Here is a 65,364-nt window from a genome sequence, read left to right as displayed (position 1 = left end):
AGCAAATGGCTATGAAAGCTTCTAAATGCTTATTCTTTTTTTTTTTTAAGATTTTATTTATTTATTTGACAGAGAGAGACACAGCGAGAGAGGGAACACAAGCAGGGGGAGAAGGAGAAGCAGGCTTCCCGCAGAGCAGGGAGCCCAGTGCGGGGCTCAGTCCCAGGACCCCGGGATCATGACCTGAGCCGAAGGCAGATGCTTAACAACTGAGCCACCCAGGCGCCCCGGACCTGCTTATTCTTATTCATCTCTCTATCCTACATGGGGAAGACAGTCTTCTTGTTTACGTTTTTCCCCCAGCTTTGCACAGGTGAAGACAGACGACCCGAACTTTTGTGTCTTGTTTTGGCTCTGGTCTGTTTCAAGTCATACCTTTCCTTCTTGAATCAGAGAACTGCGTCCCTACTCCTTGATCTGGGTATGCTTCCTGCATGGGTAAATTTGTCATTTTTTAAAAAGATTTATTTACTTATTTGAAGGGGAGAGGGGCAGAGGGAGAGAGAGAATCTCCAGCTGACTTCCCGCTGAGCGCAGAGACCTACACGGGGCTCCAGCCCAAGACCCTGAGATCATGACCTGAGCCAAACTCAAGAGTCCGATGCTCAACTGACTGGGCCACCCAGGTGCCCCGATAAACCTGTCATTTTATGACAAAAGAAAGACTGATGACAAGACTTAACATTTTTGAAAGTCCCGAGCTGTACCCTAATTCTATTGCCTTAAGTAAACTAAATGGTATGAATTCTACTCAAACACTGTAGAGTTTTTTCACTTTAAGTTTCTCTAAATTACAAAAATGGATATTCTTACACACACACACACACACACACACACACACACACACACACTGTTCGGTTCTCCTGAATGGTTCCTATTGTCCTTTTATTTTTCCTTTGAGAAAGTTTTGGTGACCAGCACAGGGGTAGTTAATGTCAAAATTCAAATCCAGCTACTGACAAGAATAGATGTGTAATTCCTCATCCTGCCTCCCTCTTAAAGGAGTGTTGTTTAACAGAATAGTTAGTGCAATATTTCAAATTACATGAATCCATCTCATGAATATTGCTAAATAAATACAGTTGTATTTGATACCACAGCTTTGTCCCACTGAACTCCCATTTCAACCAGAATGGATGATGCATTTTGGGAATGGAGAGTAGCTGAGGTGTGACACTTAAAATGATATCACATGACTTAAGAGGCCCTTCGGTGTTACTGAGGGGTGGTAACATTTTGGATAAAAATGTAAGGCAGTTGAGCTTCTGCCCATGTAGCTCTTACAGCTTGTCATGCTTGCTCTCTTCAAGTACTCGGACTTGACATCTGTACTTTACATGTAATGAATGATACTTTGCTTTGATAACTTTAATAGCATCTTTACATTAATAGAAATTACATACAGAGTGCTTTACAAAAGACAGTCCTTGTCTGGTGCTTCTGATGAGCTTTATGGAGAAACGGAAAACCTCACGGTGCCAGAAAGTAAGGAAAGTGCCCAATAAAAATGATGGTGCAAATCAAAAGGGCCCAGGAGCCAACCTGAAAGAGCTCCCAAAGACCAAAGCTGGGACAATTCAAGCAGCAAGTAACGATTCTATTGGATTATTACCCAAAGATATCATAAAAGTTATGTCTTTAAGTCTATAGGGGTATACACAAATAGCTAAGTAAATAAGTCAGGGAGAGGGGACAAGTCTTCCCTACAGAGGAATTCCAATTTGTAAATGTAGAAGAAATGAGGGAAAGGGAAAATTGCCATAGAACACCATAGTAATAATTGAGGCAGGCACGATCCACCTCAAATTTTCAAATTAGTGGGCACGTAAGTGAAGGAGAAACCCTGGCAGACAGCGGCCTAAGCAAGCAGTCAAAACTTGCCACTGACGGTTTTGAGGCAGGCTTTTCCCTTCTTCCTTTGCATCGTGCATGCTGGGTTCAAGGTAATGTGTGCGGATCGCATCAAAAGCCATGGAAATAACATCCTGCTCTATCGCAGTTGATCTGGCTTGATAACCACTCTTGGAATGACCCACTCACTTCTCCTTTTATCTTTTTCAGTGAATCCTTTGCGACAAATCCAAGAGAACTGGTTTTACCAGCTCTATGGAGATGAAAACTAATCAAATCAAAGAAGCAAGTCGTTTATAAGACAGCTGAACTATGATTATCTTTACAAGGTTTGTAGGAAAGGCTTGCTTTGCAAAGGAAAACGCAAAGGAAGTCACTAAAAGGTGAAATGTGCTCTCCCACAAGGCTATAAAACTGGAATAGGGTGTTCCTGTTTCAATATCCAAAGGCTGCCTGAGTACTTGACTTCCCAGTTGATCAGTCACAGGAACTTGCATCTAAAACACACAAAAAGAGCCCCAGGGTGTAGACTAACTTGCCTCAAACATTTTTCCCATCCTTTTTCACAGTTCTGCTTTATCTAAGAAAATCGTAAACTGGTAAAATAGTCCTAGGAGGTTAACAAGAAATATAGTTTGTACTGTTTTCTACCCATTCTACCCGTCCCCCCATTATAAGGGGTCACGTGTAAAGAAGGATATTATTACAAAAAATGAAGTGATATTCCAAAAAAGTGCCAAAAACAGTAAACATTAATTTAAGATCGTATGTGTGAAATATGCATTTAATAAATATGAACAACTTTAAATAGAAGAATTGGCATTTAACATAGGAATAAATCATCCCAACAGGCCAGTTTTTAAAAATGGGAGTCGATTGATGATTGAGGGCTTTCGATCTTAAAAATAATGAAGATTTCAAAGTAGGAACTGCTGGGGTGCCTGGGTGGCTTACATCTTGTCCAACTCTTGGTTTCAGCTCAGGTCATGATCTCAAGGTGGTAAGATTGAGAGCCCCGGGTGGGGCTCTGCGCTCAGCACAACATCTGCTTGAGACTCTCTTCCTCTCCCTCTCCTCCCCCCCTCTGCCCCTTGCCCCAAGCGCATGCTCTCACACACTCTCGCTCTCAATAAATAAATAAATAAACAAAATCTTTTTTAAAAAAAAAAGAAAAGTAGGGATTACCTTACAAAAGTGATTTCTCTTTTCCCTGAGCTTCCAGGAGAAGCCCAGGGGCTCCATCACAGACTTGGCTTCCACTGGAGCAGGGTCTCCAGGAGGCACAGATGTTTGCCGGCATTCGAGACAGAAGGAGGAACAGGTGAGAATGCTCCGACTGTGGGGAACAGATGATGTTGCAAGGGAGCTTGTGTGGAAGGGGCAGGAGAGCAACCGAACATCCAGTTTGAAGTGGTCTCTGTGCCAGGCCCTGAAGCAATGGGTAGGAGCACAGGTTTCTAAGTAGACTGATTTTAGGAAGGTAACTGGAGAGCCCACGGAAGCGGGACCAGAGGATGGAGAGTCTACAAGTGGGAGGCCTTGGATAGGCCCTCGACATTAAAGGCAAGAAATACAATGGCGTTGACACTGACAAAGTGGAGAGGTTAGCATTCTAGAGTCATGTCTGAACTACATTTGTCAGATCTGGTGAGGCAGTAGATGTAGGGAGAGGGTAGGGAGCACGGATGGAGGATTTGGAAGAAATATTTTGTTGGCTGGTTTGGAAGCTGAGTAGCTGGAAGCATCAACCAAGTGGAGAAGGAACTCATTGCAGGCAGGGAGGAGATAATGAGTTCACATTTGAATCTTATTAAGAGTGAATAGAAAAGGGAATAAAGCCGGGGCGCCTGGGTGGCTCAGTCGTTAAGCGTCTGCCTTCGGCTCAGGTCATGATCCCAGGGTCCTGGGATCAAGCCCCGCGTCGGGCTCCCTGCTCTGCGGGAAGCCTGCTTCTCCCTCTCCTGCTTCTCCCTCTCCCACTCCCCCTGCTTGTGTTCCCTCTCTCACTGTGTCTCTCTCTCTCAAATAAATAAATAAAAATCTTTAAAAAAAAAAAAAAAAGAAAAGGGAATAAAGTGTATCCGTGCTACGATATGGACGATCCCTGAAAACATGATGCTACGTGGAAGAAGCCAGCTATGAAAGGACACATTTCATATGATTCCACTTTACCTGAAACACCCAGAACAGTCAAATCTGTAGAGACAGAAAGTAGATGAGGGGCTGGAGGAGGGAGCTGGGGGAATTAGGGAGTGACTGCTGTTGGGTACAAGCTTGCTTTTAGGGGTGACAAAAGTGTTTAAAAATGTATTGCAGTGACAATCACACAACTCTACGAATATACTTAAAAACCATTGTATTATATACTATAAAATGGGTAGACTGTATGGCATGTGAATTCTATCTCAACAAAGGCTGTTAGATATTTAAGAAAGAATGACAATGGGTACAGAGTTTCAGTTTGGCAAGATGAAAAAGTTCTGGAGATGAATGGAACAATGGGAATATATTTAATACCACTGGACTATACACTTAAAAATGATTACCATGGTAAATTTTATGTTATGTATATTTTACCACCATAAAAAAAGAGAGTGACTCCATTCATAACCGGTGGGTAGTCTGGGGCCTAGTAAGGATGTTTTCCCTGTTCTGCTTACTGCTGTAACAGCACACACTGCTTCCCAAACAGGACCTCAGTATTGCAGTGATCGCTCCCCCATCACCGTCAATGTCATCCCTTCAGGGTTCCAAGAAAACACGGCCAGTGGCCTGGGCTGAGGGTAATGAGCCATAGCCACCCGCCAGGTTGTGAAGCCCCCAGCGCACACAGCCAGTCCCCCAGACCGGTCCTCAAGCCCCAGAGGCCACAGGGACTTAGTCTCTAAACCAAGTGCTCATTTAAGAAGATAAGGCACAACTCTTTTCCAGCACAACTTCTTATTAAATAAAGCCAGTCAAATCAAGTTCCTCTTCTCAAAAATAATTACAGGCCAGCCAGAGGCAAAAGTGGGAAGTGAGTGAAGTTCCTCCTTGTTTGGCTTTGATTCCCCTGTGGAATCAAATCAATCCCCTGTGGTCCTTCCTGGACCACAGCAGTTCCTAAAGTGTGGTCCCCAGACTGGCCGCGGCAGCTGCAACAGCACGTGGGAACTCGTTAGGAACACGTATTGTGGACCCCATCCCAGACCTTCTGACTCAGGAGCTCTGGGGGTGCACCCCAGTGATCTGCAATGGAACCAGCCCTCCAGGGGATTCTGATGTAGCTCAAAGGTGAGAACCTCAGCTCCCTGGAGCCCAGATGAGCGGTTTGCTCGTCCGATGAACTGGTTGATGCTTCGTCATGAAAAAGGGCTCAGGGGTTACCAGTGACCACACCTCTGGGCTGGCAAAACCGATTTGGTGTTTATCATTACAAAAGTAATACGTGCTCATTATTAAAAAAAACTTTTAAATAAAACAAAAATATACTGTAGAAAGTGAAAATCTTCTATAATTTCACAGTTGTCAATTATTGCAGAGATAGTTGATGATCACAGTTAACTTCTGTTGGAATATTCCTTCAGAGATTTTCTAAATGTGTAATGATACTAAGATACACGATGATTTCCATATACTATAATTGTATTTTTTTTTTTGAGCTGGTTAACTCCTTTTTTATGCTCTAAAGATGGAAATTGAGAACCTTGGGGAGGCAGGACTTTTTTCTTGGAGGAGTCCCAAATTGCCTTTTCTTTTTTTCATAAATTCGACTGTGAAATATTAAACCTGTCTGGAAAAAAACTTTTTCAGAATGTGTTTCATAACCTTCTGGGAGAAAATTAGAATTCCTAATAAGAATGCTTAATGACTTCTCTGATACTCTTTAATGAGATTAAACTCTTTCAGGTGAGACTAGCTACCTCCCCGCCCACCCACCTTCTTTGGCTGGCCTCAGGTCAGAGGTCTAGCGACATTCTTTAGCCTGACATTATTTTTCCTTGTGTCCAGTCTGATGATGATCATGTAACCAATCACTTCCCATAAAATGTCCTGGCCAAGAGGGAATCTTGAAACTTTGGCGTGTGTTCATTATAACATTTTCTGAGAAGTTTTATATATACATCAGTCTCTCCTAACTGTAAACACCACACAAGTAGCCTATCAGATAGAGACTAGATCTTTTCTCAGTGCCCAGATAAAGGAGTAAAAAGGTTCAACCTTACATAAAAATCCAGTGTGTTACCTATCTTTTGGAAAATGTCTCTGGGCATCGAGCAGTGATCTTAAGATAACAATCCCTACCATTTATGGAGGAGCAGGGAGCTGTGACACTCTTCCTTCTTCTTTTAAATTCTGACGACAACCATGTAAGATGTCACTATCCCCATTTTACAAGTGAGGAGACTCAAGTTCAGAGAGGCTGAATGTCATGCCCTACGTCCCTTAGCAGGAGAGAGAAGCAGGCCTGGCAATGTGAAGTCAGCTGTGTCTGAGTCCATTAGAAACTATGGAGTCATCTGAAGTTGAACAAAGCAACCCTACTTGTTTCATGGTTTAGAATTGCTATTCAATGGCCTTAATATAAAAATTTAAATGGATCCTTGTGAGTGTTTTGCTTGCAATAAAATTTATATACATATAAACTCATGACATAACACTGAGTGATAAAACACAGAGTACATATTTACCCAGACCCTAGACTTACAATTGTCTTCTAACTTAGAAAGTACATTAACAATTTTGGAAGCAAATACTCCAAAAGGTTAAAAGGTCATCTTGGTGTCATAGGGCTGTAGCTGATCTTTTTTCCGTCTATTTTCTGAGCCAAGAGAGGAGGGGGTGCAGCCATTGGCCTGGGCCTGAACAATTTAGGCTTTACCCGGAATTAGCAGGGGTGCAGTCTTGGGAAGTTTCTGAACCTCTCTGTACCTCAGGTTCCTCCTCTGTAAAATGGGTTAGCATGAAGCTACAAGGGGCTAATGTTTACAAAGTGCTTAGGATTGTGTCTGGCAATGTTCCACACTTTCTTTAATGAGCATAATTTTAGCAATGGAAAAGGTTGCTTTTAAAGGTTGTTAGGGGTATCTGGATGGCTCAGTAGGTGAAGCGTCCAACTCTTGATTTCGACTCAGATCATGATCTCAGGGTCATGAGATCAAGCCCCGAGTCAGGCCCCGAGCTCAGCTCAGAGTCTGCTTGGGATTCTCTCTCTCCCTCTCCCTCTGCCCCTCCCCCTGCTCGTGTTCTCTAAATAAATAAATGAACACATCTTTAAAAAATAGTAAAGGTTGGGGCGCCTGGGTGGCTCAGTTGGTTAAGCGACTGCCTTCGGCTCAGGTCATGATCCTGCAGTCCCTGGATCGAGTCCCGCATCGGGCTCCCTGCTCGGCAGGGAGTCTGCTTCTCCCTCTGAGCCTCCCCCCTCTCATGTGCTCTCTCTCATTCTCTCTCAAATAAATAAATAAAATCTTTAAAAAAAAATAGTAAAGGTTGTTACACCTGTATTATTTCACACTTTCCTTATTTGAATATCTTAGAATAAATAATAACTATAATTGAACAAAGGTTTTTAACTTAAAATTTAAAAATCATTACTGCAAGACTTAAAAGTGAGCATCTAATTTGACAATTTGTAGCAAAGTCTTAAGAAATACACACTTCTAGTTAATCCTGGCATACTGGCTACTTGTGTTAGCATCTTTCCCTCTCAAATCCCAGTAAAATGATGATAAAGGAATAAAGAGGGAATCTACCCATAAGGACAAGCAGAACAGGAAAGGCAACATCACAGGACTAGGCAATTCGAGGCAGTATTGGGGTTCAAAGAGCAGCCCCGGAGGGGTAACAGGCTTAGCAAGAAACCATCACAGAGCGGTCTGCAGCAGACCTCAGGAAGGAAACCCCCTGGCTGAGCAAAATCCAGGTGAGGCTCAGAGCTGCAATCAGGGGGACAGTGTCGCCGTCTGTATGCTGAGTGGCTGGACCCTGGGTCCCCTGCTTACCCTGCTGCACCAGACATTAAACCCAAGAGGATCTAGTTCATGGAACCCTAATGACCAAGCCTGGCCATCCTCCCTGCCTGCCCTCCCTTTCACTGACAGGGGATGGGAGGCTCCGTCTGCAGAAAAGCCAAGGGGGCCTAGAGGACAGACCCCTAGAGGCGGATGTGGGAGAACCTGGAAGGAAACACTACTTCCCTGGAGGTTGTGGAAACCAGACACCTGGACAGATGAGATTTGCAGAGGCTTCCAATTAAGCTTTTGGGAATACTTTGCCACTGTAAACTGGGGTGAGTGATGGGACCTTCTCAGAGATTCTTGAGAATTTTCTGCTGCAGGTTCTATGCCAGCTTTGGAAGCTTTGGGCCTAGGCATTCCACGTCAGCTCCTCTGACCTTTTGGGTGGCATCCCCAACCTCTACCCTCACCACCATCTCTAGCTCTTCCAACCCCTACATGAGCCCCTAAATCTACATTCAAATTTTTATACCTGAAACATGCAGAGTGACTTCTCTTTTCCGGACCAGACCCAGACTGATAGAGCCTAGGCTGGAGGTCTTCCTTCTCCAGCCTTGGTCTTCCTCCAGCCTCCTCTGGGTGCCAGAAGTATAGATGACTCCTTGTCAAGTTCTTTCAGTGGACAGAGAGGCAGAGATGGATGGCAGGAGAGAGAAGTCAGGGCACGTATTTCCTTCACTGCCTCCCCACCATGTCACCAACAGGCTGTGTCCTAAGGACACAGCTCCAGGTAGCTACCCCTTTCCATATGGAGACCCTCACTGAGTTGCAATGACTCCTTTCTTTTGCCCTTCAGGCCTTAGGTAGTAAAAGCTCTCCATTATTGCTACCGATGGCATACTTGACCTATTCTTTGCTGTTTCCCCTAAAGCCTGCCCGCATCTTCATAAATCATCCTTTAGTAAGCCCTTCTCAGTGGCCCAGTTGAAGGGCAGCATGTGTTTCCTACCAGACCCAAGCTGACACACTGCTCTGTCACCCTTCATCAGAGCCACTGCCAGCCTCACGGGATGGCCAAAGGCTTTTGAGAGCCTCAGTGTTCAATGTCAGTAAAAGATCACCAGACATTTGAGGAATGCTTCCATTGTGAAGACAAGAGACAAATAAGGAACTAAGGAAAGAAAAGTATATAGAGAACAAACGGAGACTCCAACACTGACAACCACACCGGTAAAAGACTCTCATAGCGGTAAGAAAACATATTACATCCATGAAACAAGCACAGGACCCAAATAAAGAGAGAGAGAGAGAGAGAGAGAGGGAGGGAGGGAGAAAGGGAGAAGGAGGAAAAGGAGGCAACGTTGTTACAATCAAGAGATGAGAAAGAGTTTGGAAATTTGAAATATGAGAGCCGGAATTTTAAAAACTGAGTAAACGAGTTTTCATATAAAGTCAAGGCAATCTGCCAGAAAGTAGAATAAAAGTGAGATGGAGGGGCGCCTGGGTGGCTCAGTCGATAAGCGTCTGCCTTCGGCTCTGGTCTTGATCCCAGGCTCCTGGGATCGAGCCCCACATCGGGCTCCTTGCTCAGCGGGGAGCCTGCTTCTCCCTCTCCCACTCCCCCTACTTGTGATCCTGCTCTCACTGTCTCTCTCTCTGTCAAATAAATAAATAAAATCTTAAAAAAAAAAAGTGAGATGGAAAACAGAACAGAAAGGATAGGAAATATAGAAGATCATTCCAGAAGGTCCAATATCCAACTTACAGGCAGTCCAGAAAAAAGGAAACAAAGAAATGGAAGGACTGGAATTATCAGATTAATAATACAAAAAATGGCCCTAAATTGAAGGACAATGGTCTCCACATGGAAAGGGCTCACCAAGTGTCCAGGACAATGAATGAAAAAAGACTCACACCAAGGCATATTATCATGAACTCCAAAGCACCAGTGATAAATCACAAAAGCTTCCAGAGAGAACAAACAAGCTGTATAGCAACAGGGTTGGGAATCAGAATAGGATCAGGCTTCTCGGTAAGGTCTCTAGAAGTTGCAAGACAATGGAGCAATACTTTCAAAATTCTGGGAGTAAATGATCCTTGACCTAGAAATCCATACTCAACCAAACCTTCAATCAAATATGAAGGTGGAAGAGTGACATTTTCAGACATCTAAGGACTCCAATGCATACTGTCTTCGGAAACATACTGTCTTCAGAAACATCGGGAGGATGAGCTTCAGAGAAAGAAAGGAGCACACTAAGAATGCAGAAGACACGAAACCCAGGAAACACAGAATTCATGCAAGAGAGCAGAGAGAGAAAAAACAATCCCTGGATGACTCCATAGCAAGACCAGAGGGCAATCGGTTCAGCTCAACCAGCATGAAGAGCTCTAGGAGGGAGGTCTGACTTAACAAGGGTGTGGAACATGTTATTGGTGAGCTTTGGCAGATTTGATGGAGGATGTGGTGGGCACAATAATGCCCCCCCCAATATGACCATGTCCCAATCCTCAGAACCTGTGAATATATTAGGTTATATGGAAAAGAGAAATTAAGTTTGCAGATGGAATTAAGTTTGCCGATCAGCCAACCTTGGGATGGGGAGAGTATCTTGGATTATCCAGACGGATATGACAATAATATATGGGGAGACTTTGGGGTTGGAAGTTGGGGTAGTAATATAGGAGAGCTAAATCCTCGTCGACTTTAAGAGGAACTCAATAACTCAATAAATAATGGCTAAAATCAATAAATCGAGAAATAGCAGAATAGGCATATTATTTAGACATGGGGAGGTAAAGCCAGAAGAAAGGTGTGTAAGAGTTGAAAGTGGCTCCCCCTGGGGAGTGGAACTGAAGACACAAAGGGGACAGCTGCATAGAGAGACAAGCCTTACTTAGGACAATTGGCAAAGCTGTGCGTGGGTCAGTTTCCTGTCGCTGCTGTAACAAATTACCACAAATTTAGTGGCTTAAAACAATACAATTTAGGGCGCCTGGGTGGCTGAGTTGGTTGAGCGACTGCCTTCGGCTCAGGTCATGATCCTGGAGTCCCAGGATCGAGTCCCGCATGGGGCTCCCTGCTCGGCGGGGAGTCTGCTTCTCCCTCTGACCCTCTTCCCTCTCGTGCTCTCTATCTCTCATTCTCTCTCTCTCAAATAAATAAATAAAATCTTAAAAAAAAAGATTTCAAAAAACAATACAATTTATTCTCTTACCACTCTGGAAGTCACAGGTCCAAAATGGGTCTCCCTGGGCTGAAATCAAGGTGCTGGCAGGGCTGTGTTCCCTCCAGGGACTCTAGGGGAGAGTCCGTTCCCTCGACTTTGCCAGCTTCCAGAAACTAGAGGCCACCTGCATTCCGAGGCTCCCGTCAGCACTCAAGCCACTCTGGTCTCTGCTTCCATCCTCACATCTCCTTCTGTTCTGCTTCCATCCTCACATCTCTGACCGTTGGGATAATATTGAGCCCACCTGGAAAATCCAGAATAATCTCCCTATCTTGAGATCATTAACTTAATTACATCTGCACAATTCTTTTTGCCAAGTAAGGTAAGGTCACATGGTCCCAGGTTCCAGGGATTAGGATGTGGACGTCTTTGATGGAATGGCATTATTCGGCCGACCCCAGTGTATCTGTATCACTTTTTAATAGAAACATTTTTCAAAACATGAACTCTTGGACTCAACAATTCCACTTCTAGGAATTAATGCTAATGGAATAATTACGCAGGTGTACAAAAATCTATGTTCATAGACATTGTTTATGATGCTGAAAAATTATGAACAACTACATGTTCATGATAAAAAAAGTTTAAAAAGTATAGCTATAAAAGGACTACTATGTAGCAATTAACCACTATGCTACAGTTTACGCTGAATAGAAAAAGATGTTCACTGTAAATTAAGTGACAAAAGCAGAATACAAAATGGTAAGTTTACTACTATCTAATTTTTTGTTAAAAAAAAAAGTGTATGTGTCTATCAGAGGTAGAAAAATGTGAGCACTTTTGTGTATGTATGTATGTATGTACATACATATGTGTATGAGTTTATAGAGAGAGAGAAAAAAGGGAGACAGTAGAAAAATGTGTGTGTGTGTATGGGTGTGCATGTGTATGCACAGGCACGTGTGTGTGTGCAGAGTAGGTATCTAGGTACCAAGATCCAAAAAATACTGAGACCAAACTGTTAACTGTGGCTATCACTGAGTGGTGGGAGTACAGATAATTTTAATTTTTTTCTTTATGCTTTCCCACAATTTCTAGGATTTTTCCCCCATCAAGCAGGCATTACTCTTAAACGAGAATGCATGCATATTTCCATTTTGCCTAAATAAATAACTTCTAAAAATGAGCACCTGAGGCCCTAGAGACTGACTACAGCAACAGCTGTGAGCGAAGATTACACATGTAGCAATGAGCACAGCTAAGAAAAGAAAGGATGTCAACTACCCTCATTAATCAACTCTCTAAAACATGGTTTAGCTCTACATGCTCTAGAAGTATGTTGAAGCCATGACTATAAATCTCCATATCTTGTTCTCTTTAGAATCTTGTTTTGTGCTAAGTTCTGTGAGGCCAGAACATCTTGGTGGATACTGAATCTCAACTGGTTTCTAGGCAGCATCAAAAACAGGCAGCTTGATTTCCTTCCTTGCCCATTAGGTGGGGCAAGAAAGCTTTAGAAGAGTCCCTGCCAACTAAAACATCAACAGGAAAAACCAAATTGCAGAAAAAAACAGATAGAAGGACTAAGAAGTCATCTCGCTCAGTTTGGACAGGATGTATACAATATTTTTCCAGAATGAAAACTATTCTCAGAGAATTTTCTAGAGAATATCAAGTTGAAAGTCCATAAAATTCACCTCAACAAGGTTTCAGTACATGACAATCATACCTGTAACCAAGACTGTTTTCCAACAGTTTAAAATTAAAATATCTCTGGTTGAAAAGCAAATTAAAACAACACTGCTGAAGAACAAAAATTCAACTGAGTAAATCTGAAGATCTAATTAGCTTTATTGATTCATGAATCGGGCAGCATCCCATCTAGCAAGTAGAGGGTTCTGAGGAGTTGTACAAAACAGAAGGCTTTTATAGGAAGGAGGTTGGGGCAAGAAGTTATTGGCAGAAGAAAAGAAAGGACCGTTTCAGGCAAGGTCACTTTCTGTTAGAGGGGGGGGGGGGGGGGGGGGGAGGGGGGGTCTTATCGTGCAGATTATGTCATCTTCCTTTGGGAAGAGAGCCCCTGTGACAGATGACCTCATTAGAGCTGATCAGAAAAGTCCTGACTTGACCTGTTAAGACTACATTTCTGGGGGAGGTTGGAACTGCAGTTGGGGTAGGTATTAAGCCCTGGCTTGATGACTTGGCCTAGCATCAGTGACTCCATCCTGGGCCTGTGGTTTTCTAGTGACACTGATATACCATTTTTCCTGCATCAGATTGGCAAAAAATGAAAACCGTGGCAAGACACTCCACTGGTGAGGCTGTGAGGAAACAGGCAGTCTCCTGCATTGTGGGAAGAACCAGGAACTTTTATAACTCCTGGGGGGAAGGGATGGCAATACCGAAGATTATTCCATTTACCGTTTGCCCTTCAACCCAGCAATCTCATTTGTTAGAGTTTACCCTGAAGATTCACTTCCAACAAGATGAAAACAAATATGCACAAGGTTATCGATCACAGCATTATTTAAATTACACAATATCGGAACCTGCCTAAAAGTCCAAATGTAAGAGCACGTATCAGATTCTACAGAAGCGCGGGCACCATCTCACGATCTGATATGGAGCGATCTCCAGGATTTCTTCAGTGAACAGAGCAAGGTGCAAAAGAGGATGTAGAGAATAACCCCAACCCTAACTTCTGTGTAAGGAAATGGGAGAAATAAGGAAACATACATACGTCTGTTCATCTTTACCAACAGAAACACAGGACGGAGGAGCCAGAAGTTGGTCACCTACAAGGAGTGCAAGGGAACAGCATGGAAGGAATACAGGAGGGAGTGACACTTCTCTAAGCATATCTTTTTGTAGAGTTTTGATTTGTGGAACTTACTACATGTTCAAAAAATTAAGTCAAATCAACAAGGATGGGAAAGGGGGGGGAAGCTAAAACTGACAGCAAATTGGAGGAAAAAAGCTCAGCTGTATTTCAAATGAACAACATAACCCCATTGTGGAGGGCTAGGGGTAGTGAGGACTAATCCAAGTAATTTATGAACATAGTATTTATCTATATACCTTCTGTCTTTAGGGGTGTGGAGGTGGAGAACTGCAAACAGAGCCTGACTACTTTTAGTAGGTTTGCTTCCTGTCACGGTATGACTGAAGCAACTGTGAATCTATTTTAGGTGTTTTGTGGAATTGAGCAAATGATAAAATGATTTGGTATTGTTGGGAGCCAGGGTCCTCACTGTAGAAGAAGGGACACACAAATATGAAATAGGGAAAGCACAGAAGAATCCTATAGGGATGGGTGGGAGGTATCAGTGTGACCTCCTCACTTCTAACATGTGTATGTATATATAATATGCATACGTGTGGGTGCGTGCGTGTGTGTGTGTTTTTCCTAGCTATGGCTGCCAAAAAGGCTTAGAAGCAAAGACACTCCACTAGCAACAGGCACTAGTGCCCAAATTTTGGTCTCTAATATCGTTCCCCACTAAGAGGAACCAGGCCTCCTTGGAGAAATGGCTGATTTCAAGGCTGAGGCAAGGAATGTCCAAGATGAACCTGAAGCATCTTGTTATGCCACAAATAAGGAAGTGCTAAAAATAATTATGGCCATAGTAGAAGACATAGCAATCAGCTTAAGAGGGCTCCCACTGGCCAAAGTTGGGATCATTTGAACACTAAGATAATCAAGGACAATAATGAATCATAGACCACTGAAAATGTAGGAATGAATCCCTATCAATAATAAAGACAAATAAATGGGAGAAAAGGGGAGGTCCTTGCTTACAGGAGAATATCAACGCCAGCTAGTAAGCATGGAGGGAGTCCCGGAGTTGGAAAATCATCATTTTGCAGCCATAATTGTAAAGATTGGTTTAGACAAAAGCCATAAATAGATACTGAATCTATGGGGGCAATTTTGATAAAGAAGGGCATATTTCAAATCTGAAAGTATCTCCTTACAGATTGCTTATTGAATGCAGGCAAAACAAAAACAAAAACCAGTAATTATATAGTGGAAAGAGTGGATAAGTCCTTGACCAGGTGATTAAAATTAACATCACCTTTATAGCAGCATTGTCTGCAATAGCCAAATAATGGAAACAGCCCAAGTGTCCATCACTGGCGAATGGATAAGGAAGACATGGTATGTATATACAATTGAATATCACTCAGCCATCAAAAAGAATGAAATCTTGCCATTTGCAATGACATGGATGCAGCTAGAGAGTATTATGCTAAGTGAAATAAGTCAGGCAGAGAAAAACAAATACCATATGATTTCACTCATATGTAGAATTTAAGAAACTAAACAGAGGGAAAGGGGGGCGCAAACCAAGAAACAGATTCTTAACTCTAGAGAACAAACTGACAGTTACCAGAGGATAAGTGGGTGGGGGGATGGGTGAGACAGGTGATGGGGCTTAAGGAGCGCACTTGTGATGGGCACCGGGTCTTGCACGGAAGTGTTGAATTACTGTATTGTATACCTGACTAATACTACACTGTATGTTAAACTTCGGAAAGAAAACTTCAAATAAATAAATCAAATTAATATCACCGACGAGAGACAGGTGGACATGGATATGACACCGTGAGGGGAACACAGTATCACCCGTAAAGTATTCTGACCGGCAATGCAGCCCTGCTGACACCTCAACTTTAGCTCAGTAAGGGCCATTTCAGACTCCTGACCTCAGAGCTCTAAGATAATAAGTTTGTATTGTTTTAAATCACTTAGTTTTTGGTAATTTGTTACAGCAGCAATAGGAAATTAATACACATGGAATATAGACAACAAACTGCATAAAAGTACTCGAACATGGTAAATTTCCTGACGTTGATAACTACTATGGTTAAGAGAATGTCCTTGTTCTTAGGAAATATTCACTGAAGTATTTAGAAGTAATGGATATGATGTGTGAAATCTACTTTCAAATGATTCAGAAAAAAAGGTGTGTATATATATGTATACATATATATATACATACACGCACGCACAGAACAAATGATAAACCAAATGGAAAATGTTAACAGGTAAAGCTGAGTAAATATTTCCAAATAAAAAATTTTTAGGCAATTGGTTGAAATGTATGATAATGTCATGTTTCTAATTGCACTGCAGGGGCGCCTGGGTGGTTCAGTCGTTAAGCGTCTGCCTTCGGCTCAGGTCATGATCCCAGGGTCCTGGGATCGAGCCCCACATCGGGCTCCCTGCTCTGCGGGAAGCCTGCTTCTCCCTCTCCCACTCCCCCTGCCTGTGTTCCCTCTCTTGCTGTGTCTCTCTTTGTCAAATAAATAAAATCTTAAAAAAAAAATAGTAATTGCATTGCAGATGAAAAATAGCTGAACCATAACACCACACGTGTCTTCTTGAAAGCAATAAAGGATTGTTTCCCACCCCCAATACTGATCAACTACTAAAAAGATAAAGTTCTCTAGATTTCGTTGCTCTTCTTAAGACCCACAATATTTGCTGAGGACTGCTCTGTGGCTGGAAGCCTCCAGGCCTGGCAATATCAGGAAAATTACAAGACGTCTGTTCTTCTTGAGATGTTAAGAATCTGATGTAAGAAAAAGTGGATTAAATTTTGGTAGAAACACCCAGCTAGAAAAATAGGTAGAGCTTGAACTGGTGGCAAGGAGGGAAGAGGCTGGGGAGAAAGAATAAGTCAAAGGTTGGGGTCAGGAGAAAGCCTGCTGAGGGCGACTTACCACCTAGCTCCTGACACTGAGAAGGTGCCTGTAGTCTGATGGTTCCCTTCGTGCTTCATCTCCTCTTCTGCAGGAAACTGTGGAACAGGGCTCCTAGGAGAGTTCCTGGGAGGTAAGGTTGGGTAAATAAAAACTCTGAAAAGCAGCCCTCACCTTACTGCTTTTCTCTCCAAGTATTTCATAAGCCAGGTGCTAAAGTTTGGACTTTTTTTTTCCTGCAGGTACCAAGAAGCTGCTATAAAGTTTTGGCTATTGAGGGGGCGTTTAGTCATTCAGCAAGTATTTTTGAGCTACCCCTATATGTCAAATACAGAGTCAGAGGGTGGGAAGAGAGATACAGGCTGTGTCTCTAGTCGCTGTGCTTAAGGACTTAAGCAGGGGTGTGTTTAGGTATTCTGGAAGCCCAGAGGAAAGACAGTTAACCCAATGAGACTTGAGTGGAAAAGCTACCAAAGTGAGTCTTAAGAGTCAGGTTTGAAGCAATTGACCAGGCAGATACAGGGAAAGGACATTTGGGACAATGGAAATCGAACAGAGCATGTGTGCAGGTATAAAGGCAGGTGAGTGAGGCACATTTAAAGGGGTCCCAGGGCGCCTGGGTGGCTCAGTCGGTTGAGTGTCCCAACTCTTGATTTCGGCTCAGGTCATGATCTCAGGGCCATGGGATTGAGCCCCGCCTCAGGCTCCACACTCAGCGGGGAGTCTGCTTCTCTTCCTCTCCCTCTGCTCCCCCACCTCACCCCCCCTCATTCGCACACGTGTTCTCTCTCTTTCTCTAAAATAAATAAATAAATCTTTTAAAAAATTAAAATAAAGGGGGCTTAAAACTCTGCTGGGTGCCTAGCTGCTCAGTCGGCAGAGCACACGACTCTTCATCTCCAGGTCGTGAGTCTGAGCAGCACTGTGTTCCCTGTAAGCCCCTGCAGAAATTGTCATCAGCAAGAACTTCGTAACATTCAAGTCAATTTCTTTACTAAATATTATTTTAAACATCAGTAGAAGGGATTAGAATTTGAGGTAAGAATTTACTTCAGAAAATTACCTGTAAAACAATCTAGCTTTTAATATCTTTAATGATGTGTACAGCAAAAACAAATAAGCCCTCTAAACTTTAATATGATACTCCAGGATTTCATGAGACATTTGTAGCTTTCTGGGAATGGGATTCAACTCCTTGCCCTCCAAAATATGTAAACTTGAATGTCATACAAACTACAAACATGTTTTAAACATCTATGTGACTACCTGCAAAGACTGAATATACATATATAAAATATTATCTCAACTACCAAAAAAAAAGCTCAGAAAAGACTAATGAAAAAAAATGTTAGTTTACATTAAATATATATAAGCAGTGTGATTATGAGTGCATTTTTCTTCTTTTTACATACTATTCTATGTACTTTAAAAAAAAAAGATTTTATTTATTTATTTGACAGAGAGAGAGCACAAGCAGGGGGAGTGGCAGGCAGAGGGAGAGGGAGAAGCAGGCTTCCCACCGAGCAGAGAGCCCTATGCGGGACCCAATCCCAGGACCCCGGGATCATGATCTGAGCCGAAGGCAGTCGCTTAACCGACTGAGCCACCCAGGCACCCCTATGTACTTTTTTTAGAAAATGAATCTCTACGTCCAACATGGGGCTCAAACTCACAGCCCGAGGTCAAGAGTCACATGCTCTACTGACTGAGCCAGCCAGGCGTCCCTATTCTATGTACTTTTTATTGTCAAAGTCTTTTTAAAAAAGACAGTAGTAAAATGATTTCAATTATGCCTAATTATGTTAAATATTTTAAGTCAAGAATTTTTTGTTCTTTTTTTTTAAGGTCTTATTTATTTGAGAGAGGGAGAGAGCACGCCCGAGCAGAGGGGAGAGAGGCAGAGGGAGAGGGAGAGGCAGGCTCCCCGCCAAGGAGGGAGCTGGACGATCCCAGGGTCCCAGGATCATGACCTGAGCCGAAGGCAGACACTTAACCAACTGAGCCACCCAGGCGCCCCTAAGTCAAGAATTCTTATTACACAGTCAACACAACATATACTTAAATAAGCTTGCCTACATATTATGGTGTGGGAGGAGGAATGGCAGAGAGTAAAACCCCTCCTGACTAAGATGAAGTAGGCAGCCCTGGGCAGTAAAACTTGTATACATGGATTTTAGAAACAGATAGATATACGATGGATAGGATGAAATATCTGTACCACTTAAAAAAAAAAGAGGAATGACTTTATTTTATAAAAACGATACAATGTTCATTGTATTCAACCGATACAGAAAAGCACTTAAAAAATTGCCAGTGTTAACAGTGGGTGGGCATGTTTCCAGACCTCTCTCTTCATAGGTACAGACAGGATTCATGGTGGGAATTGCTATACTTTTTATTTTAAAAGGTTTTAGTTAATTTTATTTGAATGCTATAGAAAAAACCTTAAAAATGAAACTGAAGGGGCTGCTGAACTTGAGATAAATGTTTCTTTGCCATAAGGGCTACTGGTTCCCAAAAGAGTTACGTAAGCCAGTGATTTTCAAACTTGAGCACATGTTAGAATCCCTTGGAGGGCAGGCAGACTGCTGGGTCCAAGCCCATTTGTGATTAAGTAGGTCTGGGGTGCAGACAAGAATTTTCATTTCTAACAATTTTACAGGTGATGCTGGTATCACCGACTGGGGACCACACTTTGAGAACCAGTGTTATTTAAGGTCAAGAAAAAGACTGAAAAACTTAAAGTCGATCAGTAGGTTTTTTCTATATTATATAATACAATCTTAGACATTATAACTTGACATGACACCTGACTATTCAAGATGGGGCAGTTAGTTTTTATTCTTCATGCCACTCCCCTCCCACCAAGTCTTAGCTGATCAATGTATGCTACTTTTTCTTTGTGAAGATTCTTAACATTTACATTCTATTCTACAACTGTAATTCCTCAGTTTTAAAATCTTAGTTTTGTATTTTAATGGACTCAGAGCCCATACCATTCCTTTTGCTGGAACTTTTTGGGGAACCTGGTGTCCCCTCTCTTCTGGGTTCCCATTAAGTGTCCAGAACCAGGACTCACTGGCTGCAAAGGTCTATCTTATCCTGCAGGCTTTGGCTTCCCCGGGCTGCTCTGCGACCCTGGAAGTGCCTTGTCCTGGTGAATCATTCCCCTTTTGCAGAGGTCTTGAGACAGCAGCAAAGACTTCATCTTCCCAAGGGCTTTCCTTGACTCTACCCCACATGGCCTGGTCACCTCATCGGTTCCTTTGTCCATAATGCGGCCCCTCGTCACCAAGATGTCCTCAACTTTGTTTATTCTGTGCTACTTAGGAGGAGGGGGAGGGGTTGAAGTCACACCATATCTTGTTGCATTAGCATCTTCTACCCTCTTCCTTGTATGGTTGCTGCTGGTTAATCTGGGGCTGCAGATTATTGAGTTTGTTAGATAATGGAGGTGAGTTTCTGATCCAGCTTTACTTTTCCTGCTTCCATCTGGAAGTATCTCCATCCTTTTAAAAAACAAACTTCACAACTGTAGGATTTGTTGGGTAAAGCGTGGTCCATATCATGCATCTACATATTTTATTATAATGTAAATATAATAGTTTTCCAATTAAAAAAAAAAGAAAATGTGGCCTCTAAAATATATATAGTAGTTTTATCTGTGATAAGATTATGGGTGTCTTTTTTAAACTGAAATTTATGTCGAGATAAATGGAGACATACATGCACCTATTAGAAATAATACAGAGAGATCCCATGTACACTTCAGCCAGGTTCCCCCAAACCATCACATTTTAAAACCAGCAAAACCACCAACAGAATAGTGCCTTCTGATATTTATGAAACCAATAAGAAAGAAAATGTGACCAGCGGATACGCAACCAGGAATGCCAACTTTTTTTCTCAACTTTCATATATATATGTCCAGTAGAGTACTTAACACACAATATTGGATTTTTTGTTTTTGTGAATCTCTTCTCCAGCAGTTTATAGGGTTCCTCAGAGGAGGGACTCTGTCATATTATTATCTTTGTCTCCCCAGTGCTGGGGAAGAGCCTACCACACAAGGGAGGAAGGGGAGAAGGCAATGGTATGTAACTTATCAAAACTTCTCTTCTATAGTCTTATGCATTAGAGAATCCAAATTCTTCTCAGTCAATAAAAAATGCTATGGATAAGATAAACTTCTGTTCAGCCTCCACCTGCAAATTGGTTAGTTTCTAATAAACATATTCTACTTGTTACTCATCCATTAAGCTAGTATTTAATGAGTTCTTACTGGGTGTCAGGTAGGATGTTGGGAGTTGGGGATAGTAGGGTGAACAAGACACAGTCCCTGTCCTTATTTTATACTCTAAATTATAAAGCAAGACTTTCTTTTTAGGCTTTAAATCCTATGCACCCAATATCTTCTGAATACACCCACATTACCAATAGGTATTTTGTAAATAACATGCTTTGCATATTGAGACAATGCCAAAAGTATATTCATATATGCCTAAATAGGAAGTCAGTTATGGAATGATTAATACTGAGTCAACTCTTAGCCTTATGTGCTATGCTATGATAAATATAGCCAGAGAATTAATGCTGTGTACCAAGTTACATTTCCATGTTCAGCGTCCGGTTTCCTTATCAGACTGTTCAGACCACAAAAGCAGCCTCCATGTGTCTTGTTCTCTTGTTCACTGCTGTAATTTTAGCACAGAATCTGTGCAATAAATATGTGTTAAACAAATGGTTAAATATTCAAGGCTCATAAGTGTCCCCCAGAATATGAGAATAAATGAACTCTTTTAAAATTTAAGGCAGATGTTACAAGTACCTCACACAATATAAAGTTGTCATACTACTGCACACATGTATTTCTTTCTTACCATAAGTGGAATGTTAAATATGTTTGGAAAACTTGACCTACAGAGATGGTACACAGCATTAAGACAGGCCATCTACCTAAATTTATTAGCCAATTTTAATGCAAGTACTCCTGCCCTCACTTATTACTGACCCACTAAGGAAATGGCTGCTCTATCTTACAAACATATGTAAAAAAAAATTAAATGTTTGTAGTGAGATTTTTCATAATCCAGTCATGAGAAATCAAGTTCTTACCAGATTTTGATTTTAAAAGTTCTGCCTTTGTATGAAATTAAAATAATGTTCTCACAAACTGGCAAGTACTTCAAGCAGAAGGAGCAACAGTATTTTATTTAATACAAATAAACATTTCACAAAAGTTTAATTGGGAATGTATATGTACTATTAAGCAGAACAAAGAAAACATAAAGAAATAAGGTACCAGGACCTAAAATATCATTTAAGATCCCATCAATTTTATCTTACGCTAGTAGGAACTTAATACAACTGAACTGAAAATAAACACTTTATAATATGTGCTTGCAAAATGTATAATGCTGTAGTAGTAAAGTACAATTTCCAAATATGAGATTTTGTCTGTCAGATTTTTAAAAAGCCTTTAAAAATATGATATGCACACGCTTGCCCTGAGGGAAAGTAAGATGGAATATAAATTACAAAATCTTTACATATTTTCCACAATAGCATTTTGAAATTGGAAAGAGCAAATAGTGGTGGAAAAAATTGAACGAACTAATTACTAAAAATTCAGTGCACTCATAACTACCTGATGGAAATTGTGAAGCACCTTTTCTCGTGCCTTCTTATATAATATGAAATGTATAAATTATAGAGGCCTTGATATTCAGAAACTTAGGAAAATTTCAAGTTATAAGCCAAACTGTCATCAGAAAAAAGAAAAACCTGGTATAAAATTTGCTACCATAAGGCCACTGTTTCAAGTTCTTCCATGTACAGACACTATACAATTCAGATACTTTTGTTTTTATTACATAAGCAAAACTTTCAACATATAAACATCTGGATATAACTCAGTTAAGTTCTCTATGAAACCATGCTCAGAGAAAAATGCATCAACAAATAATGCCCTTTTGAGACTTTTTGCAAAAGAAACTGTAGTTAATACAACTTTTAAATGGAATACTGTAATTTAAAAGCAGTTAAGTGTAAAAAAGTTGCAGCATTCCACTACAGAAAAATAAAGTTATTTTATCAAGAAAGTTACAGTATTAGTGCTTTACTGCCAATTCTAACTCCTGACAAAAAGAGATGCTCCCAAATATCATCCTGTAGTGTTGTTTCCATATGTAATAATTCCAGATTAGTTTGCTGTGGCAACGTTTGCATATTCCTATTGAGAGAAAACAAAAGAAATACAGACTTCAAAAGAAGAGTCAGTTATAACATCTGAGCTAGAGTTTTTTCACATTGCAGTTTTCAAGATATTTTAATTTATGTAGTACCAATTGCAGCCAAGACCCCCACAAAGGTATGTGGAACCCCAAAGACACAAAGTAACAACAGAACACATCAAAGCAGATATCAAATGGTTAAATCAGTAGGACAAAGAAAATATATGACACTCAGCACGCTGGTATTAGTAAGTTGATGAAAAGGCATTCTGCTATTTGGGTGAGTTTCACTGGGGATTATAAAAAAAAAATTCAAGACTCTTAAAACTTAGCCCCTCAAGCCCAGAGCCTGATGTGACACACACACAATCTCGAACTGGTATTTGATCTTTGTCATCATATGGTATCTTTAATTTTAAAATGACATGGACTCTTCTAACTTGGCTGACAGAGAAAGCTACTGGGGAGATGGGGAAGCATTCTTGCTTTTGGATGGTTACCTACAACATAAAAAGATGTAAGGCTTCCATAAACACAGGAAAAGGAATTCACAACAATAAAACTGTGATTAAAGAGAGTAATGAAACGTGGATTCTATACTGTGACGCTATACAAAAATATTAAATTACCAACCACAAACTGGACAGAATACCATGCAACTAATAAAAGAGCAAAAATGGTAAATGGCATGTTTTTCTGGGACATTAAAAATATTTATTAATACATATATCCTTACCTTTTACTAGGATCTTACATTATTAAAACTGAAAGAAATTTAAAAGTTGATTTATTTTTTGGCATTTACATTAGTATGGAAACATTTAATTCCAAACAAAAGCAGTGCTGATAGAAAATTCTTCTTTCAATTTTGGTTTATTAGTGAAATGTTCAAAATACATGCATATATATATATATATATATATATATATATATACACATATATATATCTGATATATATATAGAGTCAACATCATTCCTTTAAATAGAAGTAGACTTCATTGTGTCCCATTTCCTTACTTGTTATATAATATAAAAACCATATATGTTGACCTTCAAATAAAATATCTGTTGCCTACTAACAGCTTTAAAAGGAAACTCTGACAATAATAATTCTTAAAAATTTTCAACTGAAATATCTTTTTACAAATGTACAATTATTCTGAATCATATTCACCCTTGACATAGCTTCTTCCACACCATCTCTCAGCTTGATCCCTCCATTCTTCCAATTATTTGAAAATCTGTTTTAAGCAGAATGTGAACTAGATATACGAGCGCCACTGTGGTCTAAGTTCTCTTAAGCTGACACTTGGTATCACTGCAAATGCTCCCTTGTGGGTCTTCCTGCATCTCGTCTCCTCCCCAGAACCCTGCATACCCACTGCTCACCAAGCAATCATCCTCAACAGCACTTTCTCCTCAGTCTAGCAAGATGTTCTATTTCTATATCACATCCTCAATACTCTACCCAGCTTTTGAGGCCTTCTATAAGCTGCACACTCCTATCTTTACCCAACCCTCTACACTCTACCACCAAATACGATCTTCGGCTGTAGTCCCTTCTATGCTCTGCTCTTCTCTATGACTCAGTTTACCTCCTCTGTAAGAGGAGAGTAAAAATCAAAGTACTTAGCATACTTTCCCTGGCCATTCCTGACATACTGATTTTTCCTCCTCTCTTTAGACATTTGCCATCTGTGAAATTAAGCTCTTCAAAACTATGGTTGTACAGATGAGTTAATACAGTATACCTGACTGCTATCCTTTGAAAGACCTGCTTCCAAAGATGGCCCCTGGCTAACAGCCAGGAACGTAGATTTTGGGAGGATTCCCACCATTGATGAGTGTCTAAACTGTGCAAACAATATGGTCTATGCTGAACACCTGCTTTCCTTCTGAGAGTCTGGAATTCGGGTATGTAACTGGCCGAGGGTGCCTACGTGACCAGCCCTCAATAAAACCCCGACCACCAAGTCTCTAACGAGCTTTCCTGGTTGGCAACATTTCACATGTGTTATCACAGCTCGTTGCTGGGGGAATTAAGCACGTCCTGTGTGACTCCACTGGGAGAGGACTCTTGGAAACTCGCACCTGGTGTCCTCTGGACTTCGCCTGCGTGCCAATCTCTGCTGATGTGCTGTGCAGCTTCTACTATAACACATCACAGCTGTGAGTGCCACCATATGCTGAGTCTCCTGAGTGCTCCTGGCAAATCACCAAACCTGGGGCTGGTCTTGGGAACCCCTGATACAATGGCTACCATTCACTAACTTTTTAGAGCTATAAATGGATGTGTGAGAGCGTGTGTATGTATATATGATGAGGCTTGATTCTATTTAACAGGCATTTTTTTAAAAGATTTTATTTATTTGACAGAGAGAGAGACAGCCTGAGAGGGAACACAAGAGGGGGAGCGGGAGAGGGAGAAGCAGGCTTCCCGCAGAGCAGGGAGTCCGATGAAGGGCTCGATCCCAGGACCCTGGGATCCCGTGACCTGAGCCGAAGGCAGACGCTTAATGACTGAGCCACCCAGGTGCCCCCCACAGGCATTTTCTGAAGACAGACTATGTGAAAGGCAAAAAGGGGAAGATATAAAGACTGATGAGGTACCCTCTATCCTGGAGGAGCTGATGATCTACTTGGGGAAATAGTAAACAGCAACAGTTAGAGATCAAGTGAAACAAGAGCTAAAAAGGGGGCTTTGGTAAGGCTTTACAGTGGGTCTTAAAAGGAAAGCAGGGTTTAATAAGAAACCGATGAGGATCAGGAGGCTATTTCTAGGCAAGAGAACACCAGGAGCAAAGATACAAGTACATGAAAATGCCTGTTATGCTCCAAAAAGCAGAAGGTCCATAAAGAACTGTGCTTAGAAAGGCAGTTTATTAGGACTGGAGCTGGCGAAAAAGTTCGGTCTCTTCTCTTGTAGTCAACAGAATCCTTGGAAGGGGTTTGCATAAGAGTGACATGATTCAACGTGTGTTTTGGGACAATAACTGTGCTAGTAGCGAATGGACAGAATAAGCAAATCACAGCAGACAAGGAAACAAGTTAGAGGCTCCAAAGATTCCAAAGACAGATCAGGAATACATAAGAAGGTAGCATACACCGGGGCGCCTGGGTGGCTCAGTCGTTAAGCGTCTGCCTTTGGCTCAGGTCATGGTCCCAGGGTCCTGGGATCGAGCCCCGCGTCGGGCTCCCTGCTCCGCAGGAAGCCTGCTTCTCCGTCTCCCACTCCCCCTGCTTGTGTTCCTTCTCTCGCTTTGTCTCTCTGTCAAATAAATAAATAAAATCTTAAAAAAAAAAAAGAATACAGCATACACTAAAGGTGGCATTTTTAATCAGTGGGGGAAAGGACAAATTATTCAATAAATGGTGTTAAAAAACTGATGATCCATTGGGAAAAAATTAGATTCTAACCTCACATTATGTCATAAAAATGAATTCTAAAGGGAATAAATATGTATATGTTTAAAACATTAACCATAAAACTACTGAAAGGAAACACCATAGGGAATTTTTATAAGGATAAGTATGATAAGAAATCTAGAAGCCATATAGGACCAACTCAAATAGACTCATGAGCATTTACAAGTTTTGTAATGTAAAAGCCACCACAAGCAACTGGCAAACATAAAATAAATACCAGCAAAATGTATGATAGGTTAATACCCTCAGTAAATCAAGAGCTCTTACAAATAAATAAGAAAAAGTACTATCCCTCAACAGAAACGCTGGCAAAGCACAGAAATAAGGAAATTGAGGGAAGGTATGCAATCGGCCAATAGGCACATAAAAATATGCTCGCATCATTAATAACCAAAGAAAGGTAAATGAGGACTATTTTCTGCTATTAGATTGACAATGGATAATAAAGACTGCTAATGTGGAGTACCGGCTAGGGTGTAGGTAAACAGGCCCTCTCATGTACTTCTGGTCAGAGTATAAGTGAGTAAAAGGCTGACTATGGCAAGGTACCAAAATGTCAGTATGCCAAGTGGTGTTACCAAAAATAAAGAAAACCTGTAAGCTATCCTGAAGTCATCAAGAGAGGCTTGGTTAAGTAAGTCAGCGATTATCAAACTGGGGTATGCCTACCATTAGGGACATATGAAGACTTTCCAAGGAGCATGTGGGGACAGATAGTTTGGAAAGAAGTAATATCTAGATCTTCAAATTCCCAGTGTTCACTTTCCAAAATTAACCTGTCTGCACAACTGGTCAGGGCTGGTCCCTCACCTCCCATTTTATATGAGAAAGATACACCTTCTCATCCTGAATTTTACTACTTTGCATTACCTGGGGATCCCCCAAAACAGGGCAATAGGAAATACTGGCAATGGTGTCAAGAAAATGAACCTGCTCTAGGAGCTAGTAATAAGTAGCATACTTCTGTAAACCACATGGCTTCTGATTCTTTGCTTTTGTTTAATAAAGTTGAAGGAGGACAAAATCAAGCTGTCAGTAAAAGAACATTCAAAATAGTTTTTGCTGACAGATCACTAAGTGTTTTTTTGGCCTATAATTCAGAGTGAGTCCAAAGAACCAAGTGGCATTGCTACAAGAAAAGTCCTTTTATTCTCATCTATATAATCATATAGACAAGGTTTCTCAGGACTTACATCTATAAAAAGAAAAAAACAGAATTAGAATGGATACTTAGAACACTGTATTATTCTACTAGCAATAAGTAACATTTATATGTGAATACATGAACTAATTGAAAAGAGAAATGCATTTCCTTTTTTAAGATTTTTTTTTTATTCATTCGAGACACAGAGATACAGAAAGAGAGAAAGAACATGAGCAGGGGGAGAAGCAGAGGGAGGCGGAGAAGCAGGCCCCCCGCTGAGCAGGGAGCCCGATGCGGGGCTCGATCCCAGGACTCTGGGATCATGACCTGAGCCGAAGGCAGACGCTCAACCACCTGAGCTACCCAGGCACCCCAAAAAGAGAAAAGCATTTCCAACACAACTTTTGTCTAATCAATTCTTAACAAAACCTATAATATATTTATGCTACTTTGACCATCTATAATGTTAACTGAATGCAGAGGAAATATTTAATGCCTACGAGTCACAGAAATCTATTAACATTATATGTCAACTTTGATTTGGTGATCAATAAAAGACTTCCCAAGATAAAAGTCTGGGGGGGGGGGGAAACAGAATGAAATCCAAATTCAAAGCAAAAAAGGGAATGATACAAAATTTCGCATATTAAAAGAGGTTGTTTGCATATTTTAGAAAATGAATGATGTTAAGTCATCAAATTTCTGTGGTGTGAGGTTCCACTGAAGAGCTTCCAAAGAATGATGTAACAGTTTTAGTTAAGACTCTCAGTATTTATATGCCAGAAATTATATATATCCCTTATAACAATTTAAACTTATGACAAAAAAACTATTAGATACTGACCTAAAAGTGTGCAAGGAGGTAAATAATTTTTCAAAATTTCAGGGTATGTAAGCACGGAATAGAATAATATGCAGCCACTAAAATGAATGAGGTGAATGAAATAACGAATAAGTGATAGAGGACTTGCACTGGCTGAAGTTGGAAGAACTAGGAGGATTAGTAGAAGTTTCTAGATTGGCTGGCTGGCTGCAAGAAGAAACCAGTGGTCTGGGAAGGAAAGCAAGTTTGATTTTATTTTTATTTTTAACAGTGTTACTGAGATCTAATTCACATACCCTAGAGCTCACCCATTTACAACACACAAAAAACAAATAATCAAGTAAAAAAAAAATGGGCAGAAGACATGAAGAGACACTTCTCCGAAGAAGACATACAAATGGCTAACAGACACAGAAAAAATGTTCATCATCATTAGCCATCAGGGAAATTCAAATCAAAACCATTTTGAGATACCACCTTACACCAGTTAGAATGGCAAAAATTGACAAGGCAAGAAACAACAAATGTTGGAGAGGTTGTGGAGAAAGGGGAGCCCTCTTACACTGTTGGTAGGAATGCAAGTTGCTACAGCCACTTTGGAAAACATTGTGGAGGTGCCTCAAAAATTTAAAAATAGAGCTACCCTATGACCCAGCAATTGCACTACTGGGTATTTACCCCAAAGACACAGATGTAGTGAAAAGAAGGACCATATGCACTCCAATGTTCATAGCAGCAATGTCCGCAATAGCCAAACTGTGGAAAGAGCCGAGATGCTCCTCAAAAGATGAATGGATAAAGAAGATGTGGTCCATATATATAATGGAATATTACTCAGCCATCAGAAAGGATGAATACCCAACTTTTACATCAACAATGATGGGACTGGAGGAGATTATGCTAAGTGAAATAAGTCAAGCAGAGAAAGTCAATTATCATATGGTTTCACTTATTTGTGGAACATAAGGAATAGCATGGAGGACATTAGGAGAAGGAAGGGAAAAATGAAGGGGGGGAAATCGGAGGGAGCAATGAACCATGAGAGACTATGGACTCTGAGAAACAATCTGAGGGTGTTGGGGGGGGGGGGGGGGGATGAGTTAGCCCGGTGATGGGTATTAAGGAGGGCATGTCCTGCATGGAGCACTGGGTGTTATACGAAAACAATGAATTGTGGATCACTACATCAAAAACTAATGATGTATTATATGGTGATTAACATAACATAATAAAATTTAAAAAATAAAAATAAAAAAATAAGGCACAGACTCAACAGTTTTTTAGTATATTCACAGAGGTGTGCAACCATCAGTCACTACAACTGGTTTTAGAGTATTTTCTCAGCCACAAAGAATCCCTATACCTTTTAGCAGACACACACACGCCCCTATTTTCCCGTAACTCCCCAGTCTCTGGCTACCGCTAATCTACTTCCTGTCTCTATGGCTTCATTTATTCTGAGTATCTCATATAGATGGAATCATTTAATATCTGGTCTTTGTGACTGACTTCTGTCACTTAGCATCATGTTTTTAAAGGTCACCCATGCTACAGTTTGTATCGGTGAAAGTCTGATTTTGAACATGCTGAGTTTGAGGTGTCTTCAGGACAGCCATGTAAGACTATTTTGGAGGCAGCTGGAAATCTGGAGCTCTGGAGAATTGTCAGGGCTAAAGAGAAATGGCTAGGACCTTGGGAAGAGGTGAGGGCAATCAAGGAAAGTAGAAGGAATAAACAAAGAGAAGAAAGAATATAATACTAGAGAATGCTTGTATTTTTTAAAGGATACATGAAAGAAGAGAAACCACCAAATAAGACAAAGAAGTCAGAGAGGTAGAGAGGAAAACTGGAGGCTCCAGAGGTCAGAAATGTCTGAAGGTGATGATGCCACCCTGGCACACTTCAGCTCCAGGGACAAAGCAGGTGTGTACCAGATTTTTGTTGAGTCACCTGATCTTGGTTCCCATTCTATCTTTGTACTCCACGACTTTCAAGGGTTTTTTCAACCCCAAGCGCCATAGACCCCAGTCTTTAACTTCTTTCTTGTAGTGTCTTTATGCTTTCTCCCCTTTGTACCCATGGGCAGAGCTCTGGTAGTCACCTCGCTGACAGGCCCCCTGAGGACCGCTAGAGAATCTAGGAGGCTAAGGAACTCCAGGTCTCCCTGACTGGACACACAACTGCTAGTATTTTTTCAGAGGCACTGTTCTCAGAGGTGACTTCATGAATTTGTACTGTGTTCTTTGTCCTACCCTGGTACATATTCAGACCCTCAAGCGTTTCTGAAAACTTTGCGATGAGAAGAGGATATTTAAGGGGGTCACTTGTGAATGGCCGTGAATAAAAGACCAGCCTCATTCCAGGTGGTAACAGACATTCCTCCCACCCCCTCATCTTCTAGCCCAAGCACAGAATTCAAGAGAAAGGTGACACAGTAAAAGGGAATCTGGGTGCCAGAATGGGATTAATAATGACAAGTGCCAAGAAATTAGGAGGAAGAATTTCAGTTCTGTACTTCTTAATACTGCTTGGGAATCTTGCTCCTTTGTAGGCAGCTGGGGAGCCACAACTGCTCTTGTTAAGTAGGACAAGAAGACATACTAGGAGCACATCTAGGATCTCCCCCACCCCTCCGTGAGACCATTTGGTACTGGAGAGAGGAAGCACATGTCTGATGGCACAGTAACCAGATCATACTACAGATGAGCATCACAAGACTTTCAAGCCATGAATGATCAGCCCAGGCATTTCAACATGGTCAGGGAGTGAGCAGTCCAGACAAGATCAATCTAAACCTTCCTGGCGGACTATGAGGCATGTACAAACGTGTAGGTTCATATCTAATTTCAGGCTCAAGCAGCTCCAGGGCACCTAGATAAATTAATTGGTCATGAATCTTTAATCTAGGTGATCTTTTTTTTAAAGATTTTATTTATTTTTTGACAGAGAGCAAGCGAGAGAGCACAAGCAGGGGGAACAGCAGAGGGAGAGGGAGAAGCAGGCTCCCCGCTGATCAGGGAGCCTGACACAGGGCTCGATCCCAGGACCCTGGGATCATGACCTGAGCTGAAGGCAGACGCTCAACCATCTGAGCCACCCAGGCGCCCCTCTAGGTGGTGATCTAATAACAATGAAAAGAATGAACTCCCTATTAGGGCAAAAAGCCAGACCAGTGCACAGATACTGCCCAGACTTCAGCTTCTCTCCGGGACAGAACCTTCAAAGTTCCCTCCAATACAGAAGCTTGAGATGCAAACTGATATAAATGGTACCTCATACTCAGTAACTCCATTTGCACACAAGTGTCCCTAATCTAAGGGAAAGGGGACACAAGCAAGACTGGAAAAAACTGAAGACTCCAAGCCTTCATCTCCTTTCTTTAGGGCATAAAGGATAAGGTGAAATGAATAGGTCTAAGTCATCAGTTTATACGCACAGAATAGGGTTTCAGAGTAGCAAAATACTACTGGGACAGTCCAAAGGCCAGGTAAGCCTTAAGTACCTTACTTCAGACCTTGGCAGAAACAGAGAACTGCAATGCCTCATTCCTTTCCCTAAAGGCTGGAATGTGTGGAACTCAACCATTAAGTAGAGTGCTAATAGTAGGGTATGTACCTAATTTCATGCCATACTTGTAGAGCTGGGCCTTGTTCAAACACAAACCTATGAAAAACCTATTTATGCCTTGCTTATACGTACTGACAGTAGCCAGAATGGAAAAGCCCATGTCAACGTAGCTACAATACAAAGATATATGAAGTAGCATCCAGAAAGGTAGGCCTAAGAAAAAAGAGTAGTAGACACTGTTAAAAAGGGCAGTGTCTTGGGACTACTGCTAAAGCACTCAGATGGCAGCAAAAGGCAAAAGGAGGGCAGGCCATGAGCTGCACTGGACCTTAACTGCTAAATTATGGATGTAACTGCTACATTTTGCATGATACAAAAACCAAGGCCCTAAAGACTGGGGACTCATAGCGGCTTGTGGGTCCCTCTAGGACACACTTCTTTTTTTTTTTTTAAGATTTTATTTATTAGAGAGAGAGAACGCGTGCGAGCGGGGGGAGGGACAGAGGGAGAGAGAGAGAGAGAAGTCCAAGCAGACTCCACACTGAGCACAGAGCCCAATGGGGGGCTTGATCTCAGGACCCTGAGATCATGAACTGAGCCAAAATCAAGAGTTGGACACTTAACCAACTGAGCCACCCAGGTGCCCTTCTGGGATGTCCTAAGATGAAGGCTTGATGTCTAGTTTCTATTTACTGTTAAGTGAAGCTGGTGGTCAATGTGGTCTGGAAGGACTGGGTGGTAAGAAATGGGCATTGTGAGGCTAAGAAAAGAATGACTAAATGGCACAAGTTCAATGAGAATACAGAAACTGCAGGCTGAGACAGACAGTCAAGCACTCAGGAACCCCCAGTCATCTAAAAACTGGAGGAAAAAATGGAGTCAAAGGAAGATAACACAGAGCAAACAGAAGAGAAACACAAGTACCTGAAACCCAACCTTGCAACTGAGAATAAGGCTTGCCTCTGCCTTCCTCCTTGAGTGGAAATGAATGACTTGCTTCCCTGTGAACAGCCAGGCCACCAACTGTGACTGGGGACAAATACCTACAAGATCTGCTGCAGAGAAACTTGCCACACGAGACAGGAAGAAAAGCAGCAACTCAATCTGATGGTAGGGAGGTGTACAAGAGGGGAAAATGTGTCCAATTACATTCACATTTTTAAAGAAGAGATGGCTTTCATAACATAAATAACATCAAGAGTAACATACATGGTGAAATTAGAAACTTCGCCTAAAGTATTCAGTTAAAATTGGGGGGCAGGGGGGTGGGGTGAGAGAAATTACAGAAGATACAGTTAACTCTAAAACTTAAAAAAAAAAACAGTTGAGGGGCGCCTGGGTGGCTCAGTCGTCAGGCGTCTGCCTTTGGCTCGGGTCATGATCCCAGGGTTCTGGAATCGAGCCCCGCATCGGGCTCCCTGCTCCACGGGAAGCCTGCTTCTCCCTCTCCCACTCCCCCTGCTTGTGTTCTTGCTCTCTCTCTCTCTCTCTCTCTCTGTCAAATAAATAAAAAAACTTTATAAAAAAAAAAACAGTTGACAATTCCATTCTACTAGTCCATCTTTCGAAAAATAAGTTTTACTAAAATCACTAAGCAAGCTCAGTGTAAAGGTTTGACAAGTATGAATATTTAAGGGAACATTTATAGTTAGAAAATTTAAAAAACCACAGTTGGACTATTTGATAGCAACACTGGATACACATACATTTCTCAGAGAAAATATAGCCCCAAATGAACAAAAATGAGTCAGAAAATTGGCAAACATGCCTCACTTAACTGATGTAATGCTATTGTTCTCACTTAAAATATATAGAATGCAATTTTATATCATATTTATGCTGCATTTTCAAATACCAACATGACATTTAAATAAAATCAATCCACAACTAAAAGAGAACAAAATTCAAATCATCAAGAAACTTTTTATTAACATTAAGAATTAGCACATGTGGCAATGGTTGCAAAGCATTTTGAATGTAATTACTACCACTGAATTGTATACTTAAAAATTATTAAAATGGCAAATTTTATGTCATATGTATTTTATCACAATAAAAAGCACATGAATGGGGGAAAAGAAAAGTCAGTGTATTTTGCAATTGTGTGCCCTTTTTATACAGTCAGTTCAATATTTTTTGGTACTTAGATAATTCACATTGTATAAGGCTAAAATATACCAGTTAAAAGTCTTTACCTGAATTTCCATTTCAAAGATTAATCATACAACAGACATTCCAAAGTAAAAAGTTCGAACAGCTTGACATATTCATAGTATTTGAGGCACAACAGCAAAAAGCATTTTAACATTAAACAGTCTCACAACTCTATTACCATCACTCTTTGAATTTTTTCTTCAACTATCATGCAATAAGAACATCTGTGAGATCTAGGCTGTAACGTAAGTCAAAATTAAATTTTTTTAAAAAACACTCGATCTAGTAAAAAGAAATAATTTAGGAGTTCAAAAGTCACTCTACATTTTTAAATGACCATAATGCAACTAACCTTTTTTTTCCTCAGTAATTTTTCTCTGAATTTATTAGTGATAAATCCCCTTGGGCCAGCAAATCGTAAACGCTGATATTTAGCCTGAATGTATAAGCTCTTCCATACTAGGCCTGATTTATAATGGGGCTGGAATCTGCCACCTCTAAATTTGGTCTGTAAAGAAAAAAACAATTAAGTGTAAAACTACAGCTTCCAAATCTATTAGTATAAGAAATGGAAAAATGTCTGGTACTTGGAACCACCCTTGATTCTAGGCACTATATATATCAAAAGGGAAGAGGTTAATGATGGTTATAAAGTATGTTTTCTTCAAACTAGGCTCGTAGTTTATTTTATATACTGATTTTTAAAATTTACATAAAAGCAATTTTTTACGACTTTATTTATTTATTTATTTGAGAGAGAGAGAACACGAGCGGAGGGAGGGGCAGAGGGAGAGGGAGAGACACAAGCACACTCCCTGAGGAGCAGAGTTCCACGACAAGGGGCTTGATCCCAGGACCCTGAGATCATGACCTGAGCCGAAGTCAATGCTTAACCAACTGAGCCACCCAGGCGCCCCTACATAAAAGCAATTTTAAAAACTAAGTTAAAAAAATTTGAAATTCTTTAAATTTATCATGTAAAAACAAATGCAACTTTTAAAACCTTACCTAATGAGCTAAAATTATCCTTCTGATTCATAATGAAATATATCAAATCCCAAATGGGGGGAAGACATTAAGTATCAACACCTATTTAAGAATCAAAAACTCTCTTAACTTCATCCTGTCAATTCTTCAAGCCCATCTTTCTTTACCATAAAAATACCATTATAGCGAATATTTTCAAGATAAGAGTTTACATTGAAAAAGACCATTTCTTGGCCCACATACTGCCCAGTATTACAACAGACATAAGAGGACAATGAATATTTGTTTGATTCCCATGTGGGAAATGTACAAATGGTATATTATAATGGAGTAATTATAAAAAACCAAGCATATTCCTCTTTCCAGAATTATTTAACAAATGGGTATGTCATACATAATGAAGCACATTACTTAAAAAAGCATTTATGCCAGGCCTATTTTCCAATTTTCTTAAGGCTACAAAAAATTCAGGTAAGACAGAATAAGACACTATAGTTTCATTAAAACTATCTGCACAAACTTAACGTATCAGAGCTAATCCTGAAATCTACAGTGTTCATTTTTACATATCTAATAAAGTGACTACTCTCTTGCTTTGAATTAGTCCATTAAAAAGAAAATTTTAATGAAATAGCTCCTTTTCTTAGAAAGGATTATTTCTTCTCCTGATTTTACTATAAAGAATTGTGAATTTCTAAACAATCATGTAACATTACACAGCTTTAAATGATTGGTCAAAAGGAAAGATTATTGCATATATTTTAAAAAACATTTTAAAATAATTAATATTAAAGAACTTTCCCTTAAGAAGAAAGGGTAACAGGAAATAGGCCTTGTAAGCATCTTAGAAAAATTCTACAAACAACTGTATCTGACCAATGAGAAGAACAACATGTAGGAAGCACTCATATCAGAAAGCCCAGCTACACTGTCTCTAAGTTACACAGACATCACATTTTCAGTTGATTTTGTGGCTCATTACTCAAGAGATTAAAAGATAGTATAAAACATGTTTATATTCTATGGCCATTGCTATTTTTGAAAACCTAATGTCACACCTGTTTTCAGGTACATGAAAAACTGGCCGTTATCTGCACAATGCCTTCAAGTTGTGCTATTACAAATGAAAAAAAGTCTTTCAACATCTAGAATTTATGCCTCTCAACAAGCCAGGTATTAATAGAAGACCACTCAACTCCCTCCTACTCTACGGTTTGGGGACAGATTATACTACTTTTATGCTCATATTAATTTCCTCCTAATGAGCTAACTACTCTATCCAGCCTGCCTGCTACTTACACAAAAAAGCCTAGATTATTTTCCTTTCTTTTGGCGGTACGGGGAAAGAGATAAACCTTGTCTGCCTCCTCATCAAGAGCCAACCCATCTGCATCTGTTCTATATATTTGTGTTTTCCATGTAATCTTTGAAAAAGGGTTCCAATGGTTAAAAAAATATCTGAAACTCAAGTCCTGAGGAAAGGGATTATCATTAAACTGATTATAGTTAACTATAAATTTATGTCCAGAAATATTAGCTTATAGCTACTATTTGAAATATCACAAAAGCAGCTTTTAATTTACTAACACTTAGAACATTATGTTCAAATCATAAACCCAAAGCTAGAATTAGATGGAAAAGAACACTGAATACCTTAAAAGGTCTTCTAAAGCCTGTTGTGTTTTGACGTCTTCCCTCAACTCCAAAGGGTTTCTGAGTAATGATGTCTTTTCTCTGCATAGTATAATTCTGTATGAAAAAAGTATTAGTATGGATTAATATATTTAAAGCTTTTTTTTTTTTTTTTTTTTTTTTTGCGAGAGAGAGAATGAGAGACAGCATGAGAGGGAGGAGGGTCAGAGGGAGAAGCAGACTCCCCGCTGAGCAGGGAGCCCGATGTGGGACTCGATCCCGGGACTCCAGGATCATGACCTGAGCTGAAGGCAGTCGCTTAACCAACTGAGCCACCCAGGCTCCCCTAAAGCTTATTTTTAAAAGATCATCTTACCATTTAAAAAATATGAGTTTTGGGCAGAAGACATGAATGGACATTTTTTTTTAAAACATTTTATTTATTTATTTGACAGAGACAGAGACAGCGAGAGCAGGAACACAAGCAGGGGGAGTGGGAGAGGGAGAAGCAGGCTTCCCGCTGAGCAGGGAGCCCGATGTGGGACTCGATCCCAGGACTCTGGATCATGACCTGAGCCAAAGGCAGCCGCTTAACGACTGAGCCACCCAGTGAATGGACATTTTTCAAAGAAGACATATAGATGGCCAACAGACACATGGAAAGATGCTCAACATCATTAACTATCAGGGAAATGCAAATTAATACCACAATGAGATACCACCACACCTGTCAGAATGGCTAGACTCAAAAACACAAGAAATGTGTTGGCAAGGACATGGAGAAAAAGGAACCCTCAGGCACTGTTGGTGGGAATGCAAACTGGGGCAACCACTAAGGAAAACAGTATGGAGAGTCACCAAAAAATTAAAAATAGAAATACCATATAACCTAGCAATTCCAATACTGGGTATTTACCCAAAGAAAATGAAAATACTAATTCAAAAAGATATATGCACCCCAGTTTACCACAGCATTATTTACAATAGCCAAGACATGGAAGCAACCTAAGTGTCTATCAATAGATGAATGGATAAAGAAATACGGTATCTATACAATGGAATATTACTTGGCCACAAAAAGGAATGAGATCTTGCCATTTGCAACAACATGAATAGGCCTAGAGGGTGAAATGAAATCAGTCAGAGAAAGACACTAAGCATGTCTTTCTAAATGAAATCAGTCAGAGAAAGACAAATACCGTAAGATTTCACTTATATGTGGAATATGAAAAACAAAAAACATGAATGAACAAACAAAAAGCAGAAAAAGACCCAAAGATACAGAGAACAAACTGATAGTTTCTGGAGGAGAGGGGGTGAGGAGATGGGCAAAATGGGTGAAAGGGTGTGGGAGATATAGGCTTCCAGTTATGAAATGAGTAAGTCATGGAATGAATAAGTCACAGAGAGGAAAGGTACAGCATAGGGAATATTGTAAATGTTACTGTAATAATGTTGTACAGTGACAGACAGTAGCTACACTTGTGATAAACATAGAATAACACAAAGATTTCTTGAATCACTGTGTTGTACACCTGAAACTAATATAACACAGTGTATCAACTACACTTCAATAAAAAAATTAAAAAATTTTTTTAAAAATAAATAACACATTTTAAATGTATAGGATTAAGAACACAAAACATGTAGCATGTAGCTTAGCTGTAGGAACATACATATACCTTCCTTCACGTAACCCATGCTAGTTTATGAGGGGCTAGTTTAATTCATGAATGTGAGAAGTATAAAAAAAAAAAAATACTCCCGTTTAACAAATGAGTGACTTTTGGAAAATGGACTATACATCTAGTATTTATTCAGGCATCCAGGAAAGAACCAAACTGTTGCTAAAGAGTTCCCACTGCCTAAGAAGAAAACAAATTCTCAACACTGCAGGAGGCAGGTTTTGCTGACTCAGATAACTGATTTGAGGTGATGCTCCTGCCATGATCAGGAAAGTATCAAAAGTCAGAGTATTACGACTGTAACTGCAAAGAACCGGAATCCTTTAATGGGAACAGAAAAGATGGGGCCCATTCTGAAGTTTCTTTTTTCCAAAATCAGGTCTTAAACCTATTCATTCCATTTGCTGTACTTCTCACAAATCTTCCTCTTTCATACCTTTATCTCTACCACCCCCAAGTTTGAAAAAAAAAAAGTCATATAAAACCCTTTACATAGCAGTCATCTTGAATTTATACTAAGTCTATAAATTTGACTAAGTGCACAAAGATACATGTAATGAGATGAGACTGGGGGACCGTGGTAGGGAAGGGTATATTTTGCAAGTGAAGGGATGTGAATCACTGGGGCTCAGCGGGAGGACTGTACCAGACAGCTTCTGACCAGGCTCCCAGTGAGCCCCACCCTCCAGTATCCAGGCCCCTTTGTCATCCCCCTACCCTTGAGTGTGAGCTAGACCTAGTGACTTGCTTCTTACAAGCAGCGAATGATAGAAGTGATAGAACATCACACTTCCGAGATTAGATTATAAGCAGACTCTGGCTTCCAACTTTCTAGCTGTCACTTGCTTGCTCTTATTTCAAAAGCCAGCTGCCATATTTTGAACTGCCTATGAAAGGGCAGATCTTTAGAGAGAGAAAGTAGATTAGTGGTTAGCTAGGGGTGGGAACAGGAAATAACTAAACAAACATGAGGGCTATTACTGGGGGTCATAAAAGGTTATAAAACTGGATTATGGTGATGGTTACATATCTTGGTAGATTTATAAAATACCATTAAATTGTATACCTAAAAGGGATGAAAATTTTATGGTATATAAATTATATCTTAATAAAGTTGTTCTCAAAAAAAATCTTAAGAGGGGCGCCTGGGTGGCTCAGTCGTTAAGGCTTCGGCTCAGGTCATGATCCCAGAGTCCTGGTATCGAGCCCCGCATCGGGCTCCCTGTTCAGAGGGAAGCCTGCTTCTCCCTCTCCCACTCCCCCTGCTTGTGTTCCTGCTCTCTGCTATCTCTCTCTGTCAAATAAATAAAAAAATCTTTAAAAAAAAATCTTAAGAAAAAAAATCTTAAGAAAGTAGTACTATAATAAATGAAATAAAATCCTACTAAATTAGAGATAACTATTTCCTCTGTCATAAGTGTAAGACTCAACAGAATATTTACATTGAACAATAGAATCATAACATGTACTTACTGAACAGTTAGAAAAATACTGGTGATCTCTATACATATAGATACATGTGAGGAGAATGGAGTGTACAAAAATGAAAAATTTGGAACTGCAATCTTACCATGTGAGGTTTCTGAATAAATTTTCTAAAATTTGATTTTACAAAACCTGTAGGTTTTTGGAATTCATCAACATGAGTATTCTTCGACCTAGAAAAACTGGAATGCTGATCATTCCTAATAAAATGAAAGAGACAAAGTAAGAATATTTTATTAGTTTACCTTTACCCAACAAGTAAAGAAGAGAAATCAAATTGCCCCCTTCAGAGACAATTAAAGCAGCAAAACAGTAAAAACAAACAAACAACAAACCTCAAAGATCTATCACTACTAAAATTACAAATGAAATGATAGTTACCAGGGCTAAACCTTCGTTTTTCAACAAACATTATTTAGCTAAGTTTGAAGTCAGCAATAGGGGGAAACAAGGTTTGGACCAGGGTTCTCAATCTGGGGTCCAAGGACAGGTTTCCCGGGGGTTATAACCCCCTGAAACCATATGTAGAATGTGTGTTCTGAGGGAAAATCATCACTGCTCTTGAGACTCTGGCAGTATGGGGTCACCCCCCTTGCTGACAGACTCTTACTAATGAAAGCACCAGAGACAAAGAATGTGACTGGCTCAGGTACCCTCATTGGCAGAGCTGAGCCCTCTGTTTCTGCTGGGCCACAGGAGCAAAGGACAGCTCCCCTCTCCTGTCATCACAATGTCCAGAGGTCACTTCTCTTCCCAGGCAGCCAGACCTGGGAGGGAAGGTCCTTCCTTGGGCTTCTCTTCTGACAGCGTCCTCTCCCTGTCACATCCCACATCTCCCCACAATGTTCCTCAGACCCTTCCTGCTCTGTGGTGAACAAACCGCTCACTGCCTCAGCCCTGCCTCAATCCCTTCCACGGGTCTCCCGCTGACATCAGGATAAAATCCACACTCCTCACCATGACCTTCAAGGTCCCTCCTGCTCTGGCCCTTGCTGTCTCACTGGTTGCTTTGTTCCCATCTCCCCCACATGCACACTGGGCATTGGAAATATTTAGCCCCACGCAGTTCCCAACACACACAATCTCTCCTGCTTCCTCAAGTTCGTATGAGCAATCCCTTCTGTTGTAATCTCCTTCCCCTTAGATCAACTTTAAGATTTAGCTCCAACTGCACTGTTCCAGGAAGACTTTTCCAGACCCCTCTGAGGTAGACCGATACCCCTGCTATGTGTACATGAAGCATTGGGGGTGTTCACACATATCATTCATGTTTACAAATGCTGGTGCACCTGCCTGTCTTACCCAGCAAGCTGTGATCCCTTCACAGGAGGCACTGGGGGTGGTTCATTTTGTGGCCCCAGTTTTGACCCCCAAACCTGACCTGGAATAGCTACTCAGGGTATTATGAAATGTTAAAAACTCTCATGTTCTGTCAAAATGCTCATGATATGATAGTAAGTGTGGTACAAAGCTGTATTTGGAGGATAATTTTTTTAAAAAATTTTTGTGGGGGTGCCTGGCTGGCTCAATTGGTAGAGCAATTGACTCTTGATCTCGGGGTCATGAGTTTGAGCCCCACATTGGGTGTGGAGCCTACTTTAAAAAAAAAGATTTTTTATTTTTTTTAAAGATTTTATTTATTTATTTGAGAGAGAGAGAGCATGAGAGTGGAGTGAGGGGCAGAGGGAGAAGCAGATTCTCCTCTGAGCAGGGAGCCTGATGCAGGGATGGATCCTGGGACTCCAGGATCATGACCTGAGGCGAAGGTAGCCGCTTAGCCGACTCAGCCACCCAGGTGCCCCAAGATTTTTTATTTTTAAGTAATCTCTATACCCAATGCGAGGCTCAAACTCACAACCCTGAGACCAAGAATCACATGCTCTACCAGACTGAGCCAGCCAAGTGCCCCAAGGATAATTTTAATTATTTAAAACATACTACCTATAGGCCCAGAAAAAATAAATGACAGGAAATGTATTAACAGTGGTCATCTCTGACTCATGAAATTAAAAATGCCTTATATTTTTATTTTTATACTTTACTATATACTTCCAAATGTTTGCCATTAGCATATACTACTACTTTTATAAATAAAACCATGGACTTTTAAAAATCTTCTTTGCAAAGCATATATCTGATAACAGAGTAATGTCCAAAATATATAAAGAACTCTTTACATCTCAATAATAAAAATATAATAATCTAACTTAAAACATGGGCAAAGGATTTAAATAGGTATTTCTCCAAAGAAGACACACAAAAGGCACATGAAAAGATGCTCAACATCATCAGCCATTAGGGAAATGCAAATCAAAACCACAATAACATTTTATACCTACTAGGATGGCTATGATCAAAAAGATGATGCCACCAATGTTCCTAACAGCATTATTTACAATAGCCAAAAGATGGAAACAAACTAAATGTCCATCAACAGAAAAATGGACAAATAAATGCGGTATATACAATGGAATATTATTCAGCCTTATGAAGGAGTGAAATTTTTTTAAAAAATGAAATTCGGACACATGATACAGCATGGATGAAAAACATTATCCTACATGAAATAAGCCAGACACAAAAGGACAATTAATGTATGACTCCACTTACATATATGAGGTACCTAGAATAGGCAAATTCACAGAGATAGAAAGGATAGAGGTTATCAGGGGCTGGGAGTAAAGGGGATGGGGAGTTTCTCTTTACATGGTACATAGTTTTTGTTTGAGAAGGTGAAAAAATTCTGGAAGTGGACAGTGTGGATGGTTGCACAACACTGTCAACGTACTTCATGCCAATGCACTGTACACTTAAAAATGGTTAAAATGGTAAAATTTACTATATGTATATTTTGCCACAATAAAAAAAATTTAAACCTTTTGCTATTTGTGACCAGGCAAAAGAGTGTCCAAGTTAAAGAAACTACTTCCCAGCCTCCCTGCAGCTAGGTATGGCCATGAGACTAAATTTTGACCAATGTTGCTGAAGCTGCATGTATAAATTCCACGAAGTCTTTAAAGACAAGGCTAGAATATGGACCTGATGGCCAGGGTACAAACACCCATCCTGGACCATGAGGCAGACACCACGTGCAGAGGTTATCTGAGGAGCAAATCTAAGGAGGCCAGTTTCCTGATGGGTCCACCCTACCTACCATGCTCTGACTTCCTGACTGTAATCTTTTTCTACATGAGAAAGAAATGATTTTTCTTTTGCTCTTACAGTCCATTCTCTACCCAGCAACAGGGTGAATCTTTTAAAATTTAAATGAGATTATATTCTTGGGTTAGAACCCAAAATGTTTTATAATCTCAGAATAAAATACAAAGTCATCATGTCCTCTAAGGTTCTTTGGCCTCACCTACTTACTCTCTTCCTTTCCCACTAATAATCTTATTGGTCTGCTTTCTAGTCTTTAAGCAGGAGTAAGCATGATCCTGAAGCATGATCCTGCCTGAGGATCTCTGCCTTTGCAGTTCCCTCTCTTAAAATACTATCCCCTAAAAAACCTTACAGCTAACTCCCTCACTTAATTCACAGCCCTGCTCAATTAAAAAAAAATCCTAAGTGCATTCCATAACTACCTAAATAAAATCACACCACACATATCACTGTCCTATTAAGCTTCCTCTTCTGCCTTACTTTCACCTCTCACTCACCGACACATACTTATTTATTTTCTCCTACCATTAAACTGTAAGCTCAATGAGGACAAGGACTTTGTGTATACTTTTTCACTGTATGTTTTCTATACCCTGTGTAGCTAAAAGGAAAGTCTCTGCAGTCTGATGTCCTCTCAAAGTCTACTATTTTATTTTGAAGCTGCTTTATCCCCCACACACCATGCCTATATATACAGTACAACACCTTGGTAACACTGTATGGAACTTAGTAAGGGTGGATACAAGAGGGAGAAAGAGTGGGTCAGGAGAAGACATGGAGATATTAGGGTAAGAGACTGGTCAGAAGTGGGGGGAAAAGAGAAGAGGGTCTTTGAGACTAGACAGAATGTCCTAGCATTAGGCTTTCTTGGGAAAGATTGCCTTATGCATTAGGGAATAAATACTAATCAAGGCTTAAATGCAGTACAATGTAAGTATCCTCTGTCCTATCTACTCCTTTGCAAAGTCTTCGTTCAACAACTCTGAATTGAGTTCAAGGCAGTGGGGATACAATGGTGGGCAAACATACACACAGGGCTTGCATATAACTGCTTGAGAGAAAAAAAGATCACAAAGGTGGGAAATTGCTACATCCTGTGATTTATGATTTCATATTTCTTTTTTTTATTATGTTATGTTAGTCACCATACAGTACATCATTAGTTTTTGATGTAGTGTTCCATGTTTCATTTCTTCTGAGTTTCTACAGAAATCTAAATACTGACTTGACTAAACAGGTTGTTTTTTTTTTAAAGATTTTATTTATTTATTTGAGAGAGAGAGACTGAGCCAGAGAGCACATGAGAGGGGGGAGGGTCGGGAGGGTCAGAGGGAGAAGCAGACTCCCTGCCGAGCAGGGAGCCCGATGCAGGACTCGATCCAGGGACTCCAGGATCATGACCTGAGCCGAAGGCAGTCGCTTAACCAACTGAGCCACCCAGGCACCCTTGACTAAACAGGTTTATGCAAAAATAGTAACGAGATCAATTTCATAGACTGAATTTCTAAGACAAAAGGATAAAATCAACAGGTTTTTTTTTTTCTTATTTTAAGAAGGAAATCGAATTAGGATAAAGTCAAAGATTCTAAATGATTTTTTTTCTAAATCATTTTTTTAAAAAGATGAACAATAGCAAGTACTGGCGAGGATGTGAGGAAACTGCATGTTCATACACTGCTGATGGGAATGTAAAATGAGGCAGCCCAGCCACTGTGGAAAACTGTCTGGTAGTTCATCAAGAAGTTAAACAGAGAATTATCATAGGACCCAGAAATTCCAACCCTAAGTATATACCCAAGAGAAATGAAAACATATGTCCACACAAAAACTTGCACATGAATATTCACAGCACCATAATTCACCATAGCCAAAAAGTGGAAAGAACCCAAATATCCACCAACTGGCGAGGGGATAAACAAAATGTGGTTATCCATACAATGGAGTATTATTCAGCCATAAAAGGAATATTCATGCTATAACATGGAGCAATGTTGAAAACAATATGCTACATGAAAGAAGTCGGCCACAAAAGACCTCATATTATATGACTGCATTTATATGAAATGTCCAGAATAGGAAAATCCATAGAGACAGAAAGCAGGTTAGCGGTTGCCGGGGGCTGGGGGGAGGGAGAAATAGGGAATGACAACTAATGGTTACAGGGCTTCTTTGTGGAGTGGTGAAAATGTTCTGGAATTAGACAGTGGTGACAACTGCACAACTTTGTGAATATACTAAAAACTAGTAAATTCACTTTGAAAGGATGAATTTTATGGTCAGTAATATCTCAATTAAAAAAAATCCTCAGGGCCCCACTATGCCACACCAGCTATCCAATACAAATAAAACAGTCTAACACACCCAGCAAAAGACACTGCAGAAAGACATCTCTGCATGCTACACACCATCCTCAAAGCGAACATTAATAATACTTAATGCTGACCAGCTACTCTGTACCTTACACCCGACGCTTCAGTTAATCTTCACCACCACCATGAGGTTAAGTATAATTCTCATCTGTATTTGATGTATGAGAAAAAAAGATTAAATAACTTGCCTCAGATCAGTCACACAGCTAGGTGTCTACAAAGCCAGGTGTTGAACTGAGGTGCAACTCCAGGGCTCAAGCCCTTTCTCACCTCAAAGGGTGAAGATATATTCTGAAGCATTACATGGTTTTTATAAAATGCTGATTATCTTAAATCTGGTTTAAAAGTCCTCTTTCTTGGCACACTGACTTTCTTACACTTGCTGAGTTAAGAAAAGCATGAGAGAGAGCTTATGTCACTGAAGAGCACAATCATGCTGTGTCCTATTAAGAAACTGGAGACTTTCACCCACCAAGGGACGAGATTTTAACTATTTTACTTTCAGCTCTTTTATATGCCTCAACACACAGTTTGCTATCTTTTAATGAATCCCAAACTTATTATCAGCATCAAGTCCACTTTTAAACAAACTCCATGTATTGTGACTAAGACCTAGTTAGCCACAGACCTGATTTAAAAGTCTAGTCAGTTATCTTAGTAATTTGATATTAAGGAATATGGAAAGAGAATTAGCACTGGCCCTTCCTATTCACACATTACTGCTTTCTGAGAGATCCAAATAGTCTGAAGAACTTTGGGTGAAGTAGATATTTTGTCCTATTCAATTATACCTCATAATCATATGGGGTCCCAGAGTTGCCATGAATCCCACATAGTTTTTAGAACTAGAGATAAATTGGGGCCAATCTAGAATACTCAGAGCCCCTAAAAAGAAGTACAGAGTTGGGAAAGAAAAACAAGGATCTACTGATAATCAATTTGCCATGCATGCCTTAAGTACTTTGCCTGTGCCAACTCATTTAATATTTCTAACCTGTCCACATCATAAATTAGTTCTCACTTTATAGAGGAAAAGCCTCCAGAAACTAAGCCAGTTTGTCCACGAGCAAACAGCTTGTAAAATGGCAGAGGTGGGATTCCAACTCCTGTCACCTCCACATTTTATACTACCCCTGTCTCTGCTTCATGGACAGACATCCATGAAGAGTTCCAAAAGAGAACTGTAATGACCTCGGGAAATTCTGTAATATTCAGAGTACCAGAATCTAAAGGGCAGAATATGTTAGAGTTTCAATGAGGTTGAGTCAAATAGTCCATAAACTTGCAGGTCCTGGCACCTGCTAATAATCAAAAAGCTGTTACACTCTTTTCTAGAATTACAAAGACCTCAAATACTCACCTACCCCTGAGTTTTTGTTGTTTCAATCAAACAGCATATGATGATCACTGAATAACTTCAAAACATTTTAAGAGATTTCACTTAAACATATAAAATGGATTTGAAGGATTAAATCCCTACACTAAAATGAAAATCATCACACACAAAAATTGAAAAATATGCTAAAACCAAAAGCTCCCTGATAATAGGATGTTTTTCATCTACTGATTACCTCTCTGCAGCACTAGCTATGTGAAAAATGTGCTCATCTTCATTCTGTAACCGTTCTTTTCTCCTTCTTTCAATGTCATGTCGTAGATCATTTGGATCTATTATTTTGACCAGAGTCTGAGGAATTTTGACAGAAGACAAACCATTCACATTACTGTTAGTTGCACAAAGACCATATCTAATAAGAACCTTAAGTAAAAGTCCTAAATAAGTTACCTTGTATTCACCCTGCTAAGGGTAGTGTAAATCGATTAAAATATTTTGAGACACAATTGACAATGCACAGACAGAAAAGTTCATAACAATGAACCAGGAATCCTACCTCTGGGACTCTATCCCAAAGAAAAGGCTATCTACCCAAATATATTCAAAGTGCTATATTTAAAATCATCAAAAAATGAAAGCAACTTAAATGTAAAATAAATTTACAGGAGAAGGGAAGAATGATTTCATGGGAAATTTAAGTCAAAGTAATAATGCGCAAACATTTAAATTATGGTTAACATAGGCTATGTGGAAGTCAACGTGAAAAAAAAACCAATTACTGAGAAAAGTTAATTAAAATTTAAAAAGCTTCAATCATAAAAAGTCATGGGGAGCTCAGACATTTTACATAAAAGCAACATTATTAAGTAAAAAGCAAAAAGCATCTGAAACTAATATATTATGACAGCAGCTATGTTAAAATGCCAGATGTAAGACTGCAATGAAAGATGATCAAATGATATTTTGCGTTAAGTGGTTGAGTTAGAGGTGATTTTTCAAATTTCCTATGAGTTGATTACAGTATTTTGATGAATAGAAATTTTCTGAAAATAGCACCTATTCTATAAATCAACCCACCTCTGTAAGTTTAATAAAAATGATAACCATTCACAAGTGAAAAAAAATATTTACATATTCTATCAGAAATGTATTAAAATCGTTCCTCTGCAAAAACACTTTATTCTCAGTGATTAAATTAGCAGTTCTTTGAGAACTTGATATACTTGTAGAACGAGAGCCAGTTTTCTTGCCCCCCCGCCCCAGGCTAGTCCATAGAGTTTTTCTAATTAGCAAAGAAATGGGGGGGGGGGAGGTGTGGGTTGAGGAAGTGTTGGGTGGGAATACAAAGCATGGCAATATACAAATTCAGTATTATTTCCATTATTTTGCTAGTTCATATTCCACAGAATTTTTCATACATTCTACAGTAAACAGAAGGGCAGTATCAAATTAAACTAAGTTCCTCTGCATTCATCCACATACGATTTAAATAAATATTCCACCCTGACTGCTTGGGAAAAAAATGTAGGTATCAAACATACTTTCCACAAGCTTTACAGTGTGAAGTTTTGGAATGAATATTAAACGCTATAACTGTAGGTCAATTTTACAAAGCTGTTATCCTTAGGGATTGTCTCTCTTAGGGAATATTTTTGTCTTTTGTCAGTGTTCTCTCTGCAACCTGGCCAGTAACTAGAACCTTTGGAGAGCTTTGTAAATTTCAGATTCCTGGGTCTCAATCCTTCTTTCTCATCTGCTTTAACTCCCTTTTTTTACTCTCTATTACCAGTTTGCTTTCCCATCAATATGCCAACAATGTGATAATCTTTCAGCGAAAATTGTATTCACTTACCTGTTCTGGTTCATATACCATAGTTTGCTTATTCTGAAGCTCAGCCAAAGACATATCTATTCTCCTAAAATAATAAAGGCATATTACAATTAAATAATTATGTTATACACTGATACCTTGATTCCATTACTAGAGAATGGAATTTGAAATACAGTTGGCGTGTCTTGGAGGAAGCAAAAGAAACCCGCTACCAAGTGGGTTTTCATCTACACGGCAGTCTCCCAGGACACACATATCCTGTGAACAGTATCACAGTGACGCCTTAGTGGTTCTCAAATCACTAGTCTGTGTAACCTTAAACTTTGCTCCGGTGATCTACTGCATTCTAACATTGATTCAGCTCAGCTCGCAAGACAGGGCACACCACCTGCTCGGACAGGTGCCAGCAGAAGAAGACATAGGTTTTCATCCGGCTGCCCTCAGAACAGCCATTTCTGACCACAGGAAGCAACCCATGATTTCAATGGCTCGACAATTGTCTTTCATTCTTCCAGTGATAACTTCAGTAGGCAATTACTATAGACACAGCAGAATCAAAGTTAGGTAGGTAAAGATTGTCAAAGTCCTAGACATTTAAACAATGCTACTCAATGGCTTTAATACAACCTATTTCATTAAAGTGCACTGGCCCAGTACCTGCTTGGGTCAGTCCTGGCTTTTAGGTAGGAAATGCAGTCCTAGAGTCTACAGCAAGACCAGAAGGCAGCACCTTCCCAAATCTTTTCTGAGACTTATTCCCATGAGTTAAATGGGCATACAAGAATCAATCATTACCTGTGAATTTCGGGATCTGACTTCAATTTAATTTCATTTACATCTGCAGCTTGTGTATCCCACATTTTTGAAAAACGCTCATGTAGAGTAATGTCAGGTGATGGAAAATAATTTGCTGAAAAAGGAAACAAAGAGTTTTATCTCAGTGTAAAACTGATTCCACTTAAAAGATTATATATAAGCACAGGAAGAAGGGACTGTTTAAAAACATCCAACCTCTCTTCTCTTGAAAATATGTGGGACCTAAACTTATTCCACAGACTAATTTGTAGGGCTCACATGCCTTCCCAAGCCTAAGCAACAGTAAAAAATGCCTGACTTATGAACGCAAGGGTTCTGTTCCTATTTGACATGCCTGCTTATTTGTTGGGGGAAAAGATAGTGGCTCTCTCAAAGTGAGGACCTTTCTTCTCCCAGGTTAAGACTTTAGTATACTGGGAAGTAAAGATGGTACAGTTTTACAGTTCACCTAGAGGAAAAAATAAAAACAACCCTGAAACATCAAAACAATTCTGAACAAATGCTGCCACTGTACTTTAATTAACATTAACTGAAGTTCGTGAAGACATTATGAAATCAGCTATGCTACAAGGCTTTTAACAGGATAGAGAGAAAGATAATACACTTGATCCATCAGAATGCTACTTAAGCAGTCCTCTTCCCTAACTTACTGTTCCTGTTCTGGGACAATCTCCTGGATTTTTCTGCAATACCACCTCCCTTTCTGCCAAGAATCACACTTCCTTTGGGTGAGAGGGGCTGGAACTGAGAAGGTGAACTGTTTCAGACAAACTGCATGCTTCAAAGTAAATATGTGCCTTAGTTTGAGGGATGTAGAGAAAATAATCTGTTTTCAAAATATGTTGCATGAAGGTAAAAATAAAATCAGTGCAAATATCCAGTAAGAAATAGAAAATAAAAATTTTGAAATTCTTGAAGGTCTCCAGTTTATTATACCCATGATTGCTTTATTATGCAGCATCAATGAAGAAAGTTGTTCTACGTGACTGAATTTTCCAATTAATGGAAACTGGCCAGAAGCTAAAATGAAACAATTTAATGCAAATATTTAAAGTATTTGTGATGCAACTCCCCAATGACAATAAAGTATGCCAAATCAAACCGGAATCTTTTATCAATCACTTCATGTTCACCCTTATGGCACAAAGTCCCAGCAATGCCCTCAGGGGACTTTAAGAATATCACCACAATACCTAGACTTCCAGAGTTCTTGTCAACTTTCATATACGGTGTTTGTTGCTTCCTCCTTCCTGTTTGGTTATCAGTTATTGTTTCTTGCGACTCTCAGTAGTCCTGTGTCTTGCAGCAGTCAACCTCTCCCTTTCTGACTTTCAATTTGTAATCTACTATGAGTTGAAGTACCAGGTTATTGGAACAACACATGAAGAACGAGGCTTGAATTAATACCTTACACTCTCTATAACAGATTTCCTTGTTAATGACCTAATCTATAATGAAATATTAATTACTATTACTATATCACAGATATTTACCTATATCTCGTGAAAAATCAGTACATTATTTTTGTGTTATCCCTAATGTATGTGCAAAATATACCAACCTTTAACTTGATGGATTATAGTTATGATTTCCTGAGCAAATTCTCCTGTAGGTTTGTTTTCAGTATTCTGAGTTGAGTCAAGATGTTCAAACACTGGATGAAAGTTCTCACTTTTCCTGCCAACAGCAACCAAATCATGTGACATCTGTCTCTCTGTGGAATAGCTAGAAGCAACCCTAGAATAATTTGTAAATGTTTAACTAAATTTGAAACTATTTTACTGAGAAAAGAACTTATTAAAATTAACCAAGATAGCTATAAAACTAAAAAGATGTTTATCTTTTCTTATAGTTAAGGCACTAAGCTGTATGCCACAGAACATGTGCAATAATGCGTAGGAGGAAATAGCCTTAGACGCATGGTTTTGCTTTCTCCTTTTCAAATCAGAGATCATTAAATATTTGCCACTTTAATAATAAAATCCTCAAAATTCTAAGTTAAACAATTTTTACCTCCACAAATACAGCAAGGCATCAAAGGTCAATATGCAAAAAATAATCAATTAGATTATTTTCTACTCCCAAATGTCCATAAAATTGTAAATCCAGCAAGTTTATACTATCTTGAAGTACTACCACACTTTAAAAGCTGATATCAAACATAATAACTTTTTTGACTTCATAAAAATCCTTATACCTCTATATCAGCAATGAGAAACTTAGTATTTTGAAATCAAACTCTGTTGAGATTAATCACTTACAAAATCTCACTAAACTGTCAGCAAATAGTCTTAGTTGTTGGCAAAGTTAAGATCATTAGAGCCAATTAGTGTTCACCCTAAATGTATCCTTAAAGAAATGCTACCATTTATTATATAACCCCAGCTATCCTACCACTCTAATGCTTTCTGATTTTTTATAGCTTGTGTTAAAAGCTCTCTTGACCTTTAGGTATCATCATGAAGTCATGATTATGACATACACCCAACAGTTACTGAGGGTTTATTGCAAGCCAAACACAGGAGCTCAGAACTCACTTACAAACATGATCTCATTTAATCTTTACAATAGCCCTATGGGGAAGGTGCTATGACGCTGGGACAATGGATGTCTTGGTTGTTTTGCTTTACATCCCAGAAGCTGAGTGTTTGTATGAACATAATCTCTCCAAGTGTCATAATGGGAAACTATACCTTATTCCAAGAAAGCTGTTCTTGCTTAAAACTACTCTTAAATTCTTCGTCTGCAGGCAGATTATGTGTCACAGAAGAAAATGTCTCATTTTATATTTATGCCTCATTTTGGACTCAAAACGGCACTAACTAGCTTACAGCCATCTTACTCCTCTGCATTTAACTCTAAATAGCTTTTGCCTCTTCCCAAAAATCATTGTCACTACCCAAAGAACTGAGATTTACAAGTGCTGGGGTTCTTTATGTTACAGACTCTGAAGATAAACCCATAAGAGAGCCCTGAAATCTGTTTTAAATAATAGCAGCACCCCTGGAATAAATAACAAGTATCAATCAGATGGATACATGCTGGGGTGCGCGTGTACACACGCACAGATTCACTTCCTTATTTAAGTCACTTAACAGCCATATATATAACACAGCTCCAGGGTAATGAGGAGCTTACAGATATTCTTTAAACTTTTTAACTGCTCTAATAAGATGGTTTTAAGTGCCTATTTTTAACTTATCAGAGGCCAGGCTTCCATATGACTTTCTATGCTCCCTGCTCTCAAACCAGCACTGTCAAGACAACTCCCTGCCGAAGCAGAAACGTGGACAAGTGATTATGCAGCAGGTTGATGCCACTGCTATGGTTGCCTTGCTTCATCAGCAGGACTTTCATTAGAAAACTAATTTCCCTTCTTTCCTCCTAATTTGCTCCAAGCTTTCCACTGTGTATCCTATAACCAGCTGAGAGACATTCAGTGACAAACACTAGAAGCTAGAATGGCCTTGTAACAACCTCTACTAACAAAGACTTACAAATACTGTGTTTAACGGTACAAAAAGCCTGTTCCATACCAAAAAAAAAAAAATTGCTTTTAAAAACAATTTTACAGGAGAAAAATAAGATGTTCAAATAGAACTAAAAAAATGATCTGTCCATAAGGGAAAATCAGTTGATGTTTTGCATTGCAGCCTCAGTTTTTTCCAAGAGGAAACTAGTTGATAAAGTTTTCGTTTTCCACCAGGTCATCATTAAAATTTACTTGTCATTTATTACAAGTTAATTACTGGTATAACTCTTATACCCACTCCATGCCCAACGCTCAATCCCCAGGAGTGCTATGGTATGGTTTACAGCTATACTTAGTTCCTGAAATTTTAGTGTTTACATTTCCTAGCAATTTATCCTGGATTTACTCCACTGCAAGATTTTTAATTAAAAAATGTTAAAATTGTCATTTCCTAGGAAATACTAAAATTGTATCACCTGAAATTTTAGTCTTTTAAAAACAATTATGATGGCTTTGTTATAAGAAAAGGCTTCTTGAAACTGGAGAACGCAAAATATTCTAGGTATTTATATTTGTACATTTAATCACCTCTTGGTTCACATTTTCCTTTTTACTATTTCCTAAGCCAGGTACTGATTAACAAGTTAATAATTTCAAGAAATACTTCCAATACAAGTAGGTAAACTGAAGAGACTAAATGTTCTCATTTGGGATGCATTTTAGACAGTTTAAAAAATTAAAATATAGCCAAACACCTGTATTCTAGTACTATTTCTGATACTGGTCTAATGAAATTTTCCAGGTTCCTCTCTTCCCTCCTCCAACTCCACCTGTTTGGTTTTTTTTTTCCTCTCTAGGGATATTTCCTCTGACGTTCTGAGTGTTGTGCATAATAACTAGGAAAACATAAAAAGCCACATTAAACCTTAATTTCCTCTTATTCACAGTTAAGATCCATCAAAAAACCCGACTCCATGGCAAAACAACATTTACAAAAAGCCCAACAACAACCCAAACTAATGGATAATCCCCTGCCCCCTGGAAGCTTATAATATATAACAGAATCCACGTGACACATACCAAGTTTTCCTTTCTCGGCTTTCTCCTAAGAACTAACATTTTGTACAGCATCCTATAGCTCATAAAGCGCTCTCCCAGTTATTCATTGGCTCCTGTCTTCCTGAGAAGACACTTAGCATTTCTGGAGCTGAGGGTAAAGGGTCAGGGAGACTGCTTTTCCTCTAATTCAGCATCTTTTTTCACATAAGTCCCCTACCTGGCCTCCCCAAGCCCAGTGCCCTTCCAAGTGACCTCACAGAAAGAAGGCAGCAGCCAGAACTGAGCTTCCTGCCCTCTCTGATCAGCTCATCCCGTCAAATCAGGCTGGCTCCGTGGCAGTCTCACCTTCGCAGCCAACTGTCCCTCTATTCCCTTTCACTGACCACTTGAAGCACACCTCAAAGTTCCTGTGTGTGTTGCCCGCCTTTGCTAACCCATAAATAGAAAAAGTCTTTCATCTCATCTCCACATGTTTAAAATCTTTGAAGCCTAGCTCACGTGTCAACAACTCCTGAAAGAAGCCTTCCCAGAATCCCCCAGCTTGGGATCATCTGAGCCCCACCTTGTGTATCACTCACTGCTCCACGGTATTACCAACATTGCCCTATTGTCTATTAGACCAGAGGAGAAGAAACAGAATCCTATGCCGATTTGTAGTCCCAGGGTACCCTAACAGGCTGTCTCACACAAGGCAGGTCTGCAAAAAAGTACCTGCTGAATGAATAAATGATAAATGGAAAACAACTTGGACAATTTGTAATGAGAGTTTCAGCTAAAGAGATGACAGACTTCAAAATTCTAATTAAGGCCAATTTAACTGTGTTTTTTAAACTTTCTTGGCTTACTTTTATTTTAAAATTATAACTTCATTTAGACCAATTTAAATTTTAAATATTTCATTTTTTAGGATATGAAATCTCAAATATATACAAAAGTTCAGAAAATCCTATGATGAGCTTGTCAACCCAGCTTCAACAGTGACCCACACATGGCCAATGGAAGCAAAGTTGTAAGGCCAGGAGGAACTGCAGGTTAATTTAGGCCCAAAGAGGCATGGCCAGGTAGTCTGCCAATGTCACAGAGCTGCTCAGGGACCCAGCGGAAGACAAAAACTTATGCACCCCAAACCGAAACAGAATGGTCACTAAGAGAAGCGAGGGTGAAAAACAGAAATGAAAGGGAAGCTTCTCTCAACTGATTTTTTATGTTTAAAAACATATATTAGAAATATTAGGGGGGAGAAAAACCTTAGCTTTTTGAGATACGAAACAGTGAGGTAGCAGGTTTGTGTTATCATAAAAGTATCTCCATCCACGGCTTATCACAGGTAGGTAAACTTGTGTCACTGGGTTACCTTCCTTCAGTCCTTGCTATGGTTTTTCACACTGTTCCCCCACCTGCACAGCACCCCTTTCCTTAGAGCATCAGGGCTCCAATGTCTTCTGGGCCCCATCACCTACCTCCTCCCCCTTCAGAATGGGGCAAGACCTGATGGGGGGAAAGGAGGCCCTTCCTGTAGCTCTTCTGGGGTGGGAGGTGGGGACTAAAAGGATTATATGCAAATGCGACTGATAAACTCAGTCCAACATCAACTTTGCTAGCCAACCTTCCTATCCTCGACGCCTAGTACTAGCAGCCAGGGAGGTCAAAGGAGCCTCAGGTCCATCCACACCAGCTTATTCTTCTCCAGAGACTGGCCCCCCCTGCTCCTCCCTCTCACTTCCTTACTAGCCTGACCAAAGTTCAGTCTCTCACCTACTCGCCCAACATTAAACCAAAGCTCCTTTCATCTGCCCCAAGACTTCAAGATGTACACAACAGTGTTTGGAGTTCATGATAGCATTTGTAGAAATTTTCATATTACGACTCCCTAACTTACATTCTGAAACATATGACTCATACGTAACTTCTATCTCTGATAATGCAGTTTCTGACAAAGTGGGTCACTAGAAGATAGTCTTTGTTAATAGAAGTATTAACAATTCAGTGAACATTCAAGCAAGTGTCTACCTACTGCTGTTCTAGATAAAACAGGAATCTAGAAAAATCACTAGCCTAATCACATATGTCTTCAACTACATTGATAAGTGGAAGAACATACATCAACATGTGACCAAAGCTAAGAAAGTAAATGAATGCGTAAAACAACCGTCTCAGACTTCCAAAAAAATGGATAAACCCTCTAGATTTTAACCAACAAATAAACCTCTCTCCACTCTATGATTATTTTAATCTTTTCAAGCAGAGGAAAATCTAAGTTATGTCAATAGTTGAGAACATGACTCTGTTGAGGGCATTAACTGCCTTAGTTTTATGGATACTTCATCAGTCCATACATAATTAAATCCAACCCCACAAAACTCTTCCACAACTTAACCATTCATCAATAAATAATTATCATCAGTGAGAAAGATTTTGTTGACTATGCTTTATCATACTGACAAGATGCATATATTTATAAAGTTATTTATTCTTCAGGTCTTTGAAAAGGAAGGATTTGCAGTGTTAGCTCTACTACACAAGCCATCCTACAGGTCCTTGTCAGGTAAATCAGATGTGTGCTGACAGGTCATGAATTTCACAAAATTGTGGTTTATAAATTCAAAAGAAAAGATACAGCAGCTTCAATTTTAGGAAGCTCATTTTTGTGACACATGATGAAAATCAAGCTTCCATTTCTTCTTCCAATTATAAAATAAAGTGTATTCAATATTTCTAATGAGGTCTATTACGGTGAAATCCTTCAAAATTGGTATTTCTAGCATTCTTTAAAAGTGTTAAGCCCATTTATTAATTCTCTTTTAAGTCAATTAATTAAAGAATTAAGCTAACTAATTCTTTTTTAACATCATTATTAAATATGGGGGTATCATTACTTCTATTAAAAAATTCAAGATTTTTGTGATTTGCTTGTACGCAATATTGCCTCCAAAGGAAAAACCTGTAAACAAAAATGAAATACTGAAGTATTTAAAGGGGAGTGTACTGATATCTACAATTCACTTTGAAATGTATGGAAAAAATAAGATGGAATGATTGATGGATGGACAGATATGTGATTATGAAAGTAGAGTAAAATGTTAATTGTAGACACTCAGTGGTGGGTATATAGGTATTTACTGTACAGTTCTTTCAACTTTTCTGTGTTTGAACATTTTCATAGTATAATGTTGGAAAGAAAAAAGCTTGAGGGAACATCCTTAAAGTTGATGCTTACAGAGGCTTTTGTGCTCTTAAGGTTAAGAACTAGTAGGAAATATAATAGTACAAAATGATTTAAGACTTATTATATGAAATAGGATACAAAATTATGAATATAGTATTATGACAACCATGTAAAAATATACACAGAAAAATAACAAAAGGAGCTGTACTAAAATATTAATAAAACTGTCTTAAGGTAGTAGAATTATGGGTGATTTCCTCCTTCTATTTGTCCCAACTTTCTATAATGTAATCATATTTATAAGTGCTTTCTGTGCACATATAAATATACATATGTATATTTTATAATATTTTTGTAAGTACAATGAATATAAGGGAGGGGAATGACCATAACTAACTTTAAGAAAAGGAACAAAACAGGGGTGCCTGGGTGGCTCAGTCGGTTAAGGGTCTGCCTTCAGCTCAGGTCATGATCCCGGGGTCCTAGGATCGAACCCCACATGGGGCTCTCTGCTCACCAGGGAGCCTGCTTCTCTCACTCTGCCTGCCGCTCTGCCTACTTGTGCTCTCTCTGTGTCAAATAAATAAATAAAAATCTTTAAAAAAAAAAAAAAAGAAAAGGAAGAAAATACATTTGTTTAAAAAAAGAGAGAGAGACAGACTGTGGGTTTACCTCCCTCCCTGTCACATCCTGACCTTAGATTTTGTTTTATCTTGTTTTTGACTGCAATTCAAGTATGAGTGAACTGTGAACATAAATGCACCAAATCAGCATGGCCCATCGCTTTTTTATTCACATACTGGTAGTGTCTTAAGGTAACGAACAGACTTAGCTGACATAGCCAACTGCAGTGCCTTATTATTTCCAGAATCCATAAATGTAAGTAATATGCATAAATGAACAAAGCATGCAAACCACTTTAGCAGAATATAACCTACCGTTGGGTAGTCTATTTTTTTCTTAAAGAATCATTAAGAGCTAAAGTGAATGTCTTATAAATAGGCCTCTTTCTAGACTCTAGCCTAATTTCCTCTATCTAGGAGAATCTAGTTGGCTGAGCACCAACTGTTTTGAGATGGCAGCAAGAACCACGTTAGGTCACCCGCCTCCTTGAGCCACAGGTGCTCTGACTTAGACAAGTGGCATCATTTCTCAAGGCCTTGCTTTCCTCCTCTATAAAATCAGGGCCAGTGAATGGCCCTTCCAGATCAAAAATTCTCTGGATTTGAGGCAACAGGGAAAACAGGCTCTGAGAAATTGAGCAAGGAATAGGTCTCCCTGAACTCCACCCAGCCTATCCCTGGCTACAGAAAATCTAGCAGCATAAAAACACATAAATTCATGAAAAGAAACAACTCCATAGAGTGCCCTGCACCCAAAAAGTATCTTGAGATACAATGTGGAAACCAGCAGACATGAGATCACTCTGTATTACTGATTGTGGGATTCATCCTGATTACAGGGCTTTTGTGAAAAGTCCAGGCAATCTCTCCCCACTCAATGGACTCTAAACACACCGTTAATTCCATTTTCAAAGCTTCAAACAAAGGTGGTGGAAACAGATACTTTTCTTAAATAGCGCTAAGAAAAAACAAAAACAATACCTGGATGTATTTACTGTTTTCTTCACATCTATTTTAACAGTAAGTGATTTCTTCCTAAGACTGGCAGATGAAGGTTTCACACTGGAAAGTTTACTTTTATCAAGTTGGTTACTGGAAGAGTTGCTCTCTTTTCTGCCATCCCCTTCGTTTCCTTTTTCCTTCCGTTTGTCACCGCAGGCTCTCAAGCCAACATCACTTTTACTTGAATGCGTAGAGGCAGTGCAGTCAGTGCAGTCTTTCTTAGATGGTCTGGAAGGTTCTTTGACTTGCCCACCTTCAGTCTCTCTCCCTCTTCCAGCATTAAGACAAATGGACTGTCTATTTTCAGGGCCTTTATGAGAACTGGGTCTTCTATCTTCCTCCTTAGAGTACTTCTGAATTCTTGCATCAGGAATGTCCTGGTCCCCACCTGAGGTCTTGCGACGTTTGTGGTGATAGTCACAGGATACCCTGGTTGCTGAACTGGTCTCTGGCGGTTCCCTCTGAGCACGTCGATGAGTTTGGGGTCCAAGGTTCCGCTGCTCTTTCTTCTCTTGGTAAGATGGAAGAGAATGCCCGAACTTCCACTGTGGGTTCCTGGCAGGCTCTCTGCTTTCATACCTCTCCACATCTTTAGGTCTTTTTGATGTGTGTCCATATTTTCTGAAATCACGATCCTCAGGATACCTGTGTTGACATAAAGCAGTTTATACTTGCACTAGAGAGAATAAAGTGAGAATTTATATGTGTGGAATGTTGGGCAGCATGGCTTTAAATGCAGAACTCAGTGGCAAGTTAACTATAATCCCTCAAGCCAACTCATAGAGGCACAAGGTAGCAAAAGAGGAAAATACCATCTTTTGTTACAATTCTAGCCATCAACATGATTTATGCTAAAAATAAATACTTCATTACTACCAGCAGACCATAATTACATTACAGTGCTTTTTATCTTTTTAGACAAAAGCTTTTCAAGGTGGTTCTCTTCAACCACAAAGTAAACAGACTTTTGCACTTGAGGCTTTATACCAAATTACCCAGGTTTAATGTTTTCCTGTACCTCTTCTGTAAAGAGCTCCTTTTCTCAAAGTCTTCAGAGCCTCTTCTAAGTGACTGAGAATAGTTTTCATCTTGTATCCTCTGGTGCCTCAACTCATCTTCATGCCACTTTCCTTCAAACCTAGAAGAATCTGCTATTGACCTCTGAGGCAGTTTCCCTCCTCTTCCACTTCCTCTGACTCTGTGGTCATCAGGAGTATACCTTCCTTGTCCTTTCTGGGAATAACAATTCCTCTGGTGCTCTCTGTAGGGTACACCTTCTGAGTATTTGGGCATATAGTGAGATATTCTGTTACCATCCCCTCTTCCTGGTAAGTGTGCTCGGTAAGGCTTATAAGTATAAACATTTTCTAAAGAATTTCTTCTTAGGTTTGGGGAAGGTGATCTATGTTCATAAGATCGGTAATACACATTTCCACGAGAAGGAATCCTTGGTTTACTCTGTCCATGTTTCTCACTGTCCATTCGCCAAGTGATGGGTCTTTTTGGATCCTTCCTATATTCACAACCATAATGCGCATGAGAATGTCTTTGCTTGTAGTGTTCAGAATTTCTAGGTACTGGTGATAAAAACCTATGTAAACAAACAAAAACGTTCAGTCCATTTAAAGACAATAAACAAAGTTTATCTTGATATGAACTACCTAAATAAGACATTTGCTTTTCACTGCTTCTTCCATGCATATCAAATTCATCAATTTGCTATATCTGTATTCTAAATTGTCCATCTGGGTGTCTGATTACTGTTCTGGCCAATTCAACAAGCATATTCTTTCCATCTGAACTAACATATCCCATGTGCCTATCAAAATGGGCTGAGCACACCTATCCTGCTGGAGGAGACCAGCTTAGGTACACAGTAAGATCCATTTTGGAAGACTGCTGACAGCAAAGTTTGGGCAAAAGAGCCAGTCAGCAAAAGCTTGTATCAGGTTCAACAGTCAGGGAAGAAACAAGCAACAGGAAGGTCAGATTCACACAAATAAATGTGTAGGAGAGTCTCTGGGAAACTGAACATAACCTCCGAAATTAAATTAGATTCTAAGAATTTATGATACCACCATAAACCCAAACTCAGACTCAAGACTGACCCCGCAGTTTCCCCAATTGATTGACTATTCTTTCTACTAAGGCTATGTCAAGGAGCAAAAAACTACATACTTAGTGTGTGGAGTGGGAGGGGGAAGAAGGTATTAAGACTTGAATTTCATACTTAGTTCCTCCATAAATACTACTAACATAGATAAATTGCTTTTCTTTCCCAGACCTGTTTCCTTACATGTGCTGTTGAGATAGAACTTATAACTTTGGTGAATGTGGGCTTTAATGTAGCCATCATGCTCCCCAGGAACAGCACATCTTTTCTGTAACTACCTTCCCCAATACCTCAGCATTGCCAACATCAAGACTTCATTCCCATGGAGGAGGAAGAAGGCTCCTATGTCCAGGGAAACAAGTCTGAGTTGCCAAGACTTCAAGAGCAAAGAGCACCACTATCTGGAATATAATAAAGTTCAATTCTGTACCTGGGGACCTTTCCTCCCATCTAACCTTTCCAATTTTCCCAATCTCCTCCCTGAGGGCTTAATGTCTTCTAATCAACAAGGCAGCTACCCTTGCAGCTTTTGTTACTGCCCACCTTCCGAAGCTGCCAGAGAGTTGGAACAACCACGAGTCAGACCCTTTCCACTTGGTGACACGTCTGTGTCCTCCCTATGAAAAAGGAGGCAGATTTATCTTCCTCATGTACATACTGGGATTTATATACTAGACTTGGCAATATCTCCCTCTGGAGTCACCAAGCTAGATGTACTAGCAAGTGCATTATTTAGCTTAAGAAGGAACTCTGTCATCTCGCTGGCGGCACCTCATCACAGGAAGAAGCAAGCAGAGCCTCTGAGGACCTTCTGGAAGAGTGCGTGTCTTCCATCGCTAAGGAGAAAAACTGGCAGCCAGAGACAGAGGTCTTCCAGACTGGATGAAATATTCAATTTCTTACTTTAATCCTTACTTTACAATGAATATTGCTTTGTTATTATATTTCACATAAGGTGTTTTATTGTATAAAACCCCGTTTTTTTGAAGGAGATTGCTGGAATGGTTACTATCATTTTCAATTCTCCTAAGGAAACAAAAGAGATCTGAGGAGTCTGTTGGGAGACAATTCTCCTTGGGTCTCTTGCATTCTGCACTGGTAAGCAGAGGCACTGACAGCTTTTGTTCCAAGACACCACAGCCTGGGAAGATGGAGATAGGGCCTCCCTCAGGGAAAAAGGGCCAATTTGTTTGCTATCCAGGATATGCCTCCTCCAAGGCAAAGACTGGGTGGGTTTGCTTGTAGCCCCTGATGAGGCTTGGGTTCCTCAGCTGTGTGTGGCCACCGCAGTGCTCTGCTCTGCAGCTCCCACCCTCAGGAGACTTGGGAGTAAGGGAAACACAGGAACACGATGCTCAGGCTGCTTGCTGTACCATGAGTCATAAAGGCCTTTGTCTCTGACCCAGGAGTGCCCTGTGGCAGGCTAATGTGTTAGCTTGCAAGTAATGTCAAATATCAGCTACTTTACAGTTTGGTGTTTTTTTTAAAGATTTTATTTATTTATTTGACAGAGAGACACACAGCGAGAGAGGGAACACAAGCAGGGGGAGAGGCAGAGGGAGAAGCAGGCTCCCTGCTGAGCAGGGAGCCCAATGCGGGGCTCGATCCCAGGACCCTGGGATCATGACCTGAGCCGAAGGCAGACGCTTAATGACTGAGCCACCCAGGTGCCCCCAGATACTTTATAGTTTTTGACAAAGAGTCCTGAGAAGGAATCTAGAAATCAGGCACTAAGTTTGGCAGGTCTTCTGTGCCCCTTCATCGGGGCCTATCACAAAAGTGTTAAACAAAACAACCTCTGTGATGCCCTCCATATTAAAATCATTCCTTTGTTTATATTCCCTTTTCTTCCTGAAGCTCCTTCTTGTTACAACTTGGTCTTGCAAATTACAAAATGAAAACTGTTACAGAAATGATTGATTTGTCATTGTAGAACCATAAAGAATAAGCACAATGGCCAAGTATTAACATGAAAAGTTCTGGTCTGCTTTTTATGTATGTAATTATGGTCCTTTTTTAAGTCCTAGAATGTACTAGTCACTTTCATAGCTCTGTGTCGTTGCTCCTGTTGCCCCTCTTAACTGGAATACTTTTCTCCTTTGTTTCTGCCTTGACAAATTCTACTCATCCTTAAATGGGCAGCTGAAATTTCATCTCTTCTTTGAAGACTTTCTTAGTATCCCCTTTTTCCCTCCATAAGAGCAGAATTATTCCTTCTCTGTGGACCCAGAATACTCTGTCCCAGTCAGTAGCACTGCACTTAACCTGCAGTATCATAGCTGACTGTGGTGCCAATCCCCCAGCCAGTCTGCCTGCTTGCTGAGGCCCCAGAAGATGTAATATTGCCTTTGTAGCCCCAGAACCTGCAGCAGGTATACAATAAATACTGGTTGAACTGTTCCAATCTAATTATATATATATATACTATTGATATTGCCAACCAGGAAAGAAGAAAGTTGAACCACAACTGAGTTACTCAAAACTCTATTATTCTTCCATGAAGAAGAAATAGGTAACTCCTGATTTTCTAACTCCCAATTTTTTCAAAGATATTGACTATGAAAAAAAAAAAAACACTCAAGAGTTCTAAACCACTTACTGATGCAAAAACATGTAACACTCAAAGATGTTTCTCACTCTCCCTTGCTGTGGCCATTGCATTTCTTTTTATTATGTATTAATTCAAGCTGCCAGCCATAATTAAAGAAAGATGTCAGCTTTCAGAATCTAGAAATACAATCTCTATCACTGTAAAATACCTACTGTGAATAACCAGGTCCCATGAGCTTATTAAAATAGGTTCTTAACAGTACCAGTGAACTTCAAAGTCAAAGCACATCTCAAACCCAAGCTTACTCTACTAAACTAAGAATTGCTCACCTGTGTTTCCACCTGGGGGATCGAGAGCGTGACCGTGCCATCCTTTGACACTTGAGCCACTATCCACTTTTACACTGCAAAGAAACACAGTATTAGCAAGTTCATAGAAAGAGCCTGCAATCTGCTCTAAAATTAGTGAATACCACCAACAAAAAAGTACTTAAGTTCTCTGTATCTGTTTCTTCATCTGTAAAATGGGGATGATAATAATAGAACCCACCTTACTGGAATGTTGTGAGGATAGAATGAATTAAATCAGGGGTCAGCAACCGTGTCCTATAGAGGGCCAGACAGTAGGCTTTCTGGGCTATTTGAGAGAGAGAGTGAGAGAGAGAGAGCCCAAGAGGGGGTAGGGTCAGGGGGAGAAGCAGACTCCCCGCTGAGCAGGGAGCCAGATGGTGGGACTTGATCCCGGGACTCCAGGACCATGAACTGAGCCGAAGGCAGTCACTTCACCAACTGAGCCACCCAGGCGCCCTGGCCATATAAGGTCTTTACCGCTTCTTCTTCTTCTTTTTTTCTTAAAAACAACTCTTTAAAAATATAAAACCATTCTTAACTCAAGGGCCACACAAAAACAGGCCCCCAAAGCCAAATACACTGTAGTGTGATGATCCCTGAGTTGTCATTAAGAGTGCTCAGAATGGTGCCTGGCACACAGCAACTGCTAAATAAGTGTTCCAAAAAGAGGAAATTCAGGGCGCCTGGGTGGCTCAGTTGGTTAAGCGACTGCCTTCGGCTCAGGTCATGATCCTGGAGTCCCGGGATCGAGTCCTGCATCGGGCTCCCTGCTCAGCAGGGAGTCTGCTTCTCCCTCTGACCCTCCCCCCTCTCATATGCTCTCTCTCTCAAATAAATAAATAAAATCTTTAAAAAAAAAAAAAAAGAGGAAATCCTTACCCAGAACTCCTCTATCTGAACCACTACTACCTTCCTGTCTTTCACCATGTATATAAATACTTTATATAATCACAGTCAAAATGTTTAGGGTTACTTGATGATACATCCTGCTTTTTAAGTTGCTGGATAATAAGAATAATTTATAGCACTAAATTGGTACCTAACTTCCACCAGATAAACCATAACTTGATTAAGCATGATTAAACATTAAGTTTGCTTTTGATTGTTTTTTTGGTAAAACAAATAATGTCAAATAAATACATTTTAAAAGTTATGTAAACTTGATTTTTAAAATATTAAGTCTTTAAAAGAAGCTACTAGCTTTAGGAACCAAATTTTTTAAACATGTGATTAGGGTATAATCTTTTATATTAGCTATTATTTACATTTTACTAATCCTCCTTAGTTCTGATACTATACTAAGTTCTGAACTACTATAAGTAGTTCCCAATTTATTGGCCCCAAACTACTGGTGGCTTTCAAAATCATTGCCATGGATCGATAAATAATACGTGGAGCCACCATGCACAGACTATAGAATGAATAAGTATGTGTCTCAAGTATTATAACCTCTATTTTGCAAATTTCTGAAGATAGCATGGTCACTGTTAAAATATAAATGGCTTCTTGGGGCGCCTGGGTGGCTCAGTCTGTTGGGCATCTGCCTTCAGCTCAGGTCATGATCCCAGGGTCCTGGGATCGAGCCCCACATCGAGCTCCCTGCTCCGCGAGAGGCCTGCTTCTCCCTCTCCCACTCCTCCTGCTTGTGTTCCCTCTCTCTCTGTGTCTCTCTCTCTCAAATAAATGAATAAAATCTCTAAAAAAATAAAATA

At 39.8% G+C, this 65,364-nt stretch overlaps 1 protein-coding gene across 1 annotated transcript; it reads right to left on the bottom strand.

Annotated features, from left to right (window-relative positions):
• Positions 1 to 21,864: 21,864 nt before the first annotated feature.
• On the bottom strand, positions 21,865 to 63,672 carry BCLAF3 (BCLAF1 and THRAP3 family member 3). Its single transcript, XM_044911685.1, has 11 exons — positions 63,632 to 63,672; positions 59,657 to 60,229; positions 58,618 to 59,283; positions 50,878 to 51,053; positions 49,296 to 49,410; positions 48,522 to 48,585; positions 46,905 to 47,020; positions 39,888 to 40,002; positions 36,654 to 36,749; positions 34,366 to 34,521; positions 21,865 to 22,898 (listed from the first exon to the last, which is right to left on the bottom strand). Exons 1-11 carry the CDS (start codon positions 63,670 to 63,672, stop codon positions 22,869 to 22,871), a joined length of 2,148 nt encoding a protein of 715 aa, XP_044767620.1. The 3' UTR covers positions 21,865 to 22,868.
• Between the last annotated feature and the right edge of the window lie 1,692 nt (positions 63,673 to 65,364).

The sequence above is a fragment of the Neomonachus schauinslandi genome, chromosome X, assembly GCF_002201575.2.
Source record: "Neomonachus schauinslandi chromosome X, ASM220157v2, whole genome shotgun sequence".
Taxonomy (NCBI): domain Eukaryota; kingdom Metazoa; phylum Chordata; class Mammalia; order Carnivora; family Phocidae; genus Neomonachus; species Neomonachus schauinslandi.
Note: the sequence above shows the minus strand (reverse complement) of the source record. Positions and strands in the feature narration are given on the sequence as shown.

Coding starts and splice junctions, on each gene's coding strand:
- BCLAF3 (XM_044911685.1), bottom strand. CDS start 63,672: ATGGCACGGTCACGCTCTCGATCCCCCAGGTGGAAACACAG. Junction 59,284..59,656: donor AGGAGCTCTTTACAGAAGAG/GTACAGGAAAAC, acceptor ATGTCAACACAG/GTATCCTGAGGATCGTGATT. Junction 51,054..58,617: donor AAAACAGTAAATACATCCAG/GTATTGTTTTTG, acceptor AAATTATTCTAG/GGTTGCTTCTAGCTATTCCA.